Below are 54,690 nucleotides of genomic sequence, written 5' to 3' on the forward strand. Positions count from 1 at the left end.
GAAGGTTATATAAAAAATATCTTGAAATGATATAAATAAAAAAATCTAAAAAAATATATTAATTAATTAAAAAAGTCTAAAAAAATATATTAATTAATTTGAATAAATATAATTTCTGAAATCGAAATATAATCAAAATGCAAAAGGATTTTCAGAAACGAAATGAAACCAAAAAATTTGTTGCTTGTACATTCTTTTTGATTTTTGTCAGCAGAAATTTTTTAATGAAAAGCCATAAAACTGAGCAGCGTAGCCAGTCATTACATCTGTGATACTTATTTTGAAATTCACAATACTTACTTGGATCATCGCTTTACTTAGATAACCCTAACCCAAATATCAAGGTTTATAATAATCCGTATCTTATATCAGATTATTATAACCTGATACAAGGTTCATCTAATACCTTGTATCAGATGTTTATCAGCTATGAAAAACAAACTACAAAATGCTTTTGTTTTTGAATATGAAAAATATAAATGGATATTTTAGAATATAATGATAGAAACGCAGTTTTTTAAGATATACACCAACATATGTATGAAAAATTATTATTAGAAAATTTTTAAATCTTTAAAAATAGAAAATTTTGTTAATACTTTAGTTCATAATATAATGTAACAGTATATTCAAACTAATATAATGTAACAGTATATTCAAACAGTCTGTTTAAATATACTAAATATAATTCATGAAACACTTTTTTGTAGCTGTTAATACTTTTTATTTACATGAACAGTTTTCCTTCATTCCAATACCAGTCTTTCATTCCAATACCAGTCTTTTCATTCTTTCAATAATAAAACTATTGTAATCAATAACAAAGCTCAATAATAAAAATGTTTATCAACTTAATAATAACTTAATAAGTTAATATGTATCAAAATAAAATATTTATCCTTCATAAAAACATTTAATGAAGTTAAAATGCAAGTATACACAAAAAAAATGCAAAATAAAATCAAGATCTTTTGCATAAAATTTTAAAATTTAATGAAACCATAACTTTGAAATGCATGAATACAAAATAAAACATAGAAAAAAAATACAAAACAAAAATATAAAAGTAAAAATATTAGTTAATATAAACAATTATGAAGATCTAATAATAAAAAGATTAAACTTCGAACTTTAAAAATTTTCAACAAGTTTTTTTTTTTCCCAAAAAGCCTGCTTATTTCAGCTTATTTCAAATAAAATTAAAAGTAATGTTTAGTGTGTTTGAATATCCTAATAACACGATAAAGTAGAAGAAGCATAAACTTACTTCATAAAATGATCTGATTGCATTTCTCGGTTAAACATGAAAAACACCGATGTGTAGTCAGTTACACCTTGTAAGTTAAGATATTTGTAAACATTTTTTTATACTATTTTATAAATATTATATTATATATATTATTTATACCAACTAATAAATATTATTTTTACAAAACATATTTTATTAACTTAAAATCTTTTAAATTTATTAAAACCTTTTAAAAAATTTTTAGAATGTCAACTTTTATAACATTTACATTTTGACATACAAGATAAAGTCTTTATTAAAAAGTAGTTGTTTTTTTTAATTAAATATTAAAAAGTACATTTTTTTAAAAAAAATGGTTGCCAATTTTCTGAAAATTAGTGAAAATTAGTCAAAAAGTCACATTGAAACATCAGAAATAAACTCATACCTATCTTTTACTTCATTTGTAAAAAAATTCCACAAATGGTCCTTGGTGTGTTAGGTCCATATTTAGTTAGAGATTTAAAAGATAATTTAATATTTTAGGTTTAAAGACTTTTTGAAAATCAAAAATATCTATTTTTACAAAAAAAAATACGATATCTCAAGATATATATATATTATCTCTCGATATATCTAGCTAAAAAGAAAGATTATAATGCAAGTATCAATTTCAAATGCAAAACTATGTGTATAAAAAAGGTAACATAGTGGTTTATCGAGCATCTTTTTGTAGACTTATTTATCATTATTTAAATAATACAAAGAGTGTGTAAAAACACAAATATTCTTACATGAACAAATAAGATAACTTATATTTTAACATATTAACACACTAAAACACTCACTTCTTGACCAATTAAAACACTCACTTCTTGACCAATTAAAACACTCACTTCTTGACCAATTAAAACACTCACTTCTTGACCAATTAAGCCATGAACCTTGGTTACTTTACTGCATATTTTTGTGTAGATTGAACCAAATGAAAAAATATTCCAGTCTACACGACACTTAATTTTGATAGTTTTCGTTTCTGTTGATTACACTGCCGATGTGTCGCACGCAGATCACCTTTTTTTAGTTCTAAGATGTATTGATACAATGGAGTCTAGAAAGCTTTTTATATTTTATTATTACTGAGGATCACACTGGCACAATTTTAGCTGACACAACAGTAAATTTTTAAGTATATAAAGCTCTATTGAACTAATTAGACAGACCTCAACCATACGATTCTTGTTCTAACATGAGTGGAAAGTACAAGGGGATGCAGAAAATTATATGCATAAATTATGTGCATGATATTCGCAAAGTTTGGTTGAATTATGTGAAGCTGATGCTTGCATAGAATCTATAAATTATTTTGTAATAGTGCAGCAGATTTACGGGTTTTTTTTGTTAGTCTACAAAAAGATGGGGTGTTCTACAAAAAATGTTTTATATTATATATTATTTTATCTGAAAATTTAACAAAATCTTAATCAAAGACGAGATGGAGAACTCGAGCCGATTCTGTCAAGTAGACCATCCAAATACTTGAACTTTTCAACTTTTCAAATTTTAAATTAAGAACTATGAAAATATTCGAATATTCTGATACTCGAATAGCTCATCTAAAGTAAAATGACGTAACTAACACAAATGAAGAATAATAATAATACAATAAAAAACTAATTTATTTTGAATGATTCTATTATTCAAAACATCTATTTTAAAAATAAAAGCGAACTGAATGTTTCAAAATTTTAACTTGTACTTTTTTTTGTTTTCATTGAACCTGCTGTTGAGAATACTCTTTCAAAAGTTGTTGAGGTTGGACGAATTGTTATTAAAGCGTGATACAAAACGTCCATGGTTGTCAATCGTTATTTGAAAGAATCTAATTGACGAAATTCTATTTTCAGTTCAATATATTTATTAATTTAGCTATGATTTTGTATGTTTTGTGGATCTGAAATAAAACTTATTGCACTTTGGAGTTCTTTTTGCAGTTCTTTTTGCGATTTGACTTGTGATGTTATTTCTATTAATCTGCATTAGTTGAAGAAGAGTTAGCACTATTGTTAATATTGAGATGCTCATCTTTAAACACTTGTGGGTTTATTTTATTCCACAATTTTAACAGCGAATGAAATTGCCGCATTTTTTGAGGAATATTTAAAATGATCGTTAGAACTTGGTACATTTCCACCATGTAGATAACTTATCAGAGTCATTAAAACTGAATCTTTTCTGTCGTCCATGTTTTTTTTGAAAGCATGTATCAGTTTTTAGGCTAGACTAGTTTGCATTGGTTGCAACTTTTCAAACAAAAATTTGTAAATTTTTTTAGCTGTTATGAGATTTGCATTATTTTTACTCAGATCAGTAACGGCAGTTTCAACTAGTGCGAACATAGTTCAACTAGTGCGAAAACATCAAAATTCAATTTGACTAAGGATTTTCTAATACATTCAGATAGAATTAAAAATCGTTGAATCAATTAATTCCATCAAGTTTTTATGTCAAATTTTACCTTGAGTTTTTTCCCCATTACTTTAGTTATATTTTGTTGCAAAATAGAATGATTTGTAGCCGATTTTTTAAACAACTTATAACACTTCTTAAATTGGTGATAATTTGATCAAAGTCAGTATTCAATGTCATAATAACTCCTTTTCTTCGCCAAAATCTAAATTGCAATCAGAGTATTGAACTTCTGCGGAATTTTCTTCTATTTCCTCTGCCTTATCATCTTCAACGAAATCTTCAATATCGTCAAACATTTCATCGGCAATATAACTTTCTGGTATATAAATTTATAACGGCTAAATGCAGCGCGTGACTATAGCAAAGTTCAAAACATCTAACAGATTGCCATATTTTTTCATTGCGGCACATAAGTCAAAATCGATAAAAAACGGCAAAAGAACCCCTTAAAAAAAACTATTGCTAAAAAATAATTAATTAAATTATAATGTCACTAAATACCACTAAAAGACAATAATTAATTTTTTTGTAATTAATTTTCAAGATTTCACCAATTTATACGCCTTTTGCCGAATTATTTATTATATTTTATTTATTGGAAAGCTCGTTCACAAAACTCTCGCTTTAGTGTCACTCTTTTAAGATTGATATGGGTAAAAACAGTGTAAAATTTAATTTGAAATCATATGTTTAAGATGTTTGGTAACTATTAACAACATTTATGACAATGAATAATCTAAAATTAAAGTAATTATAAATAATATTTTTTTAATTTTAGATTTTCATTTTTGAAACCTCAAAAATGTCATAAGTTGATTTTTTTATTATTATTATTGGGCAATTCCACATCAAATCACCCAGTCAATTGAACCATGTGTCTTTCTTTTGTTTTATATTTTGACACATTATTCCTAATTATAAAAAAATATTGCATGCAAAATTTCAGCTAAAAAAGTTTCCCAAAATGGTTTCCCAAAATGACCCTGTTTTCATAACACTCTGAAAAAACATCTTCCTTAAAATAATAAGAAATAAAAGTGGCAAAAACATGAAAATGAACATATATAATGTTTTTTTGATGCTGAATTCAATAAATGTACTTAAAATGTTCAAATATAAAAAGAACATGCATAAAAATTAATAAAACAACTAGTTTCTATAAACCAACTTTGGAGTCCAATATCTCAAAACACCCCCATCAAGAAAATTTTTTTTTTGCTGTTAATATTTTCAGCTGTTTATAATCTTACTAGGCACAAAAAATCTAACTGGAAAAACAACTAAAACATACGGAACTTTAATTTCAAAGATGTATTACTTTTTCAAGAAATTCCCAAAAAATATTTGTAAACAAAATAAAGTTAATCGTAATTTAAAAGTTACTTAAATATACAAGATTTGTAAAGGTATCAAAGATGAAAGTTATTTTGACTGTGTTTGTAATAGTTTACAATATTGCTCCCATTTTACTTGTACTTTCTCTATTTCAGCATTTTCAAACACATAGTTTCTACCAGAACTAGAGCAAGCTTGTGAAACAGATAGTTTTTTCAATATGTTGGTGTTTGGAATAAAACAGTAGTCGTCTCTTTCAGGCCAGTTAAAACAGATTGATGGACCATTTGGATGAAGAAACTTAACTTTAGCATCAACTTCTTCTAAGTTGGTTTTAGTTACAATGCCGATCCACTACTTATCATCACAGACTACAGCCACATAACAACCTAAAGTGACAGTATCAAGTTGAGATATGTCTTTTTTCTTTTTAAGATTGTGGATTATTGTATAATTAGTGTCTGTACTACACCTCTTTGCCCCAACCTTGTTATCTCCAAGATGTATAAATTGATGAAAGCTACGAGTACCAGGTAGAGTTGTTACACCAGTGTACCTTTCTTTTTGCTCTTCACGTTGCAATTGTAAGTCCAATCACTTTATGTAAATGAAGTTAACAACTTTGATTTTATCAATACAAAATTCATACATAGCTTCTGATGTGAGAATTTGGTTTCTGTACGGTTGTTTTAAACTTTTTTGTGCTGTTAATCTTTTTACAGTACCACCAATCCCATCACATGGTGACTTTCCGTGGGACGTGGCAAAAAAGTTCCATTCAACTTTAAGGCAAAATTTGCTCTCTAGTTGGCATAGATTGTAAAAGCTTTTACAATTTTTGTACTGTCCTGCGCAACCATCAGTGAATAAATGTAATTTGGACAGATTGGAAAATTTTATTTTTAATATTGGTATGATTAGTTGGAATATTTTGTACACATAAGTTACATCATGTATAATGTCATCTGATATAAAACAGTAAGAAATATGTTTCAGTTCACCATTATCATCTTTATAGTATATGACTAATGGATGTAAAGAACATTGTTGGGTGTTCCAATGATAGCTCTGTATTTCATCTTGGACAACAAAAGCATAATTTTCAGCAAAGTCGCCAATAATGATAATGTTTGATTGATCCATATATTGTTTCAGTTGGTTAAGGTACTGTGATTGAGAGTGAGCAATAAAAGAATGAGCTTGTAGCTTTTCAAAACAAGATGATAATAGTTCAACAAACGTTGGAACATCAGCTGTTAAACTTAATAGTATTGCACGGTCAGTAGTTTGCCATTGCTTGTAGTGTATCTCAAAATCATCTTCGTATTCTCCAAAAATCTCATACAAATATTTGGTGAGGGGTTCTTTACCAGGACAATCATCACACTGTGCAAGCATGCATTCTTTGTTTTCTACTGAGCGAACGATTTTTGAAAGTAAGTCCTTATACTTTAGTTCAATATTTAAAGCATCTATTAGCAATATGGCATTTTGGTGATAAGAACAAACACAAACAGAATGTGTACCACTTGCACCTGGCAAAATGCACCACTTTGGTCTAAGTGAAGCAAATTTTGAGTAACTTATTTGTAATTCTGGATTGTTTTCTTTGTATAATAAATATAGTTCCTTTAAATTACACAAAAGCAGTTTTTTTTGTTTATGGACGTTCTTTTGAATGCTAACATAATCTTTTTTTCCAGGCGTAGTTCTACATAAATCACTTGAATCATAAAAAAGTTTAACAGAATCTTCTATTTCTTTTTGTAAGACTTTCCCATTATACAAAGGTGAGATAGCCAACAATCCTTTTTTATTAAAAAGTTGTCTAGCCTTTTTTGCTTGGTATTCTGTAACTGCAAAGTTATTTTGTACTTCTAATATTGACCAACTTGGGGGTGCCAGTGTTAGAAGTTGAACAATAGTCCTTTTGTCAGAACATAGAATTTTTTCTTTTATCAAGCTCATAATTTCATCAAAGTTTTCAGCCTTCTTTTTAATGTCATTTGGTTCATAACACAGTTTTGAGGGAACATTGAATTGACTTTCAGTTTTTCTAGTAGGGTTAGTTACCATTTCGTTGATGCGCGCAACTTTTCGCTTTCCTTGTGAGAGTATATGTTTTGATGACTTTGAATGAGATTTTAGAGGAGATATATTTTTTCAAGTTCTTCATTGATCTCCTGTCTTTTTGATTTGAATGATGATATTAGAAAATCTTCATCTTGTTCACCCTGACTTTGCTTCTCTTCTTTAAGATCTGCTTTTTTGGCAATCTTTTGCTTACAGGGTTTGCAAAGTTTCTTCCCAGGAGCAATATTTAAGCTACTTCTCATCATGTCTTGTGACTCATTTATCGTAACTACTCTAAGATTTTCTAAAAGTAGTTAAATTGTATAAATAATTGCATATAGCTTTATGTATTTTGTATATAGTATAATTGTATGTATAGTTGTATATAGCTTATCTGCACAATTGTTTAAAACAATGTTTATGTTTTGGAAAACACTAATTAAAAAAATATATATATTAAAATACTTAAATTCCACTTTTACTTACTTGTAATTTTCTATGTATGTTTTTTGAATGGATCATAGCATGCTTTCTGCCATATAGGATACATTTTCAAATAATTTGTAGCATGTTTTTCACATAATGTTGTTAAGTTTGATAGTTCAATGTTACAGCGTAATGATATAGCTATTTTTTATTCGTTGCTTAATGTTCCAATAACATCTTGTTGGCCTTTGCATGCATCTGATGTCATTAACCCAATAGAACACATCTTATAATAAACTACTTTGTATAAATGTATTTCCTAAAAAAAAGAGAATTCTTTTTTCCTACTTAATTTTTAGTAAAAAAAAAAATTTAATATAGAAATAATTCAAACCTTTTCAGAATCCCACTGTTGTATAATTTTTTACACTGATAGATATTGTTAATTTTCTTATAGATATATTTATATATATATATACAATTTATATATATATCAAATTGTTAATTTGTTAAAATTTGAATAAAATTTACGAATGCTGTTTTTTAACTGAACTTTTTATAAAATAGTTATTATAAACTTTTACAAAAGTTGTCAAAATTTTATAAACAAATGCACATCCATATCACACTAATTCAGTTTTTATATAAAACAAAACAGGATCTTTTTTTCAGTTGTTAAGTTCAAATAACTAAGTTATCATATCATTAAGACTTCCTTAAATATAACAAAATTGTTTTGTTTTTTTAAGGAGTCTTTTAACTAAATATAATATTTTACAGAATTCTATTTGAAAGTTTTTTAAAATAGCATATTAAAAATTTGATACATCTTTGAAATTAAAGTTCCGTATGTTTCAGTCATTTTCCAGTTAGATTTTTTGTGCCTAGTAAGATTATAAACAGCTGAAAATAATGACAGCAAAAAAAAAATTTTTTTGAAAGGGATGTTTTGAGATATTGGGCCCCAAAGTTGTTTTATAGAAACTAGTTGTTTTATTAATTTTTAAGCATGTTCCTTTTATATTTTAGCATTTTAAGTACATTTATTGAATTCAGCATCAAAAAAACATTATATATGTTTATTTTCATGTTTTTACCATTTTTATTTCTTATTATTTTAAGAAAAATGTTTTTTCAGAGTGTTATGAAAACCGGGTCATTTTAGGAAACCAGGTCAGTATTGAAATTGCAGTATCTTGTCAACCTCTCAACATTTTTAGCTAAAATTTTATATGTTAACTTTTCTTTTTAAGATGCAACAGCCAAAGAGGTTTTTAAAAAATTTGAAGACCCATGGTTCAAAATTTTCTAAATTTTGGGTGATTTGATGCGGAATTACTCTATTATTAGTTTAATTATGAGTTTAGTTCTAAAACTAAAAGGTTCCACTAAATTCCATGGTAGTTTTAACATTTTCCCATTGATAGGTATATATAAAAGCAGAAAAAAAAATTATTTTCCCCAACTTGCCCCAATAAAAATAAGACCTTTTAAATACTTCGGTTTTTTTTGTATGTTTTTTTCCGCTTTTAATTAAAACTTGGGTATAAAGTAGCGAACAATAGTTTATTGCTTACATTCATCACAAAAATAATACATTTAGTTCCTATTAGTAAAAAACCTCATGCTTAAGCAGATGGTGTTAATTATCAAATCTCAAAAACCAAAATATGCAGTATTTGACGGCATAATGCATGGTTTAAAATTAAAATTTGCCTATAAAATAACTAACAATTGTTAATTGCTGACATTCATCATGAAAAGAATACATTTAGTTCTTATAATTAGAGAGTTAGGAATTAATCATGATAATTTACTGGAGGCTCTTCTACGTGAGTTTTGTAGATTGGAGGTCTATTTTATAAAAGTATTGGCAAACCTGAAATGATATAAAGAAAACTCTGATAATATTTAAATGTAAATTCCGATCAAAGTTGCGGAAACATTCAAGAACCTTCTCAAGACTTCTCGAACACGAGCAAACTTGGTTGGACGAGATGTAACAGTTGACAAATAAAACGTTGCAGCAGATCCAGGTAGAAAGCGCAAAGAACTGGGAAGATTTAGGTGATAGAAGCAGAAGTTTTAAAAAAATAATAAATCAATTAAATTCAACCCAGTTTAAAAAATAGTTTACACGCTTAAATATTAAATATTATCTTGTTTAAGGTTGCCATATTGGCTGAACTTTTTTTATAGCTAATTTTTTTTTAAGCTTATGCATTGGCATTAGTTTCAATAAAAAAAACTACTAGAGATCTTAAAAAAAAAGACTTTGTTGTTCTCATAAAAATCACGGAGATTTCCGATAAAAATGAAAACCGAAGACGCCTTAGGCCTAAAAACTCAGTGTGAACTTTTTGATGTACAGTATCAAATTATTAGAAATTTATCAATAATACATAATGCGTTTATTCATCCTTCACTTCATGAAATTAAGAATGATTGAAGCAAATGTTATCCTGAGGATTTAACAGTTACAGAAATATCTGCTTTAACTCCTCTACAAGGTATGTTTAATCATACTCTGACAAAGATATTAACTTTTAAGGTATGCCAAGACTCTATGAGAATGTTTGCTGAAAGTGAGGGGAGGTTTAAAGGTGTAATCACATTTAATTTCAAATTAGATTTAACCATGTTTAATGGTAAAGTGGTTAATGCCCTCACAAACACTCTGTCCTCTTCATGTAATGTTTGCGCAGCTAAACCAGTGAACTTAATAACCCAGTATTGATCAGATCTAAAGTAATCAATGAAAAAACTTTATCTTTGGGACTTCCTACTCTGCATTGCTGGCGCAGATCTTTTGAATATATTTTATATCCTATAAATTAGACATTAAAAAATACTTTGTCAAATCCCTTGATGAAAAAGCATCAGTAAAAAATTTCAACTGAGGTTTAGAGAGGAGCTAAGTCTTATAGAGGATATGCCCAAACAGGGTTTTAGCATCACTAACAATGGGAATACTGTCAGAAGGGCATTTGAAAATGCTAAAACTTTTGTTGATATAACGGGAGTGGCAGTAGATGTAATTATTAAATTGATGACAATCCTAATATCAGTATGCTACCGTTATGAGTTGAAACTATTGCTAGTATGTGATTCCCCCAACTGTTCATAAACTCTTGGTACATGATGTGCAGATATCTGAGGCATAAGCACTGCCAATTGATTACTACTTAAAAGAGTCAGTAAAGGCTCTGAATAAGGGAACTCGCAAAGCTTGATTAAATCATACAGCCAAAATATCTAGAAAGAATGTTATGAAAAACCAGAACCAATACCTCTCGATTAGAAGTGATCCTGTAATATTAAACATTTGTTTCAAAAAATACAAGTTTGAAAATGGAAAACACTTACCCCTGAAGTTTTGTCTTTGTTAGTGCCGTAATAATGAAATAAAGCTTTTTTATTAATATTAGGTTTTCTTTTTTTGTTTTTATGAAAGAGAAAATTAGATATGATAAATATTTATTTTGTATTTAATATATTTTATTACTATTATAATACTTAATTGTATTTTGATTTTTTGAATCCAATTTTTCTTTTTAGTTTGTAAATGTTTTGGTTTGAAGATTCTAATTTTTTTTTAATAAGCCAGTCTTTGTGCGCGTAAAAGACTCTAACATGTATACACGTGTGCAGTACGCGCCTTAGGCACAGGTATAATTTATATTCAAAATATGTGATGTTCGCGCGCTTACGCGTGTAAGTGTCATTTACGTGCCCAAAATCAAAATTTGGTCGCGTAAATAACACTTAAAAGCGTAAGCGCGCGTTGTATGCGCCATAGGTACGTGAAAAGTTATCTTCAACAGCAAATTGAATTTTTTGACTCAAAATGCGATAGTATTGATTATCTCGTGTTTATATATGATATGTATATAATTATTGGCGTTTTTTCACCTTTCTGACTCACTGTGCGGCAGCTGCATCGATAGTTGATACAATAACGTCATTTTATAAAAAATTACAAAGTCTGCCAACCAAATGTTTAATTGTTTCTGCATTTGTTTGTTTATTTATTTCCGTTAAACCAAGAACATAACATCAGGGCCGTTTCGAGGGGGGACGGGCGTTAAGATTGTCGGCAAAGATACGTCACTCCTACGACTTTGAGATTTCTTTGAGACGGCCCTGCATAGCATTCAATTGTATTAGAGTCTATTTCAAGCACATGAGCAGTTACGTTTACAAAACGTAAAATAGTGCAATCTATAATGTATCAATTCGTCCACTGTAATTGCTTATTTACGCTTTGCATTTTTTAATTTTTCAAAATTTTCAAGAAGTTCAATACATTTTTCAAAAGCTGTTGATACACTTTGAAATTGTTGTTGGACTTTTTGGCATTTTATATCTTTTTTGTTGCACATAACCAGCAATAGCTTTAGATTTACTCATTGCTGTGATCGCCATTCCATCAACAGTCGCAACTTTTTACAATATTTCATTTACGTTACTACTCAAGTTGGATGATCTACTGTCAAGGGAATACATAATAAATATGAAATATAATGAAAGCATTAACGAGTGTTTCTAAGATAATATTTTTGATACAGTAGCAAGAGCCAAGGCGCTAACTATTCATTTAAAAATAGAGAAATTTGAGTTTGCACTGCAAACATTGTTTTAGAACAAAATTTTAGAAAGAATGAATGCAGTATTTAAAATTGTGCAAGATCCAAAAATAACTTAAGATGTGTGCTGCTTATTGCTGCTATCATTTGCTGATTATGTTTTTTCGTTGAAAGATCGTTACCTTGTTATTGAAGCACAAGCTAAGTTATTGTTACCTAATGTTTACTCTACCCAAAAAAGACATCGAATTAAGAAAAGATTTTACAGGATCCCCAATCAACTAAGAATGTATTAAGCCCAAAAAAAAAATTTAAAAAGCAGGGTTTTTTTTTTAATTTTGGACACTATCAACTCAAATTTAAAACAAAGATATAATTTGGATTTTTACTAATACTAATACTACCAATAAGAATTTAAAAGAAAGTGATAAAAAGTTGTCTAGCAATACCATGGAGATATCAATGCTTCAATACTTCATGAAGTTTTGCAAATCCACAATTTTATAAAAAGCAATTATCCTGAAACTTCTTTAACACATTTAAACCGATATGAGCTGATTAAAATAAAAAGGGACATAGCGTTTTCTAACCAAGAGATAATATTTAAATTTTTTTGTATACTTAATGATTACTAATTGATCTAGTGAAAGAAGCTTTTCAAAACTAAAATTAGTTAAAAGCAAGACACTTTACTTAGTTTTGCTATATTATCCATAATGTTAATATATTAAAAGCATTCGACATGGATTCTTTGATTGATGACTTTTAAACAGAAAATAACTAAAACTAAATTGTATAATAAGTTAGTTTCTAGTACAAATTTTTTATCCCGGTGACCAGATACCACCTCGTATGTATGGTGTAGTGAAGGCACAAAAGCCTCAACAATCTTACCCAATGCGAATTGTAGTATCCACAATAGGCACACCAAACGACGGAATCTCAAATTACTTAGTAAAACTGATACAGCCAATATCAAATGAAAACCCAACTCGATTAAAAAATTCTCAACAATTTGTAGAAAAAGCAAAATCGTGTGGCATATCCAGTGACGAAATTCAGGTATCATTGAACTTATACCCGTCAATTCCTCTTAAAGAAGCGACTGAAGTAATCATAAGTTTATTGGAGGTGAGCGATAATTTTAAAATAAATGATGATGATGATGATGATGATGATGATGATGATGATGATGATGATGATGATGATGATGATGATGATGATGATGATGATGATGATGATGATGATGATGATGATGATGATGATGATGATGATGATGATGATGATGATGATGATGATGATGATGATAATGATGGTATACACTCTTTGGTGGCATTAAAGTTATTGATCATCTTATTTTCATTTCGACATTTAGTTCATTTCGTTTGTTCAAGAAAGGCAATGGTGATAAAAATTATGTGATATTTCAGAATTAGAAAGTTCTGTGGAGTTAGCTTTACTTTGATAAAGAAAGGAATTTTTATGCTTGTAAAAACGATTATTAAAAGTTTTTTCTGTAAGCCCAATGTTATAGATGTCTTTATCTTTCCTTTTTTTTTTTTTTTTTTTTGGGGGGGGGGTCTCGAGAAGACCTTACGGTTTTATCACAGAGCACCTAAAACATTTTCCATCGGGTGGACATCAATCTGCCGGCAATTCCTTGGCGGAGGATTAAGATTAAGTAAATTTGATTATTGTTGAAGAATAAGAAGATGGGATGTTTTATACTTCTTTATTAACGATTTAATTTAATAATTTATTATTATACTTTGTCTTTATAACTTTATTATTAATATTATTTTTTTATTAATTTTCTTGTACCATATTATTATTTTTCTTGTATTCAGTGACGGATCGAGCATTCTTTGGTGTTTGAGATAACTTCCAGACATGAAGCAAACTCCAAACATTTCTATGTTTATACTTGTGTCAAATAATGATGCTTTGTAAAAAATTGCGATGATTGGAGGCTTGTAACAAAAAAGCTCTTAAATTTAATCCCTCACCCACCTCCTCCTCCTCCCCCTTTCCCATTTTCACACCACTCATGTGAAGGCAACAAGTTGATAAAATATTTTTTGTAACATCCTTAACTAGAACAAAATTCATCGATAAATATTAATTTTCATAGTATTATCTCCCAGCGTTCAAAAATTATGATCATATAAATGTTATAACCCCCTCAAATTGAGGAGGGTTTAAACTTTATATGGTCATTATTTTTGAACGCTGAGAGATCATACCATTAAACTTAAAATCTTTCAATTAATATTAGTCTAGTTGAGAATAGTACAAAAAATAATTTATCAACTTGCTGTCTCTTACGTTTGGGGTGGGGGAAGAGGGATGATATTTAAGGGCATTTTAAAAAATGCCCTTAAATATCATCCCTCTTCCCCCACCCCAGAAAAATAGTAATATAATACTGCTTGTATTATATTATTATTTTTCGTTAATATAGTTAACGATATTATCTGTTTAAAATTATACATAGATTATCTATTTTAAATTTTTAATGTTATTTATTTTTTATAGTTACTAAATAATTATTATTACGTCCTTTATTATTATACTATATACTATATTTATTTCTTATTGGTTTATACCATACTTTTATATATTACTGTCTTGTTGTTGATTCATATTTTTACATGGCAATTAAGTAATAAAGTAATTAAGTATCATTGCAATTTAATTGCAAGTAATTAAATATCATTGCAATTTAATTGCAAGTAATTAAATATCATTGCAATTTAATTGCAAGTAATTAATATCATTGCAAGTTCTGTAATAAGGCAGTGGCCATTAACCAAAAGAGGCACTTTATGCGATTGTTATTCTTCTTGGCTTCATGCTAAATGCAACTTAATAATAACAACCTTCAATTGACATTTGACAAGAATAACCTTCTTGTCAAAGACTCTTCTGACTGGTACTACAGTGGCTGCATAATTAAAATTATGCCATTTAGTACACTTTCGGACTTATTATTTTTTTTAACTTTATCATCTCAGACTCTACCAACCGATACCTTAAATTCTTTGGAAAGACCAATACGAATCAATAACTTGTTTAAGTATATAAAAAAAATCTCTAGCACAATTTCTAACTGTAAGTATTATGCAAAAGTATTATAACTGCAAACGTTAGAATGTATTATTCTGCAACTGCAAAAATTATTATGATTTTCTTGATCTTAATAAAATTTTAAAATCAAATGAATTGTACCTTCACAAACATTGGTTCTTTGCACTTTTATTTTGATGATTTTCGCAGTCTCATAAGTTCACTTACCATTCTTCCAACAGTATTTGGAATTTTGAAATCTAAATTGTACATTAATGATCCCAATGTAACCGATATAAGTATAAATGGCTATAATATCGAACAATGCTCCATTGAAGCCTAAAAGGTGATCTTCTCTACTTACAATCCGACCTAAACTATAATGTTAGAAGAGATCTTATAGTTTGTGCCCCAAAGTACCTAGAATCTATCTTTATTGACATCATTTTTTTAAAAAAAATATCATCATTGGCTATATATACAATAAATACATTATTATCTCTGATTACCTTGACTCACTATGTTCTTACTCTTTTTCTAACAATAATTCAACTAACGCGAGTAAATTTAAAACAATTGTTGGTAACAACTTTTTTATTCTTCAAATTTCTAGTCTTATTTCTGGCAACTTAAAAATATCGATTTCAGATCACTTTGCACAGTTTGTTTGCATTCCTAGTACTCCTTCCAAAAGGACAAAAATTTAATTTAACATAAATTTAATTTGTACAGGAATAAAATTAGCAACTTTTAAAAATTTTCCAAAAAGTCATATATCTCTTTCTCTAACAAAAACCTCAAAAATACAAAAAATACATGGAAAGGAATAAAATAAACTATTAACATCAAAAACTCCACATTAATTAAATCTTACTTTCTTAAACCTAATGGTAACATTTTCTCAGAAACTATGACTGTTGCTAACATTTTTAACAACTACTATCAAACAATACTACACCCACCCAAAATTAAAATGATTTCTTCTAAAATTATCTTCTCTGACTATTTAAAAAATTCTAATTCTTTCTTTCTTAAACTAGTGATTGAAAATGAGGTGTTTTGATAAAAAATTCTTTAAAAAAATGGTAAAATTTTAGATCCAAATAGTATCCCTAAACGCCTTCTTAAACTTACTTATTACTCCATATTATTTGCAAGCCTCTCAGTACCATATTGAATAATTCTTTTAATAAAGGCCATTTTCCAGATGTTTTTAAGATCAAAGTCATTTCTATCAGAAATGACTTTGAACTTAAAAACATCTGGAAAAAGATCTTATTCGTATTTATTAGGCCAAAGTCATTTCTATCCATAAAAAGGTTTCTCAAATGGATCATACAAATTATTAGCCGATTTCTCTTCTATCTAACATTAGCAAAATATTTGAAAAAGCCATGCACAACAGACTTTAAGCTTTCTTGACAAAAATCAATGTCTCTACAAACACTATTATTGCTATTACAATTACTATTAATATTATTATGTGTGATGTTATTATTATGTGTAATGTTATTATTATGTGTGATGTTATTATTATTGTCATTTCTATATCCAATAGTATTATTATTATAATTATTACTACTCCTATTATTATAAAACTTCTCGTTAAATTCACAGTGATCTGAGCGGAGCATTGCATGTCTGGTGAGAAAAATTATCATCATTGGTCTGCTCTCTTACTACAAGAGTTGGGTTTTTAAAAGCAAAAATCGAAATTTAACATAAGGAAGTTGATTGTCTTTAAAAAAATGAGAATGCAAGCATCACTTATTAAAATAACATTTGCAGTGCTGATGTTTGGGTAGGTTTTGTTAACGAAAAAGGACATTACTGTCAAAGAGAATAATACTGCTTTATTTGCTAAAATTACAAAATAAAACAAGAAGAACAGAGTTTTAAATAATATAATCATAAGCGAGCTTAACGAGCTATTTAATTTGGAGGATGATAATAAACTGATTGATGAAGTTCTGACCATCTTAAAATCTCTTGTGATAATGTAAAAGTTAGTAAAGGCTAAAAAAAATACATCAACTTCTACTCCTTCTGTTTCTATTGGGATCACCAATCAATTAAATGATGTGTCTTTGTGCCCCCCGTTGATATTAATTGAATTTAAGGACTATGGAAAACTTCAATTAGCTTTGGATAACTCAAGAGAGTTTAAAAATAGTTTCACAAAAAATGTCAGACCAGACCGAACCGAGAATGAAAGGATAGTTCTATCTAAACTTTATACTGAATGTAGAATTAAATAATGCTCTTCCAAATTCATTTGAAGGTCTGCAAGGGAGGAAATTTAATTGGGACATTAAAGATGGAAAAAAATGTTTTTAGTCTATGGGATTTGGCTTAATTTGATGGATTGAACGCAAACAACAAAAGCCAAACAAAATCTCTAAAAGTCCTCTTAATATCAGTCCTCAAACTCGTCTACTTATTCTTTATCTGAACTCAAATGTCTTTATGATGATATATTTTCATACTCTATCGTCTACTTATTTTTTATCTGATCTCAAATGTCTTTATGATGATATATTTTCATACTCTATCGTCTACTTATTCTTTATCTGAACTCAAATGTCTTTATGATGATATATTTTCATACTCTATCGTCTACTTATTTTTTATCTGATCTCAAATGTCTTTATGATGATATATTTTCATACTCTATCGTCTACTTATTCTTTATCTGAACTCAAATGTCTTTATGATGATATATTTTCATACTCTATCGTCTACTTATTCTTTATCTGAACTCAAATGTCTTTATGATGATATATTTTCATACTCTATCGTCTACTTATTCTTTATCTGAACTCAAATGTCTTTATGATGATATATTTTCATACTCTATCATCTACTTATTCTTTATCTGAACTCAAATGTCTTTATGATGATATATTTTCATACTCTATCGTCTACTTATTCTTTATCTGAACTCAAATGTCTTTATGATGATATATTTTCATACTCTATCGTCTACTTATTCTTTATCTGAACTCAAATGTCTTTATGATGATATATTTTCATACTCTATCGTCTACTTATTCTTTATCTGATCTCAAATGTCTTTATGATGATATATTTTCATACTCTATCGTCTACTTATTCTTTATCTGAACTCAAATGTCTTTATGATGATATATTTTCATACTCTATCGTCTACTTATTCTTTATCTGAACTCAAATGTCTTTATGATGATGTATTTTCATACTCTATCATCTACTTATTCTTTATCTGAACTCAAATGTCTTTATGATGATATATTTTCATACTCTATCGTCTACTTATTCTTTATCTGAACTCAAATGTCTTTATGATGATGTATTTTCATACTCTATCATCTACTTATTCTTTATCTGAACTCAAATGTCTTTATAATGATATATTTTCATACTCTATCGTCTACTTATTCTTTATCTGAACTCAAATGTCTTTATGATGATATATTTTCATACTCTATCGTCTACTTATTCTTTATCTGAACTCAAATGTCTTTATGATGATATATTTTCATACTCTATCGTCTACTTATTCTTTATCTGATCTCAAATGTCTTTATGATGATATATTTTCATACTCTATTGTCTACTTATTCTTTATCTGAACTCAAATGTCTTTATGATGATATATTTTCATACTCTATTGTCTACTTATTCTTTATCTGAACTCAAATGTCTTTATGATGATATATTTTCATACTCTATCGTCTACTTATTCTTTATCTGATCTCAAATGTCTTTATGATGATATACTTTCATACTCGTTTATAAAAAATCTTTAAAAATCCATAGCTTTTTCATATTACCTGCAATGTATTCTTTAACTTTATCTACTTCTAACCTACAATTTTTTTCTATATCACTGCATCCTGATTATCTGTAATTGTACGCTCTGCATGCCCGCTCTACTTACAAATTTTAAATATTATCAACATTACTTTCTTTTCTTTTTTTTTTTACTGTTTATTTTTACTGTTAGTACTGATTTATTATTCTGATCTAATTATTATGCAGATGTATCGCAAAAATGAATTCTGAAAAAGGAAATAAAAATTGAAAAAAAAAACTGGTAAAAAACAGTATGCTGGAGTTTTGTAAACGAACCAGCGCTGTTTGAATCAATAGAGCATCAATAGATCAAAAAACTTTTTGTTTATATTTATTATAACTATTATAATATAATATATATAAAATAACTATTATAATATAGAACAATTTGTCATAATAAAATATTATTTTGTTATCATAAATATTATATAATATATATAATAACTATTATCGTATAATATAATTTGTTTATATTTATTATTGCTATTATTACTATAATAATTATTTCATCAACATTTGAGGAGTTCATCTGGAAAACGCGCTGTCTGGAAAGTCCAAGAAAATTGAATTCAAGAAAACTAGTAAAAACAGAACTACCCATGGTTGTGCATCAACAGAAATTGATATATTTTAGACAGCATGTTTTGCGTATAGTCTATATGATTAAAATCGATTTTCTTAAATGTTTTGTAAATTTTGTAAAGTACTCAAAACTACTGAGTTTTTTTATGCTGTGTTTGATGTGTATTATATTATAATTTTTAATCGTTTAGAATAAGAGTTTCTTGATAGTCGAATTACATTTTTATTACAAAATATAAATTCTATTCATTTTATTTTGACTTTCGCGTAAAATGAGTTAAGTAACTGTAAAATGAGTTAAGTAACTGTCTATTTGCTGAATTAACGGAGGTTTTCCGTTAATTTGAATGGAAAAAAGGAAATACGGAGACCGTGAATTTTACGGAGATAGTTCTGTATCTTATTTAACGGACTTTTTCCGTTGATTTTTACGGAGAAAGTGCGGTCACTTTGCTGCCGGATATTCTCCGTTGAATCTGCGGCGAAATTATTACCAGTGTGATTCATTTAAAAACCCACATATAACGCTATCATGTACGATATCAAACTTAACTATAAAGAGTTAGAAAAAGCGTTTTCCGCTTTAAAAAAAACGAAAGCACCAGGGTTTAATGAAATATATAGTGATATAATTATCTTCAACAAAATCAGCCTAAGCAGACCTCTAATCCATAAACTAATGCTCTCAATTACTTCTAGGATTTTTCCACATAGTCTTAAACTAGCAAAAGTAGTTCCTATATTTAAATGTAATTAACATTCGGACATAACCAACTATAGACCTATATCAATACTTTTTGTACTTTCAGAACTTTTCGAACGTGTAATTTATAATAGAATCTCTATTCACTTCACTAAAAACAAATTATTTTAACCGAACCAGTTTGGATTTCAAAAAATCTCTTAACAGAACATGCAATCATTGAATTAGTTGATCAAATAATTAATGGTTTTAAAAAAAATAAATTAACTTAGGAGTTTTTATTGACTTATCAAAAGTCAAGAGAGCATTTGATAAAGTTGCTCCCGCATCCTATTTGATGCTGCATCCTATTAGAAAAACTAAAGCACTATGGTATAATTAATAAAACACACAACTGGATTAAAAGTTATCTTACCAATAGAAAACAATATGTATGTAATATACAATCTAGAGTATTAAATGTTTTATGTGGTGTTTCCCAAGGATCCATCCTTGGTCCACTCTTGTTTTTAATTTATGTAAATGATTTTTGCAATGCGTCTTTAAAACTAAATTCATCCATGTTTGCTGATAATACAAATCTAATTCTTACTAACAATGATATTAAGAAATTATATGTAGACATGAATACTGAAGTAAATAAAATAAACAAGTGGTTTAGGGCTGACAAGCTCTCGCTTAACTCAGTGAAAACAAACTACATATTATTCCATAATATGTAGTTTGTTGCTTGACCTTATCTTAAATGTTAAACTAGTTAAATAACGATCCACTATAAGATTCTTAGGAATTTTTGTTGATGAGAATTTATCCTGGCTTCCTTAAATAAGATATATTCAATCTAAGATCACCAATATAATTGGTATGATGTATCCAGTTTGTTCGTATATCAATAAACAAAGTTTCAAACTAATATATTTCGGATTAATTCAATGTTTCATCAGTTATGCAAATGTATGATGGGCAAGTACGCAACCATCAAAACATTAAAAAATTTATACCTTACAGAAACATACACGCAGAATCTAAAAATAAGCGTGAACACGCTAAACCTATAATGAAAGATATGAAAATGACGGATATTTTTGAAATAAACATCTTTCAGCATTTAATTTTTATGTATCTATTCAACAATAGTCTCACTCCTGAAAACCTTAACAACAAGTTTGAAATAAATAGAAAGGAAAACTATTATTTAAGAGCAAATATAAATAACAAATAAAATGCCTCAAAAAGTTAATAAATATACTGAATATATGGCATTGCATATTGAGGTCAAAATATTCGGAATATTCATCAAAGAGGATTTAAATGTATGGCAAAATCATTAAGTTCATTTAAGTTTCTAATTAAAAAAGAAATTTTTAAAGCTTGAGTAACTCTGAAGTTTGTTGATTCTATTTTTTCAGTTTTTTATCTTTATTTGATTTACTGATCAGCGCAGCAGTTTTATGCCCATTAGGGTTAATAATATAATACCTATTTTCTATTAAAAGTATATATAGGGGTTCTATGAAAAGAATACGATTACGTATTGATACCTTCATCTTCTTTGAGCCCCTGTCTGTTTAATTCTTTATTTTATAAAGATCATTGTAATAAGTTAAAAATATATATTATATTGTATATACAAAAACGGTGCATGTTGACAAGATTTTACTGTCTTCTTCGTTTTTACGGACATATTTTTTCTTTCTTGTATATATGTATGATGATCATTTTTGTTAAACAACAAAATAAATGAAATATATATATATAAAAAAAAAAGGCTCTTTAACGCAAATTAGTGGGAAATGCGTCATTTATATATCAGCGTAGTTAATAAAATTAAGTCTATTAAGTATGATACGAGGAAAAAGTAGGTGATGAAACCACATTAGAAAACAACGTTCTTGTTTTCAACTGCTTTTGCATCCTTCACTGCGTTTCGAATTTTATCCTTATTCTTTTTGAAGATTTTTCTTTTGGAGTAAAAATACGTTTTTTAAAAGATGTTTTGTAGAGATTATTAATTTCGAATTTTTTTTGCTTAAAATTTCAATTACTTATTTTAGCGAATCAAATTTTATACTTTTTAATATTATTGATGCAAACTTTTGATTTTCTTTTAATGATTTTGTTAAAAGACTTTTAACCTGTTTTTTGAAAAAATTTTACTCGAAATTACTCCAAAATACCTTGTTCCGTGTCTAACAATGTTTAAAAACCTTAGTAATAATTTTTCTAAAGTCTAACAAGTGCCCTTAAAATAATCCAACTTAAAAATCCAAAACTAAAAAAAACAAACTTTTGACCAGTTTTAAAGCTGTTCTGCCACACAAGTCTGCACTGAAGTTATCTACAGAAAATTTTTTAATTGGATATCATTCAAATATTTGGATTCAAATAATTGGATATCATTGGATTCAAATTATCATTGGATATCATTGGATTCAAATAATTGGATATCATTCAAATAAAACACGTAAATCCGAGCTTGTAGAAAACTAATACTACGTCAATCGATCTTTTTGTGTAAAAAAAAGTTTAATGCTTTATAAACATTATAAACATAAATAAAACAGAGAGCAACTTCATAAAGATAAAAATCTAATTCAACTATATGTACAACTTTATATAAATACAGAATTTTTTTTTTTTTGAAACGAATTGTCAAACAGTTATTAGAAAAATACACATTGTCACATTCAGACACCGATTGGTAAAACAGGCATTGTCACGGTCAATTTCTAAAAACAAAAATTTTAATTTAATTACAACTTAAAAATTTCAATATTTCAATTTTTACTCCAGAAAAATAATATACACGTAAAAACGTAAAATACCTTGGTTTTGCAGTGATATTGGGCACCAGTCTGCTCGTTGTCAACATTAAAAGGTAAGGTTATGTCTAAAAAGTATATATTACTTTGAAATATCAAGCAGTCTTCTCCAACGTCCAATTGAAAGTTAGTAGAACTGTTCTAAAAAAATCTTTAAAACTGAACTTTTTTTTTTAGAATTAGCTTCCTATTTTTACTTATATATATATATATATAATGTGTGTGCGTGTGTATATATATATATATATATATATATATATATATATATATATATATATATATATATATATATATATATACATACATACACACACACACGCACATACACACATATGCATATATATAACTACGATTAATCGAATTATATATATAATGTGTGTGCGTGTGTATATACATATATATATATATATATATATATATATATATATATATATATATATATATATATATATATATATATATATATATATATATATATATACATACATACACACACACACACACGCACATACACACATATGCATATATATAACCACGATTAATCGAATTATATATATAATGTGTGTGCGTGTGTGTGTATATATATATATATATATATATATATATATATATATATATATATATATATATATATATATATATATATATATATATATATATATATATATATATATATATAATATATACACACACACACACACGCACATACACACATATGCATATATATAACCACGATTAATCGAATTATTTTCTGCGATTGATCACGATTGTGAATATTTCAATACTGAAATCAAAAGTAATGCATTGTGTAAATTTATTTTTTTAAAGTTCTGCTGTATGAACAAAAGTGCAATAACATTTGGTTTGTCAAAACTTTAAACAATTTTATCCATTCTTCCAATTTAACATTTACTCACTTAACTGCACCAAACCAGTTGCTAAGACAAACAAGGTCACTCAAACTTTCAGATGATAAAAAAACACTCTTCTTTTGTACAGTCTGACCAACAAGAGAAAACAACCTGTCGCAAGGTACGGATGTTGCAGGTGATGTCAAGTACTTCTGTGCAATTGAGGCCAGCCAGCTGTGTGAGTCTGCATGTTTGGGCCACCACTGTAATGAACAGGCGTCTGTACTGATGGTGGGCTCTGCTATGTATCGACGCACACCGTTCTCAATAGAGTTTTCCTCGTGTTCAGAATCAGACTCTGATGAAGCAACCAATAGAGCAATTTTCTCTTTGGTGATTTTTCTGATGGCTTTGATGTTGTTGCTTCCATAGGTTCATCTGCAACCTCTGTTCCTTGAGTAAGTTAGTAAATGAGGCTCACACCTTACCTCTCTCAACTCTAGGTATACACTTGAGGTCTTTGAATATTGGGTCTAATGCGGTTGCAATTTTAGATATGCAATGTTGGCATTTTTATTGCATGTCTCCATATCTGTTCTGAATATAGACTTGAATTTGACCACATAGGCAGGGTCATCCCAGCTCTCTATCACCAAAGAGAGATGGCAAAAAGCAGGCAGAACCACAGAGCACGAAACATATTTTTCTCTACCAAGAAGTTCAGTTACATACCTGCAAAAGATCAAACCTATTTCACAAGAATGTTTTGCATGCATTTATACCAGGGGTGGGTAACCTATTTTTAGTAGAGAGCCATTTTTACTTAAATAATTCTTAAAAAACTTACGAGAGTTGCAAAGACACTAGTGCAAAAAACTGATAACTAGTACTGATATTAGTGAAAAAAACTGAAGATTATTATCAACAACTTATTATTTAACACATTGCTCAAAAAGTCCGTAGGATAGCTAATAAAACAACAACATTTTGACATAATTTGATTTTATTCATCAACATAGTCTCCTTTTAAGGTGATACAGTCATTCCAGCGCTTCTCTAACTTTTCGATACCATGTTTGTAGAACGATTTATCTTTTCCTTCAAAATATGCTTCAGTTTCGGCGATGACCTCCTCATTCGATCCAAATCTCTTTCCCTGGAGCATCCTTTTGAGATCTGAGAACAGCCAATAATCGCTGGGGGCCAAATCAGGCGAGTATGGTGGATGGGGCAACAATTCGAAGTGTAATTCATTCATTTTTACCATTGTTTTCATTGACTTGTGACACGGTGCATTGTCTTGATGAAAGAGAATTTCTTTCTTATTCATGTGCGGTCGCTTTTCGTCAATTACAGCCTTCAATCGTTCCAATAATTCCATGTAATATCGCTATATATAATTTGCTATATATAATATTATGGCCTCCATATTTTGGCTATCCCAAAATATGGAGGCCATAACCTTGCCAGCAGAAGTTTGAGCCTTTGGGCGGCTTTCACCGGCTGGTGTCCACTCAGCCGACTGTCGATTTGACTCAGGAGTGAAATGGTGGATCCATGTTTCATCCATTGTGACGTAGCGACGCAAAAAATCCTTTTTATCTCAATGAAATAGTGCCAGACATGCTTCAGAATCATCGATTCGTTGTTGTTTTTGGTCCGGTGTTAGCAAACGCGGCACCCATTTCGAACAAAGCTTTCTCATACCCAAATGTTCGTGTAATATTGTAAACACACTGCCTTCTGATATCTTTATGGCCTCGGCAGTCTCCTTCAATTTCAATTTGCGGTCGGATAAGACGATTTTATGGATTTTTTTGATGTTTTCCTCAGTAACTGCCGAATTTGGGCGACCGGAGCGTTCAGCATCATCGGTGTTTGTACGACCACGTTTAAAGTCAGCAAACCACTTTTCAACCATTTGCCTCGATGGAGAGGAGTCCGAATAACACTTATCAAGCCATTGTTTGGTCTGCACCGTGTTTTTTCCCATCAAAAAGCAATGCTTAATGAGCACACGAAATTCTGATTTTTCCATTTTTTTCAATTCACAAAAGTTGATTCAATCGTTCACACACTAACTTGGTAAATAATGGTCCGATTGTCATGAAACTTTGACAGATATCGTTTGAAGGTTGGTACTTTCTAAAAACAATACGGATTCGGTATTTGTGTTGCCATCTATATGTCATCCTACGGACTTATTGAGCGATGTGTTATGACAGGCCTTCTTAAATTATTCGACCGCAAATAGGGTTGTGTAACAAAATTCGGAGGTCGCGAGAGATAAGTTTTTAAAAATTAAAATTTGAATTGAAAGAATGTAAAATGTTTTACTTTTTTAGAATTATTTGCTTTTAATATATTTGCAAGCTAATGCATTACGCAAAAACATTAAGATTTTACAAAAACCTTCATCATAGATTTAAATCTGTAAAAGCAACCATAAAACATTTTTTTTGTTTAAAGAAAGGAGGAGTGTTTTTGTTTAAAAGGACTTTCTTTTTCTTATTCAAATTCTTATTCTTATTCTTTTTCTTTCTTATTCAAAAACTTGTTTAGTTCGTACAACTTGAGTTTTATTTATGAACACAAACTATGTTTGTAAACAAAGTTCATTTAACACGAAAAAAACAAACAAAATTGTGATAAAATTAAAAACTGTGTTATGTTCTTATTTGCTATTGGTTTTCGCTCCGTAAAATTGTCAGCGTTTAACCGTAACGAGATTTTATTTTTATTTATTCGGTAATTAATTATTCAAATATTATATGCAATATGTTATTTTTATATTTTGTGGATTTTAGGATCAAAATAATTTTTGTCCATGGATAAATGGGTGAACTTAAACAAGAATGGTAATGACGCAGATGATAACACTACAAACCCTCCTCAGGCAAGACAAATATTGAAAAATAGGCATTTAGTGTGTGAAAAAGAAAATATAATGAGTCTTTTCTTTGATTCAGCTTTACATTTCAAAATTGTAAGGGTAATGAACAACTAATTTGTATGATCTGCAATTAATCATTGGCTGCAGAGAGTATGAAACCATCAAAATTAAAAAAACATCTTGAATCAAAGCATGTTTCGTATGTCAATAAAACCAAAAGAATATATTGAAAGACTGTATAAATCTTTAAATTAAATAAAAAAATCTTTTAAAAAATTTATAACCGTTAATGAAAAATATTTACTAGTGTCATATGAAGTTTCATACTGTATTGCTAAAAATCAAAAGCCGTTCACCATCGGAGATCTTGTATTACCTGCTGTTATCAAAATGGTAGAAATACTGCATGGAAGTAAATATGGCGATGATATTCAAAAAATTCCTATGTCGAACGACACTGTTGCGATTAGAATTTCTGATATTAACAAGGACCAATTAGTGTAATTTATTACAAGAATTAAAGAAAGCTCAAAATTTTCAATTCAGTTGGACAAAGCAACAGATATTACTAAATTGGCTCAATTGTTAGTATATGTCAGTTGTTAGTATATGTCAGGTATGTTTATAAAAAAAATGTGGAGGAAGAATTGTTATTTTGTCATCCTATGAAAGACCATACTACAGGAAAAGAGATTTTAAAGTCGACAAATTTTTTGAAACTGAAGGTTTACAATGGAAAAAAAATTGCCATGAAATATGCAAAGATGATGCAAGAGCAATGATGGGCAAAAATATTGGTTTTAAATCATATTTTCAAGCTTTTAACTGTCTTATTCACAGCTCCTGCAGCAAAAAAATTAGCACCGGAATTGAACAATGTGATTCAGTATGCTGTTAAGATTATTTTTAATAATACCAAATTATTAAAATTTACTTTAAAAATAAGTTGTCAATTCGGATTTTGTACTACATTCTCTCTAGAGGATTCAATAACATCAACTCGTTAAAGGAATGTGCGTACTGAAGAGAATATCGCTGCTGTAAACAAAAGTGTGGGAGAGGATCCAAATTTATCAATTTGACGTCAGTTGCAGGAATCGGGGCTCTGTCCGTCCATGGCATGGAAAATTTTGAGCAAAGATCTTGGTCTACACCCATATAAGATCCAGTTGGTGCAAAAATTAAAGCCGCAAGACCATTATATGCGTTGTTCCTTCGCCGATTGGGCTCTAGAGCAGTTAGTAACTGAAAATGTACCATTAGGTGCGGTTTACATGCTGGTAGCATCATCAGACCTTATTTCTTCAAAAATGAGGCCGGAGCTCGCATTATGGTCAATGGAGATTGATACCGCACCATGATCAATAATTTTTTGTTTAAGAGTATAGATGACATAGATACAAACAAGATGTGGTTTCAACAGGATGACACTACTTGCCATACAGCAAATAGTGCCATATATTAACTGTGTCATATGTTAACTTCAAATAATGGCCTCCAAGATCCTGCGATTTGACACCTCTGGATTATTTCCTGTGGAGCTATGCGAAGTCACTGGTTTATGCTGATAAACTAGCAACAATTGATGCTTTGGAGGCCAGCATTGTCAGTGTTATTCGAGACATAAGACCAGAAGTCCTTGAGAATGTGGCCTAAAATTGGACATCCGGAATGGATTTTGTCAAGAACAGTCGCGGTGCCCATATGCCCGAAATTATTTTTAAGTGTTAATGTCATGTATTGATCTTTTAAATAAATTTAAAAATTGTAGTTTTATTTTTTGTGTTTTTCCAATTTGAAGTTCCATCGGGCTTAAAAAAACACCCTTTAATATGTTGACATTTTTGCATGCAAATTTTATTCACACTTTTACAAAACTAAGCCTGTTTGAGCAACAATATATAAACAAATACATTCTTTATTTTAATACAATTATATTCAACTTTAAATCATTACTTTGTTGCATAAGAAAATTATAAAAATACATCTTTTTACTTTAATTAAATTTTTTATTTGTTTTGAATAAAACTAAAATAAATGTAATTCGGACATGTTGAAGAGCCACATAACCTAAATAAAAGAGCAGCAGGTTGCCACCCCCTGACTTATACACACAAAAAACGTTCTCATATTCATGCTTACACACATATAGACACATTAATTCTCTCTTACATGCAATCAGACCAGTCAGTGAGAAATATATGACTGTATAAAATATACCTGCAGGACTCCAGTAGTTTTTCCAACATTTGCAATTTATCAATATCAGCTGATGTTAGCATAGCAATCTTCATGTTGTTTGTGGTGAAGACATTCTTTAAATGAAGTCGAACTCCATCTGGTTGCAATGTCTTGTATAAGTGACTACTTCACCACACCAAGTTTAATTAGTTTTTGCTTTAATTCTGCAGCACTTGCTGGACTGTGTTTAAAATGGCCCACACCTTTCTGCATTTGACCGGAATGTCAACGCACTGATGCGACACAGGGGACGTTTAAAAGGCAGATGTCTTGCAGCAGCGACTATGACAGTACTGACAGATATAAGTGTGCTGACTTTATTTGAGATGCTATAATGAATAAAATCTTCTGCGCACATTTCAGCAAAATGTCTTTCTTGTGTCTTCATTACTGTCAGAGCATGTGAATGTATTGTTTATTAATGTAATGCGCAGTAACTCCCAGGTAATTATGGTTACCTAACAATGTACAGTAGCCTCCGGTGAGGACAACAGTTTGTGCACATTGTAATGCAGTTGCTTTTTACCTTCCTTTTTACACAATTCATGTGCTTTTCTTGCGATGGTGCTTCTTGGCGGAGACTGACATGTGCAGTCATTCTTTGCAATCCTAATAACATTCTTCAGACCGACATCTTCCACAATTCTAATCAGCCTGCAGTTTGTACCTACCCACTATGCAATGGTGTTTGTTATCTTGACTTTCTCTTGTTTCTCTATAGTTTTCCCATGTGCTGCATCCAATGTAGTCTGCGGAAGCCTTCCTCCACTGTTTGTTTGGGTGGGTGACTTGCTTGAAGTACTCTGATGATTCAGTTTTGCAGTGTTTACAAATAGCTTTAGTTATATCAACTCCTTGTTGAAGAAGTTTAAAATAAAAATGATTTTTTCCCATTTTTATAATTTTTCTCTTCACTTACAAAAAAACTCTTCATCAAAATTTATTTACTTCTTGTTGTCTGAACATAAATTCATAATTTAATAACATAACATAATTTCATAAATAAATGCAATAACATAAATTCACACCAAAGTTTCTTTATTTTATAATTCTATTATTATTACAAATTATAACTTGTTCATTACATAATTTTAAAACGATATAAAATAAACAAACAAAAACTATAAACAAGCAATAAAAATACAAAATAAGTTTTATAATATATTAATACTAATATAAATTAATGTAATAATAATAAGCAAAAAATGTAAAATGAAAAATAGACAGCTTCACAAAACAAAAATTAAGTAAAAGCTTAAAAAAAATTTAGTAAAAACATTTGCTAAAAAATAAAATTTTTTACAACACTAAAAAATGGAGATTTTTAATTTAAATGGAACTTTTTAAACTAAATTTAATACTTCTGTAACTAAAGATTGACAGGTCTGTTTTAAAACAATTCTTGTGCAGTCTTGTCAATCTTTAGTTTAATGAACTATTAAATTTAAACTAAAAAGATTTTTTTTCACTTTCAAACTTTCAAAACAAAATGTATGTTAATGTGCAATTAACTAATTTTCTGGATTGATTAATTAATGTGTTAACGCAATAAAAACAGGTTAATTTGCCCAGCCCAAATATATATATATATATATATATATATATATATATATATATATATATATATATATATATATATATATATATATATATATATATATATATATGTATAAATTAGGGTCCCAAAAAACAACATTTTTGAAAAATATATGCTGCCACCTCTTTAATGTGTTCTATATGATAAAAAACACTGGTTTTAAAAATTTTTTGAAAAAAAATTTTTTAAGGGGTCCCTGAAGATCCTTGAATATATAATGAGTTCCTAATATTATCGGGAAAAAAAAAATTATTCAAGAGTGTTGGTTCTCAAATAAAGCAATATCATATGAAGTTGAAAAAAATGATAACTATATTATAAAACTTATTCAAAAAAAAAATTTCAAAAAAATTGGTCAAAATGCACTTTTTTCTTTTTTCATTAAACTTCATTTTTTATGCTGTTAAATCTAACATATACAGTCTTTTAACATATTTGTGGCAAAATTGATATTTGCGCAATAACGTATGCATAATAAATACAATATTTTGTCAACTGTTTATTGTCTTTGTGATTCTGACTCATTTTTTTTACATTAGCTAGTTTTTTCAACTAAAAATATTTGAACTTTGGTGCCTAAAAATGGGAAAAGCTAAAGATATATCAAACGAAAAAATTTCAGAAATATTTGCTTTGTTAAAACAATCAAATCACTCCCAAAAAAAAATTGCAAATTTAGTTAAAGTTTCTGTGATGACAGTAAGCTGAACTAAAGGTAAACTTGATAAAAAAATACCTGTACAAAGTGCCAGAAGTGGAAAATGCGGTAGACCACACATCATTAGCCCGAGAGATGAACCGGCAATTTGTAACATTTGTGTTAAAAGCCGAAGAAAAAATACTAAAGCAGTTACAAAAATCATACAAGGGTTTAAATGCTACAGACCTGCAAGGAAACCCAAACTTACACCAGCTATGAAATTAAAACGTCTCACTTAGGCAAAACAACACCTACATATGTCTGCTGAAGATTGGGAAAATGTAAAGAAATACTTATTTAGTTGATTATTGCAAAAGTGTCACTGATTAAAACATTTATATGAGTATTTATATTATCTTTATTTGTTTTCAGGTATGTTTCTGAGATTAGTCCCAATTTAAAATATTAATGGATAAGTCTTCTTTTGTTACACACACACACAAAAAAAAAGTATAACCCAGACTGTGTTGTGGAGACAGTAAAACACCCTCTAAAAGTGATGGTGTGGTCAGTTATAAGTGGTAAGGGCAGTTGCTTTCTTTATATAGTTGAAGGGACGATAAACCAGGATAAATATAAAAAAGTATTAGCTACCAAATTAATTCCTCAGTTACATGATTGCTTTCCTGATCCATCTAAATGCACCTTTATGCATGATTCCGTCCGATGCCATAAAGCTAAATCAGTGACAAGATATTTAAAGTCAAAAGATGTTACTGTTTTAACATGGCCTGGCAATTCTCCCATTCTAAACCCAATAGAGAACGCCTGGGAACTTTTAAAGCGGAAAATTGGGCATGAAACTATAACCGACAAAAAAATCTCATAGAGGCACTAAATAATACCTGGTATTATGATCAGGAATTAAAAACAAATGTAAAGAATTGCATGCAAAATATGCCAAGAAGGATACAAGCAGTATTTGATGCAAAAGGTGGCCCAACCAAATACTAAAAAACATTTTGTATTATGATTTTTCTTATATAAATACTTAAAAATAGTAATAGTGTTTAAATGTGCTTTACTTTTTAAAGAAAAATGTTTATTTAAGCTAGTGGCACTAATATAAGAATACGTAAAAGAGCTTATAATGATTAATATTATAATTTTAGCAAATGTAACTAATAATTTGGCCACCCACTTTGTGTGTGTGTGTGTGTGTGTATATATATATATATATATATATATATATATATATATATATATATATATATATACACACACACATATATATATATATACACACATATATATATACACACACACACTCTCTTCAATATTATATAAACTCTAATACCTCTTTCAAAAGATCAATTTCTATTACAAGGAAATTTGGATAACCATGGGGTGGTTCTTGAATCACTGTATATGTTGGAGGAGTAAGATTTGTTTTTAAAGAAAGCTTCTTTGTTGACACTTCTGATATGGAAAATTTTTGCTGTGCTAAATAAAGCAAATAATTACAAAATCAAAAAAGAAAATTTATTAAAAAAAACAAGAAATATTTAAACATAAAATAAAGTATATAAGGATTTGTGCCTTTAGTATAAATATTTCTTCTTTTTTTTTTCTTGGTTGCTAATTTTTTTTTTTTTTTTTTTTTATGTGCATAAAATAATAATTACCTGAATCTGGATTTAAGTGTCTAATTTTTTGTTGCTAGTGGTAAATTTTTTTTTTTTTAACTAAAACAACTGAATATATAATTTTTTAATTAAAATAATAAGTATAAAATCTGCTTTTACTTTTTTAATTTTTTCCTTGCAAATCTAAGTTATTTTTTTCTTTTTTGTTTTTGCTAAATTTAATTTTTTGTTTACTTTTAAAACTTAAAACCAAATAGAACAGCAATGTCTATAAATACATACTGACTCGAAGTCTATATAAACGTATTGCTGGAAAAAACTGGCACACTCATGTTCTTTAAAACCTGTTTATATGGGCTCAAATTCTCACAAAACAGATAATTCTCAGATGCAAATTAGATATGACAGGGAAATTACTAGCAATGTAATCAGACATAACTTCTTAAAAAATGGAATTGCGCCATTATGAAATTCTTTGCCTGAAGAAGCTGTGAACACAAAATCTTTGAAGTAATTTAAAAAAATTTATGATACAATACATAAGTGATAAATTACACGCATTTATGAAAACTTTCATTGATATTCGATAAGGCTGTCAAAGTGTGCAATTCACACTTGCTGGTGACTCTACCAGCTTCAGTATAAACTATAATAAAATAAATTAAGATAAAAAAAACTTCATCTTTGCAAAGAATCATCTCACAAGTATCTCTGTGCTTAAAGCAACAACAACAAAAGAAGTATTATAGATACAAAATGCTTTAAAATTAACTAAACTTAGCTTTCTTATTTTTTTAAATTCTTTTACATTTTTTATTAGGGACAACTAGCCATATCCATTTTAGATTAGTTTAGTGCTGAAGTTTTTGTCGCAGATTTCACTGTACCAGAGCTTATTTACTTCTGAAAAAAGTTTTTGTTGGAAGTAAACAAGCAATTACCCACAAGTAAATTGATTCAATTGTGGGTATAGGTAGGAGAAGCTAAAAAATGTTGGATTATTAGGGAAGTCCAAAAAAACATTTTTTCAAAAGTATACCATGTTGAGTCTCAAAATTTCCCTTCTTTTAAGACCCAACATAATATATTGTTGATAATTTTTTTTTTGATATCATTAAGGAATTATCCCATGTTTAAGGATCTTGGGCAACCTCAAAGAATGCTTTAAATCACCTCTTTATAATTTTATAAAAAATTTAAAAATAATCATAATATAAATATTTGGTTTAAATTCTATGGCTTAAAAACTATTGTTTTCAAGAAAAAAGTTAAAAGTATATATTTTTAATAGTTTTTTTAACTGATCTGAATACAGATCAGGAATAAGTATTTTTGTTATCAAGATATTAATAAGAAATCATTTAAAAGCATTATTAATGCTTTTAAATAATTTCTAATTAAAAAAAAAAAACTATTAAAAATATATACTTTTTTTGGTTTTGTTGGTTTTGGCAAGCATAGTGATTATGCTTGCCAAAACCAACAAAACCAAAAAAAGATTTGTATTGAAAGTGAAGTAAAAGGGTTTATCTTGGAAATAACTGAAATACCTGAATCATTTGCAGCTGAGCCTTATAAAAATTTGCATGTACAAGATTTAAATACAAATGTGGAGTGGAGAAGCTAAAAAAGAAATCCCCTTCTCCCTAGTTAAAACCAATGCCACGAAGATGATTTTTAATCATCATTTTAATAAATATACATTTATCTAGCTTTATCCGAAGATAAGGAGTTGATTTAAAGGCATTTCTTTGAATACATGAATTTACCAGTGGACATAACGTTACTTTAGTTACAATAAGAAAACTATTTTACTTAAGAATTTACCATGCTATTTGTAAATAACTATTGAAATTGTTTAAAGTATTTTAAACATTTATTAACTATATTTTAGTATATTTAATATTAGTAGTTATTAATGCTTTAAATAATTAGTAATTAAATGTTTAAATACTTTAAACAATTTTTAATCAATATTTACATTACATAACATATTTACATATATTAAATCGTGTAATATTTGTAAAATTAACAAAATTGTTTTATGTCATGTTTTCAAATAAAAAACAAACATTTAATAAACGTATATACTATTATTTTAATTTTGAAATTTTGATTTAAATATTAGCAAATCTGTTCATTCAACTTTTAATAATTAAGTATTAACACTTTTTAAAGTGATTTTAAGCCTTTTAAATTAAAGATAATAAAAGAAAGATAATTACGGTAAACGTAATTATCTTTCTTTTATTATCTTAAAAATTATATATCTTTTTTATTAAAAAACATATACTTAAAAATATATATTTTATTTTTTTATTCATTAAGTATAATTTAAATAATTACATTTAATAAATAAGTTACATTTACTTTGGATATTTTTAAATATTAAAGACATTGAAGTTTAAAAATAACTAGATCTTAATAAAAAAATTTATTAAGTTATTGTATTCGTTTTTTTTTTTAGTCAAAAAAAATATGGAAAAAAAAAAAACTTTCCTGAAAAAGTTTACGTTTCATTTTTTTGTTTTCCTCATGTTAACTGAAATAGAAAGCTAAATATCAAAAGTTCATTTATTCAAAAATTAAATTTGCATGAATACGCAAAAAAATAAAGTTTGTGCGATTGTTATTAAAGACTGAAATATTTTACTTTTGTTTATTTATTATCAAAAGCAGTTCACTCTTAATTGCCAACAAACAAAAGTAAATTTTACTATGAATGGATATTTTAAAATCATTTTATCTTTCAAAAAAGCAAACATATTATACATTCCATTGTTATAAAATTTTGTAACAATTTTTAAAAATCAAGTTTTGTAAAGACATTCATTTTTTTTAAACATTCAGTTAGTAACCAAAGGACAGTTACATCACATAATTATGTGAAAAAATAAATTGCTTTTTAATCCATTTTAACACCCTAAAGAAAAAATGAAGTAGCTAAAATAAACTGAAAATTATTATATACTACTGTATTTAAAACAAAAACAAAAATTTTTCTATTTTTAATAAAAAAGCAAAAGAAAAATTAAAAGATAAAACAAATTTTGGACACCCATACCGCTCCAGCGGCACTAAAACAGGTCTGGGTTCGTCCCTGACAAAGTAGGATATATATTTTTTTCCTAATGAAACAACATATGCATACTTTTTTACTAATAGAAATAATATTAAGATCATTTGAGCTAAAGATTTCTTCTCAAATGTCATCAAATTTTTTTTTAATTTATTATTATTTTTTTTAACATCTTTGCTACCAACAAGGCTGTAAGCAACCATTATTAGAGTTGGAAAGAGAAAAGAAGAAGATTGTAGAGCAAGATAACAATTGAAAGATGACTTAAAAGATTGCAAATTATATGAATCAGGAAAGCAAGATGAAGGAAGAGAATTCCAAAGAACTGATGTTCAAGTAAAAAAACTAAAGGAATAAGAGTTTTTGAAGCATTTAGGAGCTGTCACAGAAAAAGGATGAGACTTTATTGAATGACAAGTAACACGAGAATGAATTTTAGATGGCACAAGAGACGCTAGCTCTTTAGAGCAGTGCCCATTATAGTATTAGTAGAAAAGAGGAAGAGAAGCAACATTAAGATGATGTGATGATGGTTGGAGGTTGGCTGGAAGAACAGGTCCAACTATGTTTACAATGCATTTTTGCACCTTGTCTTAAAGAGAAAGGACATCATTAGAAAATCCACCCCAGAAATGGCAACAGTATTCCATTCAAGGATGAATTTGAGATTTATAGAAAGAGAATAGAATCTGGAGTAAGAAAGTGTTGAGCTCAATAAAGAGATGCAACCTTAGCAGATACCAATTTTGCAACGGATTTGATATACGGTTTCCAAGAAAGATCCGAAGAGTTAATCCTAGAAGATGAAGGGAAGATGACTCATCAAGTACATTACCATTCATAAATATAGGAAGATCTAAATTATTGCGATAACGATTGGCTGAAAAAAATTGAGTTTTATCTGTATTGTAGTTCACCAGCCACTGTGAGCCCCATGCTGTAGCAGAAGTGAGATCCTTATCAAGCTCAAATGCCCCCTCCAAGCAAACAGAGAGTGTTGGCTTCTTATCAAGATAAGAATAAATGGTAGTATCATCAGCAAACAATGCCACCTTAGATGTGAGAATATCTGGAAGATCGTTAATGTAAATTAAAAACAGTATAGGGCCAAGGATAGAACCTTGAGGAACTCCTGAAGTTACAGGATATGTAGAAAAGTGCTGTCCATAGAGGACAACTTTTATACTACGATTGGAAAGGAAGGATTCAATAATCTTAAAGATGTTACCAGATACACCATAAGAAGAAAGCTTATGGAGAAGACCAGCATGCCAAACTTTATCAAAAGCTTTAGAAATGTCAAGAGCAATGGCCTTAACCTCTCCGCCTTTATCTAATGCACAATAAAACCTATCGGTTATTACTGTTAGCAAATCAGCTGTAGAACCAGAAGATCGAAATCCATATTATGATCGGAAAGTAAGTTATTAGATTCAAGAAGAGATTAAGTATTTGTTAATTAAAGATTCAAAAACCTTGCTTTTAATAGGAAGAAGACTAATGAGACGGTAGTTAGTCGAATCAGATCGCAGATCCAGAATTTTTGAAAATAGGGATAACAGATGCCGCTTTCCAGCAGGCTGGAAAACAAGACTCTAATAAGCACTTGTTAAATTAAACTGAAGCTTGAAAATTAGTTATACTTAATATATATAAGACTTAGTATATTTTTAGTATTTTAATATTATTTGAAATTTATTTTATATTTTAAATATATATATATATATATATATATATATATATATATATATATATATATATATATATATATATGCATGTATATTTATATAAAAACATCAGCAGCATCATCATCATCATCATCATCATCATCATCATCATCATCATCATCATCATCATCATCATCATCATCATCATCATCATCATCATCATCATCATCATCATCATCATCATCATCATCATCATCATCATCATCATCATCATCATCATCATCATCATCAACATCACCATCAACATCTGTTTCTCTAATATAAAAAATCTCAATCATAATGGTTCCTTAATAAAGCCTGTTCATATCATATGAAAGGCATTCTCTCAAAGTTTTCTCACTTCTACTTCTACCATTTTCTCCTGAAGCCAAAATCACTTAAATCTTCTCTGACAAATGTTGTTTGATAGAACGTTTTTTCTAATCTCTGTCTAAGATTATAGCTTTTTTTCTTGTCTTGTTAGAATCATGCATTGATCTGATCATTATCTTTTCTTTCGACAAATACTAAACCATATAAATTCTAAAGTTTATACAAATAAGTAAAGATATTGTATGCCAGCATCTAAATAAACAGCAAACAGGCCTTGTTTTAAAGCGTTACACGTAGAGCAATTTACGTTTGCCTGAAGCAATTTTACATAGGCAGTAAGCGATTTTGGTTAAGCGATAACTTATAAATGACGTTTAAGTAAAAATATTTGTTACAAAAGTTTGAATGACAATTATGTTAGATATAAGCGTTATTTACTAATGAAAAAAATTCAAATAAAATTTTAAAAATATATAATTTAATTTTGATTTAAAAAATATTGTTTTTTAGGTTTTCCTTCCTAAACATTTTTTTTTTTACTCAAAATTAAATTTTAAATAAACGGCTGCATCAAAAATTTGCACAAAACGTAAGTTAAACTTTTTATTATAACACAAGTTAAATTGCAGCGATTATTTTTTAATAAATGATATATATAGCAATATATAATTTTAATAAATGTTTGGAAAAATAATCTTTGCTTTCACAACAAAATCATTAATAAAATAATAAAGTTTTAATAAATAAAGTAAATAAATTAATGTAATTTTTTATTTGTTAATTTTTTTTAAATAAAAAATCATTTGTATTTGCAAAGCCGCAATTAGAAATTTAAGAAATAATCATTTAAAAATTCAAAAATTTAACATATTTTAATTCATTTATGCAAATGTCAAGAAAAGAAAGAAGTTTGTTAATATCAAACATTTTTTAAAGTGTAATATTAACTTTAATTATTTAATATTAAAAATAAAATAAAATTAACATTACCTAAAAGCAATAATAAAAATGCTGTTAAATAACATTTAACTCGTTTTGCAGTAATTATTATTGCAGTAATTTAAAAAAGTTAATGCCTTAAAACAATAAAGAGAATTTCATGATGTCAAATTTACATTAGGCTATTTTGTTAAGCATTTTTTATTTAAAACAAGGCCTGAGCAAACATATATATGTTTATATTCATATTCATATTCATATATGTATATATATATATATATATATATATATGTCCATATTATGTATGCATATATGCGCCTCTTACCTAACCTCCTGGAGCCAAGCAGGTGTGGAAGCTTTAATTCCTTCTTGCCAATTTTAAGTAAAGCCCTATTCTACTTCACATTTTTTACTTTCTTGTGCAGTTGCTATATTAAACTGTACATCTTTTTTACAAGAATATCTCTCTTGAGAACAAATGTCTTTTTATTATTGCAAGAATTCAATGTAAAAAGGTCCTGTCTGATGCTAAGCTCCATTATTTTCAATTTACTAAATCTTTTATCTTACCTCAGATGTTAGGTTCTGAGACTTTTGGAAAATCTTCAACAGAGTCGTAACTAAAGTAAGTCTAACATTCCTCTAATTCACGGCTCTGATCTTATTACCCCTCCCTTGAAAAAGGCAATGTTTTTTGCATAGAACTTTTCTTCTAATTTGACTCTTGAATCACTTCAGCCATTCCAGTTAAACAGATTAACCCATTGTTAGACATCCAAACCACTCTGGCTTCCGATGCTAAAGCCAATTCTCAATTTTAATTTCTTACGGTTTTTAGTTCAGACAACATTTCCATCACAGTCTTACAAAAGTGTTCTCCAGAACTCTCTTTATTTCTTGCTTATCTGTTAATATTTAAAAACTCTGAAAAACACTCTTCTAGTATTAGTTTCTTCATATAAATGTTTTAGGATTATTAAGTCATTTCTTTTAAAATGCAGTTTTAAAATCATTTTCAAAGGCCTGCATTCTTCTTTGTTTCCAGTAACTTTAGGAGTACTGCAAGGTTCTATTTTTGCTACTGTATTGTTTATCTACAATAAAAATCTTCCTGACAATTTTACATGTAAAGTGACTCTATTTGCTAATGACTCAACATTATACTCTTGTCTTGACAAAAAGCCTTCACTTTTTGCTTAGAACAAGCAGTCAATTTTTAACTTGAACTCTCTTCTGTAACAGCTTAGGGCATGCAGTGGCTTGTGAATTTTAACTCCAACAAAACTCAGTTATTTAGTTTAGTTGGAGTATATTTTATTCTTATATCAACAAATAATAAGGTTGCATCTCTTTCTTTTTTCTACAAATACTATCATGGTTGTTGCTAAAACGAGCTATCATCTCTAGTTCAATCAACCAAAACTCATTGTCGCTTGGCTTGTCATTTTAACATCCTTCAAGGTGGTACACTACTAAAAAACACATTTTAATATAAAATTGGAACTAAGTCAAAAACTAATATTTTTCAGATGAAAAATATATTTTTAAAATTTTTCTGAAGTGAAATTTTTTTCAAATAACTTTTTTTACATTCATAATGGCAGAAAAACTGTCTAAAAAATGCCTAAAATTAAATAACTTTGTGATGTGATATCTTTCCTTAAAAATATTTTTTCTTGCTCAAACTTTGTAGATTGATGTATTATGTTATGAATATACCCTGAAAATTTAAATCAAAAATTATTAGCTAATTTAACGATATTTTAAAGTTACCCTAGTATTACAAAAATCAAATGTTGAAAAAAACACATTTAAATTTTTTTAAAGTAAAATCTTGTTTAATTTTCATCAGAAATATACAACAGATTATTTTTATTTAATTTAATAATGGCTACTGATCTTGACTTTTTTTCTTTGCTTTATACACATTTGTGTTGACTTCATTTGCTTCACAAAAGATTTGTCAAACTGAATAGATATTATGATTGTTTATACCCAGCCAAAGTTTAAAACACTTAAAACACTCTCATCATTAAAATGAGTAACAGCACAGTAAGTTCAACTATTTCTCTACTAACAAAAGTGTTTTTTTGGAACTCTGGACCTTATGATGTCATTCAAGGACTAATTCAGATTTTGTGTGTAACCATGGAGATATTTCGATAGTAATTAATCGTTTTGTAAGCTTTTATAAATTGGCATTAGCAAGTTTTTAATCTATACTGGAAATGAGTTTAATGGTATGTAATGCTTTGTCTTAAAAGAAGACACTTTAACATAGACTTATGGGGTTAGATAACATTTTTTTGTTGTTGCAAAGGTCAACAACTTTTAGTTAATCTTAAAAAATGCAATTTTTAATGTTTTATGTTATCAAATAATACAAGATGGTTATATATGGTCAACTTGTTTATCCACACAGTGGTCTTATTCATCAAGGTTCGTGTTTCAGAGTTATAGAGTTGAGAGAGGGTTATAACCACAATTAAGTAGCTTCCTCATCTGTAGTGGCCTTCTCAGCCTTGGGGAGGTAAATTGACATTAAAATAAAAATTTAAAAAAATTATCAAATCAAAGAGAGTAAAATTTGGAAAAAAAAAAAGAGTCTAAAAACAAAATTTTGATACTTTTCTCCGAAATCAGTATTTTTCTTATCAGTGTACCACCTTAACTGTATCTGTCCCTTTATGCTAAAAATTTTTTAATTTATCTAGTTTATTTCCTTGCACATCAACAAAATCTCAAAACTTTTACCTATCTTTGTGCTTTCTTAGCTCATACAACCTGCATCCATTTAAGTCTTCAGTTAACCATTTCCCTTCTCTTTAATCCTATCCTTTGTTTTCTAGTGACTCGTTACTTAACAGTGGTTGCTTGCAATCTTGTTGAAATGTTGAGTGAATTAGTTAAATTATACAGGGTGTATACTTAATTTCTGACCCCCCACATGTTACAAACACAAGATTTTGAGTTGCTCTCTTAAATGCTACTTTAGCCCGAAAAATACTATAGTATGTATTTTGGTGTAACTATACTTTCTGCACGTAAAACGCTCACTTCAGATAGGATATGACCTCAGAAAATGTTTATGGGAGCCGTTTTGTCAACATACATAAAAATGATATTTTCATTCTCCTTGTCTTCCACGGCCTTTGGCATTATGACTATAGTTTTAGCACGATTTTTAAGTAAATTGTCCTTATTACTCCTTAATATGTGATCTTAGTTTGCCAATTAATAACACATTTTTTCTTCACTGTTTATGACGTATTGCTAATCTTCGAAACCGGGGTCAGAAATTAAGTTTACACTTTTTTAATGTTTAGCATTTTGGCTACAAGAAATAATCAGCATTATTTTTATTTGCCTTATTTATATCAGTGATACTTGGTGTCTGTTTATGATTTACATTAATTACTCTGTGTGTATTTATATGTATTATATGTATATGTTACTAACATGTATTATATAACATGTGTTTTTTAGCAATTTACTCTGAAAATGAGTTCTGATAAACAGTTACTTCGTCACCGAATTCAAGTTTTATGTAGTCAAGGATTAAGCATTAAAGAAATCACTAAACAGTGTAAAGTTTCTCGAAATACTGTAAGGAAGTGGGCAAGAAAACAAGAGGGTGACATCACAGATGCTCAGCGACCTGGAAAGCCAACAAAGTTTTCACCAAGAACCAAGGACAAGGTCAGAAAGTGGGTCAAAGACAAAGTCGGAGTTGGAACGAGAACTGTAGCTAAGAAACTGAATTTTTCAGACAGTTACAAAGAAAGAGGAAAAACAATTTCACACAGTGCTATCAGTAAATACTTGCGCAAGACCACATAGGGAAAGCATGCCTATACACAAAAAGTGAAACCCATGTTGTCGCAGAAAAACATCACTGATTGCGTAAATTTTTGCACTCGTTTGCAAGAAGAGGGATTCGCAGATGACTCACCGGATGGTAAAGTGAAACGAGCTCACGTATTGTGGACTGATGAGAGTCCAATTAAATTATATCCGGCTCCAAACCGTCAAAATCAAAGAGTACGTACAACAACACCAGAGTCAATACCTTATGTTCGACGTCCGAAATTCGGTCTCAAGATTATGATAGCCGGCGGCATTTCTCGATATGGCAAAACTGATCTGGTTGTTGTTGAGCAAAATAAAACTGTTGATGGAAAATATTACCGTGATATTATTCTACCTGTGTACAAACGTGCAGCTGATGATAAGACCATCTTTCCTGTGAGAAATAAAGTTATTCTGATGCAAGATGGAGCAACTTGCCACACGGCAAGAGCAACAATGAATGTGATCAACAGAGACTTTCCAGCAGTGTGGACGACTGGCCTGGCAACTCGCCCGACTTAAATGTCATCGAACATATTTGGTCAAGACTCCAGGACAGTGTTTTACACAATCCTCGACCTCGTAATCGTGAACAGTTGATCAGACGAGTTGAACAGGAGTGGGCTGCCATTACGCAAGAAGAGTGTTTTCGCCTAGTAGAAAGCCTGCCAAGGAGAATTACCCAATGCATAGAAAGAAATGGACAAAATACTGATTACTGACTATTAACATATATTCTTTGTCTAATTAAATTGATATGACAGTAATAAAATGGTATGTGTTGAAATACCGTATTCTTAAACCGAGATATAGGGGGTCAGAAATTAAGTATACACCCTGTATATATATATATATATATATATATATGTGTATATATATATATATATATATATATATATATATATATATATATATATATATATATATATATATGAGTTGACAAAAACATGGTCACTTTTTTTTATGCCTACTCTCAAAATATATAGATAGATGAATCTCAACTTTATGAAAATCCCGGTAATCTTTTTTTATAAAAATCTTGGAAAATAATTTTTACAAAAAATCCATGAAAATTTTGCAGTCAACAAAATTGAAAGAACGCTAGAGAGTTGGAAAAGAGTGAAATAAATTAATTTAAAAGTACTGAGTAATTGAGTTTGTTATAGTCTTTACACTGTTTATTCTATTCTGAAAACGACTAGCGATATCGTATTTATTTTAAATACTTGCTTTTTGTTTGTTTAAATTAAACACTAAAAACTATTTTTAATACTTAAAACTTGATGCATAGAATATATTTAGCATAACAAAGACTTACATTAGAAGCTCTAAAGGGAATTGGATTTAATTATTTGTTATAAATTATAAAATATTTTTTGATTAATTTTAAATAAAGATTGCTCAGCAACTACGGGTGGAAGCACTATATCTATCTGAAAAGATAGATATAGTGCTTGTGAAAAGAATTCTATTTTAGCATTCTCACTGTAATTTTGCGACCTTAAGTCCTTGGGTTGATTGCAGAAAGGTATTTTAATGAATGGTTGTTAAAAACAAATTTATAAAGAAAACTGATGACTTTTAAGACCCTGCAAAAAGCTTACCTTGAAGATACAGTTTAAAAAATGATTATTTGAAGTTAGGATTTCGAATAATGATTTTTGACAGATATTTTTCAGTATTACTTTCAAGGTATATGTGCTGAGATAGCAATACATTTTTTAATCTTTCAGATTTAAAATAAAAATAAGTTAAAATTGTTTTAACAAGCTTAATTTGCTTGTCATAAATTCAATTTAAATGAATGATTTAAAAATAGGAAGAACTTTAACATACAAAGCAAATAAAGTAATATTATGTCAGAAAATCTTTTAAATCTTTTCAACTAAACTTTTACTAAAAAGAACTCTAAATGTTTGAAATAACTTATTAGAATGAATTAAAATTCCATAAAGTGCTTTTATGAGATTTAAATCGTTGAATGGAGTATTGCATGAGTATGAGCAGGTTATCCATGCTTTTACATAGATAAGAGCAACAAACAAACCAAATTCCAAGCACCCTGAACTTTTACGTTTGGTGAGCTTAAATTAAGTTTGAAATAAGAAAACCTTTAAAACATAAATTATTTTAGATATCCATCTTGCGTGGTGAAAAGCACCAGGAACTCAGAACTGTATGCCTAGAGGTGGAATACCAGTCCCTTGTGCCACTTTAGGAATAGCCAAAAGTTTTTCTGTTCTTAATCCTGAAACTAGAATCACCTGACGATCAACTTTTTTGGGCCCACCTGAAATTGCTGGCAAAAGTTTTCCATCAATATGAATAACCAAAGGTCCCTCCAAACTAAACGCTGCCTTAACGTTAGCATAATGTTGAAAATAATACTTTATTTGGCTTCTTCTAATGCTACTACAAGATATTGGTAGTTTTGATATATCACCATCACCATACGTTTGGATGACTGCTGTTAAGATATATGCTGCTTTTCTGTCACTTACATTTGTACAATCAAGTGCAGATGCAAGTGCTGAAGGAATAACATCTAAAGCAGATACCTTTAAACATTTAGAAGTTGATGGAGATTTCTCCTGACAATGATCCTTAACAAAATTGTTATGTTGTTGAACCATATAGTCTTCATCGCTAGATATAGCAATGTCTGCTTTGCTTGAACTATCTGATTATGACAATAATTCTTTTTCTATATCCAGACATTCTTTGGATTTTCACTTTCTCTCCTCTTCTTTGATACCATGTTCTTCCTTTTGTATTCTTGATTCTTTACTTTCTTCTGTTATTGCCAAAATTCTATCTACACCTCCCATGGTGTATTTTCTTTCTGAACTGTCTGCTAAAGTCTGCAAGAAATATTTGATCTTCTTTTATTTTTATTAGCTTCAATACATCATGGTAAGCAATATCAAAAAGACAATTTACTGAGTTCAAAAAATCTTCTTCGTTTACCTGCTGTCCTGGCCCACCAAGACTCTTGTTCTTTGAAATATTTGTGTATCTTTCCAATAAAGCTTCAGTTTTACGAACAACACTTCTATGTTCAGCAGTTGGAATTCTAGCTTTAGCCTAGATCTCACACAACTGCTGGACTACAGTTTTTATGGCATCTTTTAGAGTTTGACTGTTCTTTTTATGATGGAAAAAACATTTTCTTAAAACTTTCAAATTTGTGGGCAAAATTCTGCCACTAAAATGTGGCTCTGGTTCCCCAATCAAATAAATGTAAGCTTTTGATCTTGGTTCAGCCATTATTGCTGTCTGCCAACCACCACTTTGTTTACATTAGTTCTATAACCTAATCTTTGGTAACTATAAGTAAGTAAATAAAAAATGTTTTGCATTATTTTATTTATTTTAAATTTGTTTTAAAATTGCTGTCTGCAGTCAAGATTCCACCATTTTGTTTGTTTTGTTTTTATTTGTGATCTATGATCTTTGGTAACTAATAAGTAAATAAATACAAAATACAAATTCTTTGCAGGTAATAATAGTAATTACTAATTAGCTCTTGGAAAAAGGTACAAAAGTAAATATTTTAAAAATCAAGCCCAAAAATGAAAAACCTGCAAACTTTAGGTCCCAAAAGGCAGTTCTAAATACTATCTGATTTCAATAATATTTCATAGTTTTGTTTTATAGGTCAAAAGGAACATAAATATCAAATTGCCTCTGTAATTGGTTAACTTTAATTTTGTTGTCTACAGAAGCTGAACCGCCCTACTCCTCACACGTTCTACCTATTTGTCAGTCAACGTATATAAACAGTAAAAAAAATAAAAATTAAAATATTCAGAATATACATACATATATGTATATATGTATGTATGTATGTATGTATGTATGTATGTATGTATGTATGTATGTATGTATGTATGTATGTATTTATGTATGTATGTATGCATGTATGTATGTATGTATGTATGTATGTATGTATGTATGTATGTATGTATGTATGTATATATGTATGTATGTATGTATGTATATATGTATATATGTATGCATGTATGCATGTATGTATATATGTATTAGGTAAACCAATACAGTTAAAAAAATTAAAGCATACCAATGGCTTCTTTCTCAAGTTCATACATTGATGAATCCATATCCATTATGACTGGAGTAGCTTTACTTCGTACATTTTGCATCCTTAAAGAACCAACAGCTTTACGATTCTTTAATATACGATACTCCCGTGATAAAGAAATATTGAACTTATTTTCAATTCCCTCAAAAACTAACATGATAAAGAATTCTTTAAAAAACTGGATCTTCTTGCATTTTTCAAAAAACTCTGGATGAATCACTATGTCATATGCATTCACATCTGTATATATATAAAAAAATAATCTAAGAAAAAAATACTTTTCAATTTTTTATTTAAAAAGTTCAATCACATTTTTTTTTAAAATAACCTATTACAATAATAATAATAGTAATAATCAGACCTTGTTATAAGACTTTATAGCATAGCGGAAAAGCGAAACATATAAATGTAACTCAATTAAGCATACATATTTACATAGTTAAAAGTTAAATTGCGCCATTAACCTATTTCGAAGTACTGCATTATAATTAAATTTAACTTTAAACCATGTTAAAAATCTTTTAAATATATAACAATAAAAAATATTACTTATGAATTCAAAATTGGGTATTTGAAAAAGACTATTTTACTTAGTTTTTTTTAAAACAAACTTATATATAAGTTAATAATCTTTTGTTTACTTTCTTAAAAAAAAATTTTTTTAATAAGTATTTAATATAATATTTTTAATAAAGATTACAATAATTTATAGATAGATTCCATCAGTTACCAAGCAGATATTCTTAATATATATTCATAAATAAAACTTATGTTGAAGTAAAGTTTTGTGATATTGAATTATAAAAATTGAATTAATCAGAAAGAAAAAGAATTTAATTCCATTTGTGAAGAGAATTTTCTTAAAAATGCTTCTTGGTTTCTTAATTAAAAAAAAAAACTTTTTTCATTGTTTTCACACATTTTAATTCATGATGGAGAGACTTTAATGTTATTATGTATGAATTATTAGTTTGTAAAAACAAAGAAAAAAAAATTATTCAAGTAAAAAAGTTTCAAAGATATTTTACATAACTTCAAAATTTAAATTTTTAATCTTGAAACCATACTTAATATAAAGTTTTTTAACTATAAAACTTTAGATTAAAAACGAGGAAAAGTTTAATCTTTATAAAGCATTTTATCTTTTTAACTCTGTTTAAGAATTTTCAAGAATAAAAAATTTATTAAACAGTATATTTTTATTCAAAAAAATAAATTATTTCAAAATTACAGTGAAATTATTTTTTACACAAAATAATTAAGACTTAATGTTTTCTAAATAAACGCTGCTTAAATTATATCCAAATTTAAATTATCATATTATATATTGAACAACATGTCAATGCTCATTTGTGAGTGATTGAAAAGGAACTCATGGCAGCCATTGCGACCAAGTAATGGCAAGAAAGAGTTGCAGGACCTTTTTTTTTAAGAAAATGTGAACAAAAGTGTATGCAAATATCTAACTTTTGTAAAGTTCAAACTATGTAATATTAAAACATACATCAAGTTTTACTGTGTAACTTTTACTTAAAAAGTGCATTGCAGCAGTATCTCCTTAATTTTGATTTATAGCATTTATTTGCTGCTTTATAAAGTCTTTTATTTATCAAATACTATTAAAACGCGTAGTACATCACATCTAAATGGGCAAGTGGTTAGGTTGCAGCATTTCTGATGCAAAGCGCTGTGGTTCGAATCTCACCATTTGCTTTTTTATTTTTTTAAATCTTTTTTAATTATTAAGAGAAAAATTTTTAAAAAGTTTAAAATTTCTAAAAAAATCAAAACACCAGAAGAAATTTATTGCACATATGTCATGATATAGATACTTATGTTATTAACACAACCCGCTTAGATTATTAGTTAAGCCTAAGAAACTTTTCATGAAAGGTGCAAACCTATAAAGACACCAAGATATTTAAAAACGTTTGTTGGATATAGATTCTATTATCATTTAATGCATATTAGATAGGAAGTGACCAGGGCTATGCCCCCCCTGTCTAAAAATGAGACTTTTTGTAAACCCAGCCCTGGCAAAAATATAAGGTTCTGGGGCTAGGAAAAAATTTATAATACTTTATATTGTTGGGGATAGTGCAAAATAGTGTAACTAGCATTGGCTACTATCATTGGATATTATCAACTTTAACACCAAATATCTATTGTTGGCAAAACACATGAATAACACTCTTTATACTAAAATGAGCCCAAAATCTGTTAAAATAAAAAAATAAAAAAAGTTTTAACCTTCTCCAGTAAAAATCTGTATAACAGATACGCTGTATTATCCAATGCCAGTTACATGGTTTGCACTATTCCCGACAATATATTATAATTTTAATTTACTATTTATTAAATACTGGCATATATTTATATATTTTTAAACATATTTACTTCCAACAAGGTTGCAAGCAACAACTATTAAGTTATGAATTACTTTAAAATAAAGGATAGGGTTAAAAAGCTAGGAAGTTGTAAGTCATATAAAAAAGAAAATCATAAAGATGGGTAAGAGTTATAAGATTTTTTTAATGTGCAAGGAAAAAAACTGTATTAATAAAAGTTTTAATAGCATGAAGGGACAGATACAGTAAAAGGATGTAACTTGTTGAAGCTAAGCAAGAATGAATTTAGGTTTATCATAATAGAGATAATAGCTTGTTTGAGCATTGACCATGATAGTATTTGTAGTAAAAAGAAATGCAACATTACAACAATGGGCGAGTGGTTCAAGCTTGGTAGATAAAGCAGGTTTAGTGACATTTACGATGTGCTTTCAGATTTTGTCTGAGAGTAAGAAGGTTGTTCTTCCACAATATAGGAATGCCAACAATATTGCAACAATATTGTGGTTTGTGGATTTTAAGTCCAGACTTAAGTCCACTGCAAGTGGCTTGTGGATTTTAATTCCAGACGTTAAATCCACAAGCCACTGCAAGCTTTAGGCTGTTACAGAAGAGAGATCAGATTTAAAATCTGCTGCTTGTTCCAAGTAACCAAAAAGTAAAAACTTTTTGTCAAGACAAAAGTATGAAGTTGAGTCATCAGCAAATATAGCTACTTTAGATGTAAAATTTTCATGAAAATCGTTATTACAGATAAAAAACAATGCAGGTGCAAATATAGAACCTTGTGGTACTCTTAAAGTTACTCAAAATGAAGAAGAGTGTAGGCCTTCAAGAACAACTTTAATACCGCAGTTAGAAAGAAATGATTTAATAATCTCAAAAACTTTACATAAAGAAACTAATAACAGAGTGTAGACTAATCGTAGGATAATTGGAGAGGTCAAAGTCTTTTCTAGAGTTTTTTAAAAACTACTTATTTAGCACTTTTTAATAGTTTTGAAGAGAGATTTGGAAAACACTTTTCTAAGACTATGATGGAAATCTTGCCGAAGCACAAACTGTATAAGTAATTAACTGAGCATTAATTTTAGCATTGGAAACCAGAGTTATTTGGATGTTCAACAATGGGTTAAACTGGAATAACAGGAAGAATTTGGCCATTAAATTTAATTTAGCCAAATTAGAAAAAAAAGTTCTTTCCAAATAATTCTGCCCTATTCTAGGGAAAAGTAAAGGGATCAAACCCATGCAAAGATGCGCATTTATGCATATATAATATGGTTAAAAAAATATATGCTTGCTATTTATTTAGATGCTGGTATACTTGCCGAAAGAGAAGATGATGAGATGGATGTGTGATGTGACTCTAACAAGACAAAAAAAAGGCATATAATTTTTAAAAAATTTAATAATTAATAAGATTTAAAAAATTAATGTTAGGGAAGATTAAAGTGATTTAGGAATCAGCATGTAGAGATGTAGCAGCTTCAGGATTAAATGGTAAAAGTAGAAGTAAGAAAACTTGAAGAGTGTGCCTTACATATTGAATGAATGAGCTTTAGTTAAGGAAAGAAAATGCCCTAGATTGTTTATATTAGAGAAACAGTATAAATAAGGAAGGTTTAAACCTGATGATGATGATGATGATGATGATGATGATGATGATGATGATGATGATGATGATGATGATGATGATGATGATGATGATGATGATGATGATGATGATGACGACGGCAATAATGATTATGATGATCATATTAATCATAATGATGTTTACATATGCATATAAATACAAAATATAACATGAAATTTGGATTAAAAAAAAAAAAAATACTTTAGGATACATAAATAGGGCTCAAAATAACAAATATTTTTGTTCCAGAAAATTTGTCCAATAAATACTCAAGTTTGGCGAACATGTCTGATAAACCTAAAGAAGTGCAATCGAACGCCATTCCTGACCACACATAAAATATTTTGTTTTTACAACTTGAACATGGCAGTTTTTGAGAACTTTAGGTGTTTCAAAAATGCGCTGAAAATAAGAAAATTTAAAAAATAACTTATCTAAAAAAAAAAAATCTAAAAGAAAAAGAAAAAATCTAATCTCAAGAAACTAAAATTCGAAAAGAAAAATATATTTATATTACATTTTTTAAAAAAACCATACTATGCAAAATGCTTTGTAAATTATTATAAATTAAAAGTACAATAAATACAAAAATTATTAAGTTTACTTATTTCTTTATTAAATAAAGTAACAAATTAATTCTAATGATTGTTCACAATTAACATATTTTAATTAAATTATCGAAGAATATTATACTAAAACTCAACTTAATGGTGAAATAAAAAGTACTGGTTTCTATAAGCATTAAAAAACTATTACGTTAAAATTTTTATAAAATAAGTTTAAAAGGGGTTTTAAAAGCTAAAATATTTGTTTTAAATTTATAAAAACCATCGGACAAAAAATAAAATTAATACTGAAATATAAATTTAAATTAATAATTAATGACAAGGTTTTAATATGAATAATAAAAACCAGGCTGCTTAATTCAAAAAAAAATTATTGCTTAGGGATTGTCCATAAATTACGCAATGCTAAATTTATTTTTAAAATAGTAGTAGGAGATCTTTAGGTCTATTATGCTGCGATTTTCACTAAACTTAACGAGCTTTTTATTATTACTTAATTTAAGGCTCTGCGATGGAAATTTTTTGATCTTTTTAGTTTTGTTTATTGGCAAATGTAGCGCTGCATAATTTATGGACAAACCCTTAGGCATCTTTGAAAAAACAAATTAGCTCAAAAAAATGACGTAATTAATTAACATTGCTGTGTTTTCAACTTCATTTTCTGTTGTTTATAAAAAATAAAAAGTTCAAAAAATAAAGTTTATACACAGTACTAAATTTATTAACAACTTTGCAACAACTAAAATGATTATAAAATAAATGCACACAAAATACGGGTTGGACAAGTGCCGGACAATGTCCAATGTCCGACAGCTATTCCAAGCCCTGCCTTGTGATACTGATTCTGTTCATTTTTCTGCTTCAAGTGTGCCAAGTATTTACCAATTGAAATATCTCTTGAATACTGGTTAGAAATTGATTTTTTTTTTCATTTTATTTGCATTTTATTATTATTATTTATTTTATTATTAAGTCAAAGGGAGTAGAAATTTTAGCCAACTTTTGGTGAATCTTTTCATTTGAAAATTTGTAATAATCGCCAGAGTAAATTGTTGACATAATGGAGAGCCTCTAAGTGATAATTAAATAGCCAAAAATCTAATTGACCTTGAATTTTTAAAAGCCATGGTATTTCAACTTTATGTCTGCTATTTAATCATTCCAGCTTGTTATAAATAAAATAAAATATTCTAAACATTTTATTTTTCTTGACCACTTTATTCAAAGATTTTGCTAAAGTAAAGCTATATTGAGGAAAACTTAAGAGCAAAAATAAGTTCTAGCATGATAAATAAATATAAATATATATTTTATATATGGTAAGCAACTACATAATATATAACATATTATAAGCAACTACATAATAACACAATGGCAAGCAAACATTACTTTAAAATATATTTAAAATAATTTATATCATATAATTATAAAACATACACAAGTTATACATATACATACACATACATACACAAGTTATACACAAACATACACAGTTATAAAACATACACAAGTATAGAAGATGTTTGTAAAAAGTCAAAACTTTATTCAATGACCAAAAAACCGGTGAAAGAATGAGATTAATTTCATTAAATATTTTTTATATAAAATAAATATCATATATTAATATATTTATATTTTTTAAAATATATACCTTTATCAGACTTATCTTTCTCTTTATGAGGCTCACCAATACCCATTGGGATTCTAAATTTAGTAGGATCTTCTGACTCAACAATTTTCCGCACCTCATTTTCTGTCAAATCTTTTGGTTTTAAAACAAGATCAGATGTGCATATATTTATAAAAACTTTTTCACCGCTATCTACATTTGTTTTTAAGCACCAGCCTGGTTTTGGGGTAACCAAATTATATTCTTGATCATTATTGGTCTGTCCGAAATTGTCTTTGTAATCAAAAAGCAGTTTTTTATATAAAAAAGATGAACTGTCTACCTCCCCAGTTAACAAACTTTCACTTCTGCTCATTATTTATAAGATTTTATACTTTGTAGTATAAGTACATAAAATGTAAAACAAGTTAAAACTTATAACTACTACGAATAACAATAATAATAATAATAATAGTAATGACAACATTACAACCAACATCAATAACAACAACAACAACAACAATAGAACTAACAAGCTTGACTGAAAATACCAGAGTTAACAGGGGTTCGTTTTTTTGGAAATTTTTATAGCTATTTATTATAAGTTTTTAAAGCACAAAGCAAAACTGAAGTTGCAAATAATAAAAAAATAATTACTAACTGCTATTGTTAAATTAAAAACTACTGAAAAAAGTAGTTATAAAACTACTAGATTAATAAAATTATTTTTATGTAAATAAGATCTTTTTGAAAAATTTTCAATATCATTTTTTTTCCTACAAATTATTGCTGCTTTTTTTGTTGTTGTTTTAAACAGTTTCGCATGAATGGAAAAGGACTTTTCTTAGTAAACCACAGATATATATATATATATATATATATATATATATATATATATATATATATATATATATATATATATATATATATATATATATATATATATATATATATATATATATATATATATATATATATATATTAGGGTGTCCCATCCGCCCCCTATATTTTAAAAAAGATCTGTTCATATTCTTAAAACTTTTTATTGGTTCTCACAAGCAACTTCGTTAAATTTTTTCAAAATTTTATTGAATTTAGGGGGAGCACAAGATCCTTGAACACTTACCAGGTCCGTAATATTATAAAAAACAATGTTTTTAAAATATGTCATGATGGGTCTCAAAAGAAGCAAAATAATATATAAATTTCAAAAACAAGAATTTTATTCAAAAATTATAACTTTAAAGTTTATTGCAGAATATTCTTGATAATAATTCTAAAAATATTTCTAAATAATGATTTTTTTATAAAATAATTGTTATTTTTGAAATTTTTATATAATTTCACTTCTTTTGAGATCCAACATAACATACTTTTAAAAAACTTTATTTCTTATAATATTAGGGAGCCGGTAAGTGTATATAGTATATATAAATAAAATAAATAAATAAATAGAATATATTTCAGACAACAAGCATGTACAAATTAGGAGCCAGGTCCATAGTTTTATTTTTGTTTTTTTTTTTTT

The 54,690-nt window shown here is 28.1% G+C and overlaps 1 protein-coding gene across 1 annotated transcript; it reads right to left on the reverse strand.

Moving 5' to 3' along the window:
• Positions 1-22,877: 22,877 nt before the first annotated feature.
• On the reverse strand, positions 22,878-53,596 carry LOC100205189 (PIH1 domain-containing protein 1). The gene is made up of 5 exons (XM_065791139.1): positions 53,205-53,596; positions 46,983-47,243; positions 32,707-32,852; positions 23,131-23,268; positions 22,878-23,034 (listed from the first exon to the last, which is right to left on the reverse strand). The coding sequence occupies exons 1-5, from the start codon at positions 53,536-53,538 to the stop codon at positions 22,993-22,995; spliced, it is 921 nt and encodes a 306-aa protein (XP_065647211.1). The 5' UTR covers positions 53,539-53,596; the 3' UTR covers positions 22,878-22,992.
• Positions 53,597-54,690: the final 1,094 nt, after the last annotated feature.

Source organism: Hydra vulgaris, chromosome 02 (genome assembly GCF_038396675.1).
Source record: "Hydra vulgaris chromosome 02, alternate assembly HydraT2T_AEP".
Taxonomy (NCBI): domain Eukaryota; kingdom Metazoa; phylum Cnidaria; class Hydrozoa; order Anthoathecata; family Hydridae; genus Hydra; species Hydra vulgaris.

Excerpts from the sequence above, each read along its gene's own strand:
- LOC100205189 (XM_065791139.1), bottom strand. The coding sequence starts at position 53,538 with ATGAGCAGAAGTGAAAGTTTGTTAACTGGGGAGGTAGACAGTTCATCT. Across the intron at positions 32,853-46,982 it reads ACTTGAGAAAGAAGCCATTG|CACAGCAAAAATTTTCCATA; the intron begins GTATGCTTTAAT and ends TGCTTTATTTAG. Across the intron at positions 23,269-32,706 it reads AAATTGATCTTTTGAAAGAG|AACAGTTCTACTAACTTTCA; the intron begins GTATTAGAGTTT and ends AGATTTTTTTAG.